Source organism: Amphiprion ocellaris, chromosome 16 (genome assembly GCF_022539595.1).
Source record: "Amphiprion ocellaris isolate individual 3 ecotype Okinawa chromosome 16, ASM2253959v1, whole genome shotgun sequence".
NCBI lineage: Eukaryota > Metazoa > Chordata > Actinopteri > Pomacentridae > Amphiprion > Amphiprion ocellaris.
The window spans coordinates 24683902-24755990 of NC_072781.1; the positions used below are offsets into that span (position 1 = coordinate 24683902).

The following is a 72089-nucleotide window of genomic DNA, read 5'->3' on the forward strand; positions in this document are numbered from 1 at the left end:
CCAACAGCATAGACTTGTGTTCCCTTTTAAAGAGCAGCTTAACTACAAAAGCAGTTATGACAGAGCGTGTTTAATGTCATGAACCCTTAATTCATATAGTGTATAGTATCACCATGTATATCCTCCTTTTGGATGTAAATACATGAATGAAACAAAAGAGCTTGTTTTGTGTGCAGTCCAGTTAAGTTATTTGAAATATGATCTTAAATAAATTCCACAAAACAACAATCTTGACACATCTGACTACACACATTCTGCATCGTGTAGCAGCTTGAAAACTATGAGGTTGCTTGACTGACTGAAGAGGGGGGGTTCTTTAACATCCTCCTACAGGAAATTTTGAGCATCAAACTTGCAAATTGCTGCATTCAGGTGAATCGTTTTGCCCCAATTTGTACCTTTTCTGGATCAGTTTATGGTGGAAATGTCTATTATGTACTGTATATGTAAAGCAAAACAGATTGAGGTAGATTTTTTTACAATAAGATTTTTAGCTTCTTTCATGTTTTTATACAAGGTACCAAATGCGTCATTATTGAGGGGTATACACGACCACTCAAAAATTTGAGATCACAGAGGCAATTTCATGTTTTCCATGAAAACCCACACTTTATTCATGTGCTAATATAACTGCACAAGGGTTTTCTAATCATCAATTAGCCTTTCAACACCATTAGCTAACACAATGTAGCATTAGAACACAGGAGTGATGGTTGCTGGAAATGTTCCTCTGTACCCCTATGGAGATATTCCATTAAAAATCAGCCGTTTCCAGCTAGAATAGTCATTTACCACATTAACAAAGTCTAGACTGTATTTCTGATTAATTTAATGTCTTCACTGTAAAAATGCTTTTCTTTCAGAAATAAGGACATTTCTAAGTGACCCACAACTTATGAAGAATAGTGTACATACTCTGCATCCCACCTGAAATGTCTGTCTATGTGTGGACCCCAGAAAGCACAGAAACGGTGTGACCAGTGGGTGGTTTCTACCGGTATTTTAAAAATAGCCTTTGCAGCAGTAACTAATAGGATATATAAATAAATGAGGTTGGAGAAACTCAAAGCATTTTGCTCACCTACGATATGCAGCTGCTGATTCAACCTTTTTCCCAATGGACAGACGACCCCTGCACCCTCCCACTGCCTGCTCCACCGTACCCACAGTCCAACTGCCTCTCTGTGCCCAGCAGCAGCTATGCAGACAGACACGAGCAAGCTGCCTGGAACTTCACAGTTAAGTATTTGTTCATTTGAAATGAAGTATAAATAGCATGTGGGTTATCGGTTTCAAGTTAGCTACCCAAGGCTTATGAATAATTGACGCTCACCCAGGAGGAGGGAGAGGGTGAGGGCAAGCTACCATACAGGGCAGAAAACATTCAGTGGGCTCAAAGTGAGGACAAGAAAGCAGCAAAACTGGGTAACAAACTCATAAAAATGGACTACAGTAAGCTCATGTCCATGTTCTTAAAGCATACCCTGAAGTCCCCTGTTAAACCCTCTGGCACTACCAGAATAGAAACCAAGCAATAACTCGACAGCAATAAGTTGTGGAATCTAGAGTTGGATGTGGGTCACTGACGAGAGGAGGAGGAGGAGGATGAAACTGCAGATGATGAAGGTCTTGTCAGTTTATCAGCAGGCCAAACCCTCCAGATTTTATCTCGGTGTGGCCTAGTCAGTTCTGTCTGAGAGGCCTCCTTATCGGCGCAGTGCTCTGGCCTCCACTGCTCTATCTCTGGTTGGCACATTGAGCTGCAATGAGCAGTTGTTGGCAGCAACATCAAGAGACACGTCAAGGGTGAGAACCATCGCGCTGTTATCAAGATTACATGGGGTTTTTTGTCTGCTGTTTCCTGAGAACATTATTTTGTGATCGTCTATGCTATTTGAAAATAATTAGGGTTCACACATTAATACAGTGCTTTTTTGGTAAGACATTTATTCAACACACTTAACCAGCCTGACTTTGCATGCCAAGTCTTCTTCATGCTTTATTTATTGTGAGAAAGTTTCTGTGGAGCAATAGTTTGGCATTTTAGGAAATACACTTAGTCGCTTTCTTGCCAAGAGTTAGAGGAGAAAGATTGATGCCGCCCTCATATCTGTATACAAAGACGGAGCCAGCAGTCAGTTAGCTGTGCACAGGCCGGAGAGGGAGGATTAGCTGTGTCCAACAGTCATAAAATCTGCCTTTGTGCGTATCTACAGTTGGAGGCTATGTTGCTACATGGTTCTGTCCCTGTCTTGTCATTTATTCCGTATTTGAGAAATTACTATTTAAAATGGGGACATTTGAACAGGTTTGCACCTGTCTTGCATGAAGACTCAGCAACATGCTTTGTGTTTTTTCAGAAAGAAAATGGAACACAAAACGAATCAACAATCAATTGCACCGAGTTACAGAAACTATACGACGACAGGTTAGGTCAGACAGGAAAATCAAATCACTGATTCCATATATAAAGCAAGAACCACCAGGTTATCTTAGATAAGCACAGACTGGAAACGTGAGGGAAACATTAGCTTGACTCTGTTGGGGATATTTTCCAGCTCTTCTGAACATCACCATTTTTTCAATTTGTAGTAAACTGAAGTGACAATTTGTGATTTTTGTTTTTGAGTTCCCATGTACATGCTTCTTTCATGATTTTATACAAGGCACCAAATGCATCTGTTGGAATAATTGAGGGGTGTACGCTACCGTTCAAAAGTTTGGGGTCACCCAGGCAATTTCATGATTTCCATGAAAACCCACACTTTTATTCATGCGCTAACATAATTGCACAAGGGTTTTCTAATCATCAGTTAGCCTTTCAACTTGATTAGCTAATGTAGCCTTAGAACACAGGAGTGATGGTTGCTGGAAATGTTCCTCTGTACCCCTATGGAGATATTCCATTAAAATCAGCCCTTTCCAGCTAGAATAGTCATTTACCACATTAACAATGTCTAGACTGTATTTCTGATTCATTTAATGTTATCTTCATTGAAAAGAACTGCTTTCTTTCAAAAATAAGGACATTTCTTAGAGACCCCAAACTACTGAACAGTAATGTAGATATACACACGTGGACAAAATTGTTGGTATCCCTCGGTTAATGAAAGAAAATCCCACAATGGTCACAGAAATAATTTGAATCTGACAAAAGTAGCAATAAATAAAAATTCTATGAAAATCAACCAATGAAAATGAGACATTGCTTTGAACTGTGGTTCAACAGAATTATTTTTAAAAAATAAACTCATGAAACAGGCCTGGACAAAAATGATGGTACCCTTAACTTAATATTTTGTTGCACAACCTTTTGAGGCAATCACTGCAATCAAACGATTTCCATAACTGTCAGTGAGACTTCTGCACCTCTCAGCAGGTATTCTGGTCCACTTTGTGTAGGCTACAGATTGGGCCCAAGCACCATGTCAGTGATTATTCCTGTACTGTGGAATAAGTACAGTGGGAGGACAGTGGGAGAATTTCCTGTTGTGTTTGGACACCTTTGATGGCATGCATGTACAAATCAAAGTCCATCACCAACTACTCAAATTAAAACTGTTTTAGTTATGAATTATTAAGGTGTGGATGACCAATGATCTCTTTTTTCAGTCTCCCCTCATAACAACAAGCATTTGTTCTGTTTTCATATTTCATACTCAGTTGGCAGGCTGGCTGTGTGGACAGTCCACATGGTCACAAATTTTTGGGCTGGACTGAATGATCAAAGTTACGTCACATGTACACATGCAGACTTGGAGAGCATGAATGGGCCTAAATGCTGCACCTTATGTCAGTGAGGGTGCACAGGTACGGACACCCAAGAATGACTGATGTTTTTTTCGGCCAATATATGAACATCTACAGCTGCCTTTATCCAGATCAGACAGTCATAACTTTAAGTCGGTTCTGTCCTAATGATGATATGGCTGCTTATGTTTGGAAACTGCAATTGCAATTAACATGATCTACAGACAGTGTATAGAATAACACCAACAACGTAAATGAAAAGTACTGCATTATGATGAGCACTGTGCTATAAGACAACTAGAAGTAAATAAAGTATGTCATTGCATTTCAGTACACATTCGCTTTACCAATAGTGATGCTTCAGTGCTAGATCTTCAGATTTTGCCAAATGAAGATCTAGCACCATAACCTTGTGAGTAACTATATTTTTGCAAAATACAGCATGTGGCAGTCTGTTTAAAACTTTTTGATATGTTTATCCTGCAGCGCACATACACTATTGTCCAAAAGTTTGGGGTCACCCAGGCAATTTCATGTTTTCCATGAAAACTCACACTTTTATTCATATGCTAACATAATTGCACAAGGGTTTTCTAATCACCAATTAGCCTTTCAACACCATTATCTAACACAATGTAGCATTAGAACACAGGAGTGATGGTTGCTCTGTACTCCTATGTAGATATTCCATTAAAAATCAGCCCTTTCCAGCTAGAATAGTCATTTACCACATTAACAGTGTCTAGACTGTATTTCTGATTCATTTAATGTTATCGTCATTTTTTTTTTTTAAATGCTTTTCTTTCAAAAATAAGGACATTTCTAAGTGACCCCTATCTTTTGAATGATAGTGTAAGTTCTTTTGTTTTAAACCACGAGCTACATAACAAACCTTCCCCGCTGGGTAGATGAGTTGTTTATGTTTTAGTAACACCTACACAGGCTCTTCTTCTTTGACTGGCACTTGTTTTTGGCCAGAGGATGGGGGTGAGTCAGGCAGCAGGAGTGAGCTGGTGGTAGTTGGTGCTAAACTTGAGACAGCTTGTCTAGCTTTGACTGGACTCTTTATAACCACCTTGCTGCTGTCTGCAGCTGCTGGTGTTCAACTCAAACTCTCCAGGAATTTTCAAATATCCATGTAATGATTTTTGGACAATTAGCAAACAATGTATACAGAAGTTGTCCAGTTACGCTGGAGGCACCCAAGCACAGCTGCACAGACCATCATGACAGTGGATCTTTGCATTTCAAATCAGCATTTTACCGAATGCATTACATTCCCACTCATCAGGCACAATTTGATAGCATAACATTTATCATTTAAATGTCAACTAAGGGTGGAATGCATGCTTTTGCACCCCCCGTAGAGCCTGGTGATTTCAAGGGGACTTCCTTTCCAGACTACTTATAGCAGAGCTTTACACAGATTAAACAAATAAAATGAAATAAGGTAAGAGCTGAGAAGTAAATGTAAGAGCTAAGAGATGCTGGTAGGTAGATTTTTATTACCTTTGACAGAGCCATTATAGCTGTCTCTTGGCTTAATGCAAAGCTAAGCCAACTGACTGTAAGCTAAAGCTCCATGTTCAGTGTTTAAATTGGAGGTGGTACCTTCTTATTCGTTGCTCATGTTTCCCAAAAAGCTTGACTGTTTCTTGTAGTTGTAACATATTTGGTAATGAGGTCAGTGTTATTTTGTATTCTTAGCTTTTACTATACCAGTAATACCTGTGAGGACAGTTTTACGGGCCCATTTTCTGAAATCATCAGCAGCATGTGGGGAAAACTTTCCTGGTGTTACACTCTCTCGGGCTCATCTGACTTCTGTTTCACTTGTGAACTAGTTAGGCTTTTCATTTCCTTCACTTCTCGTGCTCTGAGCCCACATTTCTCCCCACACACACGGTGCTAAGCCCAGAGCTCAACACAGATACACACCACATGGCTCCCTGCACGCTATCTGCACGCAACGTAGAGTAACACTGGTGAAAGGAAGAGGATGAGGAGGAAGAGCGTGGGGAGCGACGGAGAGGGCAGGGAGTGAGTAAAGGACACTGCTGCTTTCCCAGCTTTGGAACCACGCCAAGTCTGTGGCGGCAAAGTGAGCGTTGACCTCCAGTTGACCTTACACGGATGCACATGCACAGACAGGCGCGTGCTCACACAAGGCTTACATCCATATTTCATAGCAGAAATATATCCGCCGGACAGAATTTTACACCCACTGCAGAGCTCACCTCCCAGCGGCTGAGCGGGGTGAAGAGGGCCGGGCCTAGAGGCTGCTCCTCTTCCAGCGACCGAGCCAAGAGCAACAGGGCCAATCGTACGATCATCTGGAGCAGAAGAGTAGAGGCGGCTATGGGGCGTTAAAGGGTAAGAGCCCTCAGTCCATTTTCCAGCTCGGCCCTGCCTTGCCACTCATTAAATTTAACAATAACCCTGATAGAGCTGGATCTTTATTGCAAAAGCTTCTGAGCAGGTTACAGTAAGCAGTAGTTTTACCCCCTGACCTTTGCCCCCTATGAATTCTCTGACCTTCTTGAATGTCAGCTCCCACCTGTCCAACATCTGTTCGCCAAATGAAGTCCAGGTTCTGTAATCTTGATTAAAACCAAACCCACATCCAAACCACAATTAACCTTCTTTTTCAGCACCCCTCTCCTCTGTCAGTCTCTCCGCCCTTCAGCTCCAGAGAAGTTGGACCACAAGTGAACAGTCTTTTTTTTTTTTGTTCTCTGGCAGAGACACTGGAAAATTTCAGTGGGCATGTCCTGTTAATTCCTCTGTCTTTCCCTCCTCCTTCACACTTTCTCATTCTCCCTTACTGCCTCACAGATCCTATCTCAGTCTCTTTCTATATGTGTGTGTATATTTATATACATATGTAGACTCTGAGCATATCCAGTTCGGATTGCAGGGGTGTAGCATGCCCTACCCATCCTCTTCTTTCCCTTTCTTTCTGCTTCTCTGCTTTCATTTCTACCACTTTTTCTTCACTTCCATTCCCGTGTCCTTCTCCTCCAGTGCAGTGTATCATTGCTGCTTGGCTGGCCTCTGCGTAAACCCTGGGCTCGTTCGGCAGCCCTGCTTACTCTCACCCTCGTCCTCCCCGCCGCTCAACGAGCCTCCGGAGAGTTCTCCTCGCTCCGAGTGCTGGCATCGGAAGATGAATCCATGTATGTGTTTATGGAGTTCTGACAAATTCCTTCCTCCTCGCTCCCTCTCTTGCGTTGCAGACTTGACATGCAAGCATTATATTTAATCCCTCATTCCCCATGCAGGCAGAGGCAGTGTGGTGGAGGAGCTATGGGGCCTGGAGCTGGAGCCGTGGCCTCTGTGGTGGCTGGTGCACCTTTATGGAGGCAGCAGGACAGCGATGGGTTCAGATAGGTCTTGTGGTAGAGCTATGGGATAAGTGGTGAAGCTGTATTTTCTTATGGTGGGGTATTGTCCGGGTCATTGGCATTACTGGTCACTCTGTAATTAATTGAATTACACATACGGTTCTAGCTAGAAGATCCTTGGTATGTGTCCCAGCCTGGGCCTGGAATCTTTCTGCATGGAGTTTGCATGTTCTCCCTGTACATGCATGGGTTTTTCCCATACTCCAACAATATGCTGAGGTTAATTGGTAACTCTAAATTGTCTGTAGGTGTGAATGTGAGTATGTTTGTTTGTCTCTATGTGTAGCCTGTAATTGACTGGTGATCTGTCCAGGGTGTCCCCTGTCTTCACCCTAAATCAGCTGGGATAGACTCCAGCCCCCCGTGACCCTAATGGGGATTAAGTGGTGTAGAGATAATGATGGATGGACATACGGTTTTCCACTCCACTTAGTATTTGACTAGACCCAGTTGTAGCATGCCACATTACAGAAAAGTAAAACATGAAAAAAAAGTCTTCTCACATAATATTAAGTATGAGGTAGGCCTTCATACTTAATAGGGGGAACAGGGTTATCTCCAAATTGGAATCTAATTACAGTTCCAAAAGAACCACAACATTGTGAGTTTACCATATTGAAAAGTTTTCTAAAAAGAAAAAAAACCTTCTCAAAGCATGCCCACCAAAACGACACCCAAAGAACATTTAAAGTCAGAGATGATTAAAAAAACAGTTTTTTGCCTTTATGAAACTATCCCTGGTGAACAGGTAGACATGAAACAAGATGAGAGACAAGCAATGCAGCTCCACACTGGAAACCAAACCTTGGATGTTGTAGTTATGCTGCATACACTGTAACCATTCAGTTTGGAAGATGCTCCACAGGGTTTGCATGCATCTCTGAAGTTCTCAGTCTTTTTAAAATGTGTCACATAAGTTGTTACATCACTTTGCATGTTTTTAACCAAATAAAAGACCATGAATGTTTGTAAGGGTAGACTGTCTGAAAACACCAGTGGCTGATTGGAGAGAAATTGTGATTAAGGTAAGAGGATGCTGACTTACAGGCTTTTAAGAACTTATTTATTTACTTTTTTTGTGGGTGTGTTACTTTATTAACCTGTCCGTATGGTGATATTAAATGCCTGAAGATCAAGAGCGAAATAAGCAGTCGACACCATGGACAAGCATTTCCACCTTGAAACCACACATTACAGATTTGGTTTTGTACAAAATACAATTTAATAGTTTTTATAGTTTGACGGTGAAGGTGTAGGGGAGCTGGTGTGCTTCAGCTGTAGTGAACATTGTTGGGGTGGGTGCAGAAGGAGACAGGGACCTCATAGATCCACACACTGTTAAGGAAGCAACAGTGTGAAGTTACATCCATGGCCATTTCTGACGGATTATCCAGGGAAAGGGCTGATGAACATTAATCCAATAATATTCGTTTGGCTCTGCTTTTGGTTGGAAGTATGCTGGGTGTTTATCAGAGTTGCAAAAAGCTACCTAATTAATTTGGAAATTGTGCAGGGAGCAGTGAGGGTGTACCGACGCTGCAAAGCTGCAACAATGACCTGAAAGACACTCAAACACTCCATAGAGCTGATGGGGGCTGCAGAGTTAAAACAAATTCTGACACATTCATAGTCATCTGATGCTTTATAAAGGGTAAAATAATGATAGAATTAGCTTCAAATCAGCTCAGTAACCAAGTGTACTTGGTTCTTGAAAGCTTGCTCCTGTTGGCAGTTCTTAAGAATGCAGTTACTTATGTTGAATAACAGCAACCACGTGGAATGCAGAAAAGCATCACTGCATCTGCCCCTGAAACAAAACAAGAAGAGAGAAAAAAAAAGTAAAGACAAAGGACTGAGAGGGGAACAGAGAAGACAGTGAGAAACAAGGCTGTTCTGCGGTTTCCTTTTTGAGTCGGCTTTCCCAGAAGAGTGAATCAGCTAAGACTCACCACAAAGGACCCTGGAGGCTTTTCATCTGGGCCCTGGGGTCTCCTCAAGGATGGCTGGGATTAGGTGGGATGAGGGGTGTTCAGGGTTTCTTTTTGGTCGAACCAACACTCAGCTGTCACACCGGCCCCTCTCTGTTTCCCAGTGACTCGACCTGCTGTTGTCACATCTACCAGCTCCATGACCACAACCCACCCAGGTTGTGTAAGGTTCATGTCATTTGTTAATGTGTTGACATATTTCCACTGGCAAATCTGGCCCGAAGTCCCCATATGCTGTTTACAAGCTGCTGACGTGTGTTTTATTTTGTCTGGCAACTCTGACACAGATGACTGTGCTTGAGGAATATAAACATAATATATGAGCTTCTGTGGTTGTGAATGATCTTCTTTGACCTGCTCCACTATGGATGTTGATGCTGTGCCTTGTGGGGTTCTTTACAACGTCATTTTCACTCCACAACTACTTGTATACTACCTCATTGTTGTCTGTATAATATGTATTCTCTGTGTTTTTTAGGAAAACTGACCCCAACAGGATGTTCTGGAGACCACACTCAGAACTTCTGCTTCAGGCAGAACATTTATTATCAAGCATGCTTCTGTGGAATTTTGGAACAGAGTAATTTTAGCTGCTCTTTCTTGTAATCTTGGTTTCACCAGAAAATGTTCTTGGAGCTCCCTGCTCTTTTCTCAGCAAGGTTTAGCTTCACGTTCTGCATGGGAGCTGCCCAAAACAACCAGAGGTCATTGAGCAACTCTGCTGGAGCTGTTGCTCATTGGGTAACTTGCTCTGGGCATCGCTTGAGGGTGAACCATTGAATTCTGGACACGTTTTCTATCTACCTAATTATTCCATGCAGTGGTGGAAGACATATTCAGATAGTCTACTTAAGTACAAGTATCAATATAGCAATACTTCCATGCAAGTAAAAGTCTTCCATGAAAAATCTTACTTCAGCTAAAGTATATAAGTATTAGCAGCAAAATGTAGTTTAAGTATGACAGGAAAAGTAGTGCTCTGTTCCCTGTAAATAATATGTTATTATATAAAACATCTTTAGATTGATAATAATGAAGCAACAGCGTGTCAGCAGCATGTTACTGTTGTAGTTGCTGCAGGAAGCCAATCGTGTTTTATTTTGGAAGCTTGTTATGTTATCTATTATCTAAAATCTTTATTTTAAATGTAACTGTCAACTGCAGTGGAGTAAAACGTACAATATTTCCCTCTGAAATGTGATGGAATAGACGTATGAAGCAGCATAAAGTGGAAACGTTGAAGTAGACAACAATATTTCAAAATGGTGCTTAAATACAATTTTTTCCTAAATGTACAATGCTGTAAGCAAAAATCAGACATGGTATTTTCTCAGTCTTTAAAAAATAAATATAAAAATGAAGCATTAATCTGGGTTATTGAAACTTGGGTTTAATTTTTGTCCTGCTACTGAGATTTTTTTAGTAGATTCCCAAATGTGAACGAATCCACAGCTGAAAATATTTGCACTATTTATTAATATTTGAGTACCACTTCTGAAAGAATACAGTGCCATATGTCATCATTTTATGCAATTTGTGTTTTCAGGTTTGTGTCTTCAGCACAGTGAGAGCTGCAAACAGATTAGGAAGTGTAAGTACTAAAGTATAGACACATGGACTAGTGCATTATTGAGTTTAGTCTTTTAATAGTAAATGTTAATTGCAGCAAAATGTAGAACATCAACAGCTTGTTGTTTATCCTTTAAACAAACTCCCAAATTAGCAAAAATTTATGCTCTTTTTGCCTTATTTGGGATCAAACAATTTTGGCCTTCGCCGTGACTCAGCTTTGAGCCACTTTACTCAGACTTTACTTGTGCACTGCAGATAATTACTGACATTACATTTCAGTTTAACCCCAAAGGAGGTGGTTTAGATGACCTGGGTAAACTGTTGGTTTATTTATAACTTGTCTGCCACCTCATTGCAGAGATGCTACCGTGTTCCCAGATCAATTACTTGAATTACAATTATTCTAATCAGTACAATGTTTTTGCGATCAAAATAAATTAAGTCCAAAACTTAAAATCAAGACACAGTTTCCAAAAAATGGAAAGGATCCTTTCAAGAAGTAATGCTTGTGTTGTTTTAATTTGTCTAGAGCTTAGAGCAAGAGTTCTAAAGGTAAAGTAAACCACTAATACAATACATGTTTTGAGAAATTTAGTGAATATCACCTTATGGTGTATTAGCTGTCAATTCTGTGTCTCTGCTGAAAAAAAATCAGGTGTTGGTCCATGGAAAACAAAGTGGTTCATTCTGATGCTTACAGCTCTCCTCCAGCCAGTTAGCAACAAAGAGTGTCTGTGGTCATGCACAGGAATAAACCATGAGCACAAGCACAGATAAATCCCCAGATGTGGATAGACCCGATTCATAGGATTTTTACAATGCTAGTCTACCATATTTTTGCAGTTTTGTGCAGCAGCAGCTTGTAAAGCAGGTGTTAGAGACAGTGGAGGTGGCACCCTTGTGTCCCAGTGTCCCCAGCACCACTGGGCTCTGCTTCTTCGCTCCTGGACTCAGACTGAGACTCCCTCCTTTCTGGCCTACTCTGTAATACAACCACCGCCGCAGGTTGCCATATTCACTGGCTCTCATTCCATTGTTGAAAGGGTGCCGCCTGCAGCCGGCTCTATGGCTCTTCTGGCAAACTAAAGCTGAATCTCAGTGACTGTGGTTTGTCTGCCAAATTCTTACTCTGCTTCAGGTATGAAAACAAGACTTGTAGCTCCACACTTACAAGCCTGCAAAGTCTCTCCTTTGGTCCGCTTGTCAAGTTGTTAGTGTGGTTGCCATGGCAACGCAGATCCATGAAACTGGGGGGCAAGGACGGTGAAGGTGCATTGAAGAGAAGTGTGTTCGTTGGATGTTGAGTTCAAATATGAGCAAGCTTTTTTCAGGAACAGCTTACTGTTGCTTTAATTTTGTTATTTCTGCCTCACAGAGATCACTACAGTCTGCCAGTTTATCCACTTCTGTCCTAATTCCTTTATTAAATAAACTGGTGACACTCTTTCTTTGGCTTCAGCTACGTCGGTTCCCAGGCTACCTACCTCATGACCTACACAATGTGTTCAGAGGAGTAAATGTAAACCTATTATAAAATGCCATGGGTTAAATAGATTACAAGCTTTTAGTGCAGGTGAACGGAGGACAAGAGCTGAGATTCTCCACAGCGTTGTCTCATGTGTGTATGCATGTATGTAACACGAGCATCTGTAGAGCATGTAGCCCATTAAATGACTGTGGCTTAGCAGCAGCATCAGCAGGTATTTTACCGTGTTGCATTAGTCCCTGATGATCTGACAGATCAGTGCACAGGTCAGTCACTGCACTTCCCTGTGCAGCTGTGAGCCACCCTGCCTGAATGCACACAACCATTCTGCTGCCTGCTCAATGTATATTTGTGGAGTGATCTGTATAGTCTGCTGTCCAAACGTTGTCTTCCACCGTATCTTCGCACTGCATGTGGGGTCTCTGTGCCATATAGTTGAGAACAGCATTCTCTGTGGTGTGTCTCTGCAGCAGGTTCAAAGTAGAGTTCTGAACTTTTATTAGGGGAATTTTTAAAGTACTGAAAAAAGTAAGTTCAGGAGATTATATGTAGCTTGTTTGTTGAAAAAGAGGACATTTCATCAGTGGATCACATGCATCTTGGAAGCCATGTGAAGACGCAGATGAGATGCACTGCACTCCGGTGTGGAAGCAGAGCACAGAGAGCGTTTGAGTCTGCTTGTGGTCGAAAGGAAAGGGAGCCCTGCAACAGGAAATGACAGAACTCAGCGCAGAGGCTAAAAATAATGCCCGTTGTTAAGGGAGAATAGAGCCGGAGAGGCAGCGGAGTACAGCAAATATTATTTCAATTAAACCGCAGGCCCAAAACCACAGCCTTCTTTTCAGAGAAAAACCCAGGTGGCTGCCAAGGGAAAAAATAAAGTGAGGAGAGGAGAGGTGAGGAGTTGAAGCTCTCACAAATGGAGTCAAAGGTTGGGTGTTGGTGATGGTGGTGGCTATGGGCGGGGTGAGGGGGTTTCTGAGTAAAACGCCTGTGAAGTTATGCCACAGTGCACTGAGTCAGAGACGACATTGTGCTTTTTTTGGGGGGGTCTTTTCGCAACGGCTTCCTCCGCCTCCTTCCCTGAATTTACTATTGTTACCAAGAGGAGGAGGAGGAGGAGGAGGAGGGGGCACAGAGGGCTGTAATGTTGGCATCAAACTGACACTAACGCCACTGCAGTTCACCTCCCCCACTCACACACACACACACACACACACACACACACACACACACACACACACATGCTTGCTTACACACTGGCAGGCTCAACACACCCTGGCACTCAGCGGTGCCGAGCTAAGAATGGAGCACTCCTTCAGCTCACGCAATGTGGTGTGGCTGAAATTTCCTGCAATAAAAACGTGATCGGGAAGATACCCATTAAAATGTGTGAAGAAAGAGGAAAGAACTGAGAGTCTGCCATCCAGTAAGGAATGAGGAGAGGAGGAGGGCAGTAGAAGTTGATGGAAAGGAGGGGGGGGCTTGTGGGGAAAAGTTGGAGGAAGAGAAGGATCAGGGAGGGATATTCTCTTTGCTGACCACTGGCTACCCTGCCACCCCTCTGCAAAGAAAAAACACTTTTTTGGCTTCTTCTGCCTTCTCTCGCACTCCTCTTTCTCCATTTTTTTTTCAAATCCTGTTTTCATTTAGGACATGGCAGCACTCCCTCAGACTCTTGAGTTTCCCAAACCAAAAGCTATTTCCTGATTCACTCCCTCTCTCATATAATTATTCTGCTGGACCGTGTTTCTCGGTTCTTTTTTCAGGCATCCTTTTCCAGCACTGCCTGTTCTGTACTTGGGGTGACATCACAGCCTCCTTGGGGCAAAGGTGGCCCAGCTCGTACTCGGTAGGTCAGAAGTCAGGGCTGCTCCCACTCGTTCACACATACTTAATCCTTATTTGTGCTAACATCGCATTACATGTCGACCTGATGTCATTTTATTGAACACTTCTGGATGGGATAATGAAATTTGTCTGAATCGTGCGTCATTTAAGGTTAAGAACTTGATTTTAGCAGAGCGTTGCATGCAGTTTTATCACACGGCTACATGTTAACAGTCACATGGTTGATATGTTAAGGGCCCTTGTTAAAGGCTGTGGTATTCACCCCATAAATGGCCGCATTGTTCCCGTTCACACGCACACTCGCGCATACACTGAGGCTTTTTATGCTATTCTGAATCACTCGTAATGTGCCCTCAAATTTGCGATTAAAAGAGCAACTCAGCCACATTAGGAGTGCATTTTTACCACTGAACTTGTGTGTCTTCTAGGCCTTCTCCCTGTCCGGTGGAGGAAACGGTGTTAAACTGTACTGACACTCATCTTTCATGCTGTCTCTTTCCAGCTGTATGCTTCTGTCTTCTTTCCAGCTGTTCAGGTGTGGCTGCTGCTGGCACCATGAGAAACCTCCACTAACTCTGGGAAGTTGTGCTTATTGTTTGACCCGTGGAGACAAAGCTGTGAGAGGAGAGGCAGACTGCAGATCCAACGTACTCATGGATACTTCAATATGCACATTACAGCCACTAATGGGTTAGATGGTTAACAGTGATCATCTCCTTACCATGCAGTTGTCTGCTGGGAAATCTTGGGTTCTGGTATTCATGTGGATATTACTTTGACACATAGCAGCCACCTAAAAATTGTTCCAGTCCAAGCACGACCTCCCATGGCAACGACACTTACTGACAGCAGTGAATTCCCCCAGCAGTACATCAGAAAAAGGCTCAAGAGCAGCTCGAGGAACATGACCAAGAGGCCAACGTATCACCTCCAGACTCCTTAGATACCTATTTGATCAAGCATCCACTGGATGTGCAACCCATGCAGGCCTCTCATAGAGGTTCCACATGCATCCATCTACAGTTCAGGGCTGTTTTGGCAGCATGAGGGGGACCGATATAATATTAGGCAGATGGTTTTAATGATGTGGTAAATCTGTGTTTTTAATCCACTGTTGCAAAATATGACAAACTGCATCAAACCATGGGCAGGTAAATAAGATAATGGTACATTAGTTTTGTAGTTGCAGTGGGTTAACTGGCAGCTTGTACTGTAATACTAAACGTGTCATCTCTAGTGATATCACAGAAAACTAGCGTCCAGCTCCTCTCAGTTCCACAGCTAGTCTCGGCTTTACTGTTTTGGTTCACCTTTTGCACTTCCAGGCTGTCGTTTTACCAGTAGACCCACTGTGATGAACACACAGAGAATAAGTGTGGTGAACTAGAATGCTGCTAACCTCCCAGCACCAAACAAACAGTAAAGCCACTAGCTGGTAAACATGGTGGAGAATTAAGCAGCCAAGATGTGACATTCACGAAGGACTCAGTTGTTTGAACGGCTTTTTTAAGTGAACAGTGAGAACCGGTTCACCGTTGTGAGCCATTCAATGTGCAAATTGCCTATGGTTTCTTCTCGTGTCACCTGTGTGCCCCATGATTCTGAGTTGTCCACACTCCATTCATGTGAATGCAGGTAACTTAGACAAGGAGGAGCGTGAGCGCCGCCCGAGCCCAACTGACTGGAGACTGGAGACTGGAGCAAAGCCACATTTACCACTTTGTCAAGGAGGAGGAGGAGATATTAGCGATGGGGAAAAAAACTCGAAATGAGCCAGAATCAAAGGAAACGTCGCAGCATTTGGATAGACTTTTCTGGGGATGACACACGAGGTAGAGCGCAATGCAACATTAGTCAGAAAAACGTGTCTTTCAAGTCCGGGTCAACAAACAACTTACACCGCCATATATCATAAATATGTACACTGCTGTTGAAAAGTTTGGGGTCACTTAGAAATATATTTGGTATTTTTGAAAGAAAAGCTTTTTTTTTTCCAATGGAAACGGCTTATTTTTAATGGAATATCTCCATAGGGGTACAGAGGAACATTTCCAGCAACCATCACTCCTGTGTTCTAATGCTACATTGTGTTAGCTAATGGTGTTGAAAGGCTAATTGATGATTAGAAAACCCTTGTGCAGTTATGTTAGCACATGAATAAAAGTGTGAGTTTTCATGGAAAATATGAAATTGTCTGGGTGACCCCAAACTTCTGAACAAACAATAACATAAATCAATGTAAACCACACATTAACATTTTAACAATACAGAAAAAAATGTAAAAATAATAAGAATAAAATGTATGTATGTATATAAAAAAATATAAATAAAACTCAATAAAGTATATATGGTGGAATTGTCAAGGCTCCCTCCTCAGTCCCTGCCTCAACGCCCTCCTGATCACCTCCTCCTCGTCACCTGGTCTCCACTCACTCCCTGCAGCAGCTGCCTGCAATAACCAATCACTGTCATCAGAACTGTGGGCAGCCGTGATGCAGCACACCTGTTCTCCATCTCCCTCCATAAAAGCCAGCTCCACACTCAACACCCTGCCAGATAGTTGCTTCAGCTCCAAGCAGTTTGGTTGGCCTCTGCACGTTCTGTTTGTGTTCACCTGCAACTGAGAACTAATCTCTTCTCCTGTACCTGCAGTCTCAGCTGGTCACGCTGCCTGGGCTCCTCGGTCACTCCTGTCCACCACCAAACTCTGAACCAGCGTTCACCTCGGGAGGAGGAGGCGTCTCGTCCTGGCTTCCCTCAGCCCGTCCTCGCTGCCCCAACCTCTGGATCTCCAGGACTACTAAAACCACTCTCTGCCGCTCACCCACCCCAGCGGAGAACAAAACCTGGACCGCCGGTCTCCGGTAGCCTGTCTGCCCCTTTTCCAGTCCGTAGTGAGTTCCTTAGTTAGAGTTTTTCCTGGTTTTAGTTTCACGTTGATTTAGTCCTTAGTTTCGGTCACTCACTCCCCCTTAGTTCTGTTGACATACTTAATTTGTAACTAAATAAAATTAATTTCTGCTTGATCCTGCTGTGAGTCTGTGTGTTCTCGGCCTGGGTTCATCACCACCGCCGTGACAGGAATGTGTCAGTTTGAATTATTCTGATCCATATCATATCTTATAACTGCAAACAGTGATTGTTTCCTTGATAAAAAAACAGTCGCCCCTGGTTGGCTTCTAAAATAAATGAATATAAGAACAAGCCAGTCTTTTGAACAGCTCTTTGAAAGGAGTGGCTCCTCAAGATCCAGCTCCCTTCAAAGGGCCATAAATCTCTTCTCTATGAAGCAGATTAAAAGTTAGATTTTTTTCTGAGGAGGTACTGGATACACAACTGAGCTAAAAAGGAAGTGAATATTAGACTTCATTAGGATGCCATAAACACAACTCCAGATGACTGCTAATGCTGTTCTGTCCACAATGAATGTGTTAATGTGCAACAATTTGCCATCATGTTAGCACAAAATATGTTTTAAACCTGTAACTTCTAAAACAAACAACAACAAAAACACCAGTATTTGTTTGAATTTTCAAAATTTAAATGCAGTCTAAACTTTCCAAATTAAAAAAATGATGCTAGACAGTCTGTGAATGGAGGTCATTGTTTCCCCATGTGAATGCCAAACATACACAGTAGCTGCAGAGTAATATGAGGACAGTAGATTATATTTAGCACCCAATATACCAGCAGTATTTCACATCAGTCTCAGTTCTTTGAATGTAACTGTAGTCTTGCTGCACACTGATTTCATCTTTGGTGGACTTGTTATATGCAAATGTACACTGTGACCAAAAGCAAAGCTGCTCTGAATTTGCAAACCTTGTAATAAGCGGTTAAATGTGGAGTCCAAAATTCTAGAAGCATTTCGGCTTATTCAGTTTTATATGATTCTCCTCTGGCAGAGTAAAAATTGCATTGTAAAAAAATATTCCAATGGTTTGCAGTCACTTGTGATACAGTGTCAAATAAATAGCAACGATGGCTGTTCTTTTAAAAATTTTACTATGTTCTTTTTTAAATTTTGGATTTTCCCTTTTTCTATTTATCACAGCTTTGGAATAGCTAAATTCCCTCCTATTATTTCCACTCCTCTCTGCCACAGCCACTCCTTTTGGCATCATGGATGCCTCCAACTGGGCTGTGCGTTTATGAAAGGGATATTGCTAATCTGAGAATTTAAACTTTTGTGCTGTTATTGCAGTCAGAGAGGCTAAAATGCATTGTTCAGGCCTGGGACATATTAGATTGAAGTTGTCAATAGTTCTTGTAGTCAACACGTTGAATGGGGGAGAAATGGGCAGGCGTAAAGATCATATTGGTTCATATTCTTATAACCACATAACCAGATCTGAGTGTCTCCAAGACAACAGGGCTTGTAGTTTCTCCTGGTCAGTACCTACCAACACTAGTCCATAGAGAGACAAACCAAGAATAGGGTGTTGGGGGATGTGTTGGAGCAAGTCTGATCCACAGTGGCTGCAACTTGCAACTTCCAGGTCTTAAAGGATCTGCTGCTAATGTCTTGCTGCCAGATACCACAGGACACCTTCAGACGTCTTTTAGAGTCCATGTCTGTGAGCAGCATGCAAAGGACCAGCAGCATATTGGGCAGAGGTGGTCATAATGTTTCAGCTCATCAGTGTATCAGCCTTTGACTTCTTGGAATTACTTCAGTAAAAACCTGCAAACCTTTAGAGTCTTTGACAAAAACAAACGGAAACAGACTACGACAGCATAAAAATATTCTGTCATGATGCATCAGATGATTTGTTGAAATCTGCAGCATATATCTGATCTGCAGCCTTTAAAACCTCTCCAGCTTTCCTGCTCATGTTTTCACTTATGGCGCTGCTAAGAATAGACTGCAGACCAGACTACAATATGCACTGTGATAGCAGTAGAAACCCTATACTCGACTAGAGGTCACACAGTGCACATGCAAGGGCTCGTATGAGTTGAGAGGGCATGTATGAGTTTGCGGGGCAAAATATAGGTTACATGTGTGTTAAGTCGGGTAATGTGTGGGTCTACATGAGTATGAATGTGTGCATGTGTGTCATTATAGAGCATGATGAGTGTTCATCTGCTCAGCAAGGCCAGGGTGGCGTGTCGGGGGTCAGAGCCGGGCTTAGCACCAATGACCATGATATTACCATGCCACGCAGAGAGAGAGGGAGGCAACTCTTTTAGACCAGCTGCTGTCACCATGGTTACGACCACCACGATGCTGACACACTCCACCTATGAAAAGCAAGTTGTTGCACAAGAGGAAGTGCTTGACAGTCAGTATAAATAAATGCTTCCAAACAAGGTTGCACAAGCCAAAAAGACATAACCAAGAGGCTGTGGGATAATGCTATTTAGAATTCAATGTGTCCCAAAGGATCTTGTAAATGATGACTTGGATATTGTTTTTAGTAATAACTAAAAGCAGCTCCATGTGTGAGGAGTTTGGAGGGTGGTGTCTTTTTTTGGGCTTTATAGAACCCAAAATGCAAGCGTTAAAGTGTAATAAATGTATTAAATCCCTCTCCAGTTATTGATTTAACCCCTACAAAATCATATCAGTGTATCAAAATGATATATTTATGAGTTTCCCCTAGGAAATTAGTCTCTTCCAACCTTAGAATGACTTAGATGTAACTCTACACACATTGTTTCCTCAAAAATTTGAGGATTTAGAAAGTCCTGCCTCTCTCTCTGCTTGCTGCAGCTCGAGCACACCAGCTCACTAACAGCTCTGCTCAAACACTGTAAAAATACTTTACACAAGGCAAATTTAATATTGGAGCAATATACATAACTCATGACACAGGACATGTGCAGCAACCCTAGACTGTATATGAAGATGGACGAACCCTCTCTGACATCCCTCATAGGTTGTGAAGCTGTGGCGGCTCCAACCATTACCATCCTGGAACTATCCGACACCTCCTAAATCTGGACTAATCCAAAAATGAGCAGAAGTTTAAAGGTTGAGTGGATCTGAGGTGGGACACGCAAACATGTTTGGACCATGAACTGTCCAATGACAGTATTCACCTCTCACTCAAAGCAGCCATGGGCTTAATTATGCTAAACTTTAAGCCTAGCTACAATTAAATGGATGAGTTATATATAAATTCACCCCCTGTACAGTTGTCATGAAAGGGTGAACTGGCTGTAGAAAACAACTTATTTTGGACAAGGGTAAAGAAGGTTTATTTCTGCTGTAAACCTGAACTTTTTAACATTGAGGTTTATGGGGACTGACCCAATTTTTAGTGCCAGCTCCATGTGGACATTCAAGGAACTGCAGTTTTTGGCACTTCATTTTCCAGATACTGCCTGGTAGCAAATGTAACTATAACTTTAGAAATGTCTGGTTAACAGCAACTAAGTAATAATATCTTATCAGTCAGTAAAGCCTTTAATTTGTCAGCAGATAATTTGATATAAGTAGGTTTCATTGAGGTAAATTATACTAAACCTTTGGCATAACTCAGAGTTGAGTGAGCTGATGCCCAGTTAAGTATCCCAACCCTGTATAAGTTGCAAAGTTGAGCCCTAGAGGTATCATGAGAGGTGTTGTGAGGAAACCAAGGTGAAGAGAGATGTAGAAAGAAGATAATTATACCATGCCACCTCCAGGCCATTTCCTCCCCTGTGGCAGTGGATAAGGGCAGGGGAGGGTGGGGCCAGAGTATCATGCTTGAGTTAGGGGAGTGCCTTTGAGGACCACAGGAGGCCCATGGAGTCAATAAAAGGGTGTCAGAGGGGGGGGAAGAAAGAGGACACCACCTTGGGAGTCTGGAGCAGGAGGAGGCATCCAGACAACAGCTCTGCAAATCCACCGGCTCTCCCTGCCAAGCAGCTGAACCTCGAAAACCTCACGCAGGGCAGGCTGCCACACGCCACCATTATCTCAATCACTCTACAATAAAGCTGACATTTATATGGAAGCATGACAGACACAGGAAGAAAAAAAGTTGAATCGCATTTAAGAGCTTCAGTCAAAAATTACCTCTTTTTTGCTACGCTTGAGCCAGTTAGGACTCAAAGTTTTAGCGTAAACCTTGCAGAATGGGACACGTTTGCAGTGCCCAGGACAACCTGTCCAGTTCTGACCTGGGTCTCTTGGCTTTATACCTCTAGATGAGAAAGATGAGATTCCCAGAGCGCAGGGTAATGTGATGTCTTGGATGAGTTAAATATCATTAGAGAACACAGAGTACTGTTGCACATGGGTACTGAGAGGGTGGTACCGCATACTGCACCAAGTGCTGAGTCATACTAGGCCCAATGGTTCCCACTTCACCCTGTAGTCTGGCCTGGTGGTCAGAGAGACAGACTAATCGTTAGAAAGGTTCAGGTTGTAACTACATGATGAAGAACAGCCACAAGCTGCTTGAGTAACCATGTGCACTGTCCAAGTGCAACAAGCTGTAAATCAGTCTGAATAAAAATGGAAAGAATAAAGAGGATTTAAGCTGAGAAGCTTTAAAGAACAAGACTCAAAGTTTGAAAAAAGGACTAATGAGGTTGTACTGATGAGAAAACAAAATTGAGACAACTTTGCCATACTTCCACTTGGGAGGAAAAAGACAGTAAAGTTTGGCCTGAGGGTGGTGCCAAGTGGAAAGGCCAAGTTTATGTCGAATAATTAATCAAGTCTGTTTTCTGCTGCATTAATATCATATAGGAGGAAACTCTGTGTTGATGAATATTCCCATGAGAGGCATTTAGACTGCTGGACACCTCACAATGGCCAGTGTTCCAAACAAGTGTAACATTCAGCAGGTACCAAGCAGTTGCTACACACAAATTTGGTCACGTGGCAGTAAAAAATGCAAATTTAGACCTAATTAAACCTAAAGATTTGAATGAATTCCTTATTTGCCATTGGGAAGAGGTGTCAAAGCTGTTAACTCAGATGATATATTAGCATCTTATAAAGTTGATATAGTTATGCGGATGTGTTAACAATTTCCAACAGCTGCTGCTATTTGACAACTTAAGTCCATATTCATTCTTCTTCTAGCCCTGTTTTGGTCTCCACCTTCCGCTGAAAGCAATAATCCTCTTTGTGGTCTAACCTCTCCCACCAGACAAGCATGTGCTTCAAACTGTGAACTGTTACTTTTTACACTCACTCAGCGGCTTTGGGTGAAAAGCCCTGTGATTGGCTAAAATCTTCTATTTTTAAGTCTGAAAACAGAGCCAAGAGGAGGTGCAGAGGTCTAGTTTCTTCTCAGACTATTGGTATTGCAATGTGCTCAAAGGTTAGTGTTAATTTCTTGCCCAGTGACGCGATATAAAATAATGATACCACAGCTTTAAGCCAAAAAAATCAGCTCAAATGTGTTAAACTGCTGCGCAATAGTAAAGTTAACTTCAAAATGGACGATGATTCCCTGTGGGGTTTTGGATTTTCTGTTGATTGGGAGTGATCATCAACTCCGTTTGTGCAACCAGCTGACATCAGTCTACACACTAGGATGGGGTCATCTCTGACGGCTGTGACAGAGTCTGTGCATATCAATGGTGACACACCTCTTCAATGTAGCTCTGAATTCTGACCAAGCAGCCACAACTATGTCTGATTACTGAAGCCAACATGGAAGTACATTAAAGTGCGATACCACTGTGGGTCTCCAAATCTCTGACCCTCATTGAAAAAACATTAACTTTTCCCACGAAATACTGCGTCAATATTTTTTTTTTTTAATTACTAACTTATCTGCAAGTCATTATGATATCATTAGCCATTTAGATCACTGTTCTGGTGGTCCTTTAAACAAAATCCCACATTTGAATAAATATTACGCCTTGAAGCGAGGCATGCTTGTGGGAGTGTGACTGGATTAACATGCCTGGCTAGGAGAGTCATTCACAAGGAAACTTGATTTGCATGAACAGTGTGATATTTTGACATATTTCATTGCCGTTCACCTTTAGAATAAGCTGTGACGCTCCACCCCATTTGCCATATTTGGAAGGTTCTGGCTCCAGGCGGAAAAGATGGCATGACCATAAAGCCATTGTTCAGGCTTCAGCTCAGTTCCAGTGCTAATCAGTGGGTGATCTATGTCCCTCTTTATATACTGTTGATAAGCATGACTGACGGAAACAGTCACTGTCTTTAAAAATTGTGTCAGTTTAACAAATTAGCTTTAAATGAGGGTAAGCTTTGGAACGACCTGCCTGAGGAGATAAGGCTTGTGGAGTCAGCAACTTCTTTTAAATCACTTCTTAAAACCCAATTTTATAGCCTTGCTTTAATGTGAAGTTTATTTTTAGCTTTAATTAGTTTTAGTGTTTTATTTTGTATTATGTCCTGTTTATTTTATATGTTCTTTTTTCGTTTTAGCTGCCTGGTTCTTTGGTGTGATGTTGTCTCTAATTCTTTAATTCTCATTTTTTTTTTAATTTAGATTTTTAATTTATAACTTTAACTCTCAATCTTTTTTCTTTAAATTTTAAACTGCCTAGTTCCTTTGTTTGACATGAATGCTAATAATTATTCATTTAACTTATTATTTTTACTATTTATTTTAATTGACTGCTCTGGCTTGTCTCCTATATGTTGCTTGATTGTCTGTGTTGCATATTTTAACTGTCGAAGCAAGTTGTGAACACTGTTCTTAAGGGTGCTATATAAATAAAGTTATTATTATTGTTATTATGTAAACACTAATAAGCCACAACATTAAAATCACTGTCAGGTAAAGTGAATGACTATGCTCATAAGACCACCATTTGCCTCCATCAGCATATCACGGCTCCAACTGCCTCTGTAATATATCAGAATGTGTATCATGGATCTGTTAGGAACTCAGATAAAACAAACTTTCATAATTTCTCGTACTGGGATGAATGAGGGTTTCTCCTGTTGCATCCATAAGCCACTATGTGGACACTAGATATTCACAGTCATCTAACCCTAACGCTAACCCTCAGTACAATGTCCTGCTGCAAATGTTCCATGTTACTTTAACCACCCACCTAAGCATGGTTGCAGACCAAGCCAATGGCAATGGCGCTCCTCGTTGGCAGCAGCATCCCCCAGCAGGATGACGATCCCTGCCACACCACCAAAACTGCTCAGAAACCACTCGTCAATAACACATCAAAGAGCATGAACTACTAACTCGGCTTCCACATTCACAGATCCCAATCTGACCCAGCATCAACAGGATGCTTTGGAACAAGTCCAATTCACAGAACCCCACCCTGCAGCCCCCAAGAGCTGCTGCCAGCATCCTAGTGCCAGGTGCCACAGGACAGCCCAGAGGTGTCATGCCCATACCCCGACAGCTCACAGCTATTCTGGTGACACAAGGGGACCTACACAAGCCAGCTGGTTTACTTACAAACTTCCATTAGTCGTACATCATCATTATGTGCCAAATCTAATATATTTCTGTTTCAAGTTCTGACTGTTGTGTTTTCATAGATAGATAGATAGATAGATAGATAGATAGATAGATAGATAGATAGATAGATAGATAGATAGATAGATAGATAGATAGATCACATTGGATCAGTCCTACTGTGATCATGACTGTGACCCCTCCTGACCACTCAGTGACAGCAGCCTGGAGCTGAACACACTCCTCTACCTGACCAGTCCTGTGCAGAGGATGCTGTGTGTCCAGGATGGAGAGAATCTTCTCCAGGGTCTTTCTCTCTGCTTCTGAAACCAGAGAGTCCAGAGAGTCCCTCCCAATAGCATAAAAACAACACTGGACACGACAGACTGGTAAAACATCCGCAGCAGCTTCTTACAGATGTTGAAGGACCTCAGTCTCCTCAGGAAGTACAGACGACTCTGCCTGTAGATTCTGTCTATGTTATCTGACCGGTCCAGTTTATTGTCCCAGGTAGTTCTAGGTCCTGACCATCTCTACGTCATGATGGAAATGCTTTTAGCATTTTTAACTTGATGCTGCTTTTCATGTTTCTGTCACAGATATTGGTCTTCTTGTTTTAATGTGGCTGCTCTTATGATTATTTCTCTGTCCTCACACAGCTGGGCCAGCAGGCTGCTGGATGGATGGATGGGTGGGGTGGGGTGTAGAGAGTGAGACGGGGGGAGTTGAGTTACATTCCTTCCATCGGGGCTGTGTGTCTGCCAACCGGGTCACTCCCAGTTCAGTCCCGGGAAATTGGGAGGGAAGAATTTCCTCTATGTGTCCATACTGGACACGGCCACAGCCACACTGAGGCCTGTGTGCACCGAGGGCATGTGTGTGTGTGTGTGTGTGTGTGTGTGTGTGTGTGTGTGTGTGTGTGTGTGTGTGTGTGTGTGTGTGTGTGTGTGTGTGTGTGTGTGTGTGATGCTTGAAACTTAGCACCCAGTATAATATGACTTGCATGTTATTTTCTTACACTGCAGGAGACGTGAGGTTGCATGTAGAGTGTAAGTGTACACGTGTGTACTGTATCAAATTGTGTAGGCGTGTGTACTCCACCTCAGCTGAATCTACAATATTTTTCACACATTACTGACTGTTATGCAGATTGAATTACAATGTGCAAGAAAATATTCGCATCGATCAGACCAGTGATCTGTGCAAGAATTCAAGCCAACTTTCTGTATGCTTATTGTTCTTTTCTAAAAGGCATCCCTGCATCTTCTGTCTTGCTCTCCACTTACACATTATCTAGATGCTTCCAGAAGACTCCTGCTCCTATGGCTCTTGCTGTAGCCTTACTAATAGAAATGCGGAAGTATACACAGAAAAGGGGGCAAAGTGTATTCTTGGGGTGCTATTGGTTTTTGCTGCATTAAACACATGCTTCTATAGGTCAGTGGAGACAGCTCAGTGTGTGCACAGGGAGGGTTGAATATGAAAGTTGCTGCAGCATGAAAGGACCTTTGCAGATAAATGTAGACACACTGACATTAGCCTAGAAAGTGTGCACAGGCCATTCCATGCACACGCTCTCAGGTCCACACCATCTGCAACTGACCGTGATTGTTCATACCTTTTGGTAAATCGTCATCACTTATGTGTCTTTGTGAGGTTCTAATAGCAGAGAGACAAAGCTGACTGAGGAAGGCCAAAGGAGTGTGTTGATGTATTTTGATCATGTTAGTGGTAAAACAATGATAATGATACAAAAACAGAAAAATATTCTTAAAGCTGCAGTAATCAATGTTTTTAGCTCAAAAATGCATTACGTGATGATGTGTAATGCGATGGGTTTCCCTTGTAGTGACAAACTTATGAAGAACTATCATTTAAGCTGGTAGTTTCCCTCAACTCTACTGAGCATTTTAACCTATTTTAGCTCATTGTTTTGCTGTTATGCCCCTTATCCTCGCTGCGTTGATTCAGTGTCATTGTTCTTGTCAACCTTATTTTCAGAGCAAAACCGCTGAGACAAACTGATTACCTGCTTAGCACCAAACAGCAAAGTCCAAGAGTAACCAACTCCAGAGTAGCTGCAGAATGGAGCATATATTTTATTATATAAACACAACCGTTCAAAAGTTTGAGTGACTGAGTTTTCATGGAAAACATGAAATTTCCTGGGTGACCCCAAACTTTTGAATGGTTGTGTTTATTATATTATATTTGTATTATTATTGTTATTGTTGTTGTTGTTGTTGTTATGAACAATGTGCTCTTTTAAAAACAAAAAAGTCCACATATGTGGACACCAGGTCTTTAGAGGCCACACAGTGATGACAATGTATGTAAGTTATTCTCTGTTATTATGTCAGTTGTTAAAAGGTTCGTGAAAGCAATACTAAGCAGGAGAAAATATTTCTGAAGCAATGAGTTTATGGTTAATGCTAATATAAGTTTATTTTGTAAGTACACCATGACCCTTTAGCATTACATTTCCGCAAGACTTTTAAAAGGAATTTTAAAGCGTCGTAAACTGGATTTTTTGCAGTGGTTCCTGCAGTGTCAGCACTCGGACCTCTGAGGAAAGATATTAAGAAGGGTTAACAAATACACTGTAGATAGATTTCATTATTGACGTGTCAAGAAAGTGCTATGTCACATCTGCAAAAACTGATTTCTCCGAAAAATAATCAAATTAAAAAACTGCAATTACAAGACAAACATGCTGTTTATTTCAGTTGGATATCTGGGAATTGTTAGGAGACAGTAGCTGGTGTCTACATTTGGCAGACGCAGAGCAACATTCATTTTAAGTTGTATCTCTGAATATCTATTGAATATTAACACTAATAATAATAATCTTTAATTCTAGAGTACTAGAGTGATCATAAAATCTGATTTAATAGGCAGATAAAAACACACTTTGGTGTATAAAAACCAACACAATGCTGGAAAAGGTAACATCTATGTTCCTTATTTAAAAAAGAAAAGACAGTTCAAAAGAAATTGAAATTCAAATCAAATCAGAAAATGTAAGTGTTTTAAAAGAGCGTTTAAAGAAGAGACTTGAGAGGTGTGAAAGGAGGGTGAATGTGAGTCCAATATTCCATCTTGTTTCGGTCTTGAGCACCAACTGAGAGAAATATCTGTCTCTTTAGCTGCTACAGGCTCCACTATGTTCATAAGCATGTCGCTAACTTTGACTGTTTACTATTTGGAGTTGTTGTCTTACAACAAAATGCAGAAAAAAATATTCAAGAAAAAACAGAATCACAAGATCCAAGATCAAGTCCCGAAAAAGACTTAGAAGTCACTTTTCCATAGCTTGATGATTTTGCACAGTGAGTCACATCAAGGTTTTTTTTTTCATTATTTTTTCATTGAAACATAAAAATCACAGACACTGAAACCAGAACAGTGGGTTAGGAGATACTAAATCATTATATAGGTGTGAGGTAAACCGTGTCAAATATCATTTATTTATAAGTTAGTCATCCTGACCCATTTTAGGTGCATGCAGTAATGTTATGCATCACTGAAAATGATACATTACTCGGTAAACCTGGAGAAAGGAGGTTTGGTATAATTACAAGCATCATCACAAGCATAATAAGCAACCAGTTCAAATATTACCTCAGTTCCATTATTCTTATGTTCATCTTTATGTGCATTAAACTAAACTCCTGAAGACCAACATCTGCAGGAAAGAGGAGGACACGTGGTAACAGCCGCTTTTAGACAGGAAGTCTGGGGTTTCTTTGAAATATGGTCTTGATTTGGAGATATAAAAATTCCATACATTAAAGCAAACCACAGCAGCTGTTTTCCTCTAACAAGTGCAAAGTAGTCCATAGATTAGGCAACTTCATTTTGCAATGAAAAGCCTTTACCTTTGCAGCAAAATATTTAAAAAGTGAATGAATTTTTAGCCAATTTTGTGTTTGTTTTCTTAGAAATTGTAGGTATTATTGAGATGAGGAGAAGTGAAGGTACCAACAGAACACACAGACAGACTCTGAGGGGGTTGTGGCTTGGTCGTAGTCTGGGACAGGAAACATGTGAGCCGAATATGGGATCTGTACAGGACTTGGCAGCCGCACACACACACACACACACACACACACACACACACACACACACACACACACACACACACACACACACACACACACACACACACACACACACACACAATACAGGCAGGATGAAGCTCAGCTCTTCCAGGACACACAGGACTTGGCCCTGGCAGACAGCATGTCACAAGGAATCAAATTGTTCTGTGCAGTGAGCCCAAAACAAGGCGAGGGACTTTCTCAGGGAATCTAACAGTAAAGTTGGTTCAGTCTCAAGGGTTATTTATCAATTCAACCAGAGAATTCATGTGCAATAGATGATCCTGTGGGCCTGCTTCTACAGTGGGTCATTCAATCACTGTGTTTTGTCTATTACACTTTCCTGGCGAGGGTCCTGGTTGGACGGAGCTACAATCTACTGTATCAGTGTGACACATTTCCAGTCTGCATTTGAACTTGTGATTTACTGGTTCTTGGGAGTCCCATGTATCGCTCAGGTCAAATGCCTTTTTATATTACAGAAGAAGTAGTGAATTCAACTTTCAAACACACACTATTACTTTAAGTAGTGGTGGAAAGTTAGGATATTTACTCAAGTGCTGGACTTAAGAAGAACATTAAGGTACTTGTACTTTACTCAAGTACATTTTCAGAGGGAAATGTTTTCCTTACTATATGTAGCCCTGCAACAGACTGATGACCTGTCCAGGGTGTCTCCTGCCTTTGCCCCAAGTCAGCTGGGATAGACTCCAGCCCCCTATGACCCTAATGAGAATTAAGTGGTGTATAGATGATGGATGGATGGATGGATGTTGCCCTTACTACTCCACTACATTTATCTGACAGCTTTAGTTACTGTTATGATATAGATTTTTTAAAGTGATTTCTGAAATACAACACATTGTTAAAGATTAAACCAGTGGTTTCCAACATTTGTGGCCTCTTACAAAGAGCACTGTGTAGTGCTGTGTATTTCAGATGTCTCGGATTTGGCGACAGCTTCAACAAACAGCGTTTATTCCCTCCAAATTTCTCACATGGTTTAATTTCAAAAAATGTTCTAATGATATCTCAGCAATAAAATCAAAGACTAGAGAAATATTGAAACCACATCTGTGTTTCAGAACTTTGATCTTCTCCTTTCCTCTCCCATTAATCATCTGATAGGAACTCAGATTTATCTTCTGTTTCCTTATATAAAACCGGATGCAAGCTAGTTCAAACCTGCAGCAGCCGCAACAAGCTGCTGACGCACTGCTTCATTTTTAATAATATAATGATGTCATATATAACAATGTATCAATCAGAGTACTTTTCCATTAATACTTCATCTACATTTTACGAGTAATAATTTAGTTGAGTAGGAGTTTTCATACTGAACTTTTACTTGTAATGGAGTACTTTTACATTCTTTTGTCGGTAGATTACTTTGATAAAGCATCTGAATGAGAAAATCTAATCTGATATAGTACCAGCCATCTTTGCATAAGCTGTGTGTGCTCAACATGTCCAGTAACTACGTACTGCTGCCACTATATGGATACACACACACAAGCAAATAGCATTGTTCAACAAATATAGCGCATGATTAATTACTGTCTCATTTGAACCCTGATAAAAAACCAGCTGCCTCCCTCCAGCTATGTGAGCTGCTTTCCGTGCTGTCCTGTTATGACTCAGTGCTAAGTGGGACTTTAGTGGGTGTCTTCCTAGTATCACACAAAGTGTATGAGGGCCATTCCTCCGCTCTGGCCTGGATTGAGTTCAGCATCATGGGATGTGTGGATAACAGACGGGGTCCTGGGAGGTTACACAGGAGTTCAGCTGAGTTAATCCATCTGACAGAGTGAAAGGCAGCAGCTCACCTGAGGGGGACTGTATGCTTGTGGAGGACTGAGGAGGAGCACACACACACACACACACACACGCACACACACACACACACACACACACACACACACACACACACACACACACACACTTTTTTCATTTGTTTTCACTTTGCCACATGCTGACATAACAGGGCCACCTGGTGGTCACATGGGTTATTAAATCGCACCAGCCAAAGCAGAAACCTGGAAAATTACCTTTAAATAATAAATAAATACATAAATACATAAAATCTGTAACATTAGATATTTTCTGCTTTGTCTATGTCCCCAGTGTAGTCTGAAAGACTTCTGTCCCTTGTATGTGTGTTCACCAACAGCTGAGACATTGAGTCTCAAGTTAGTCTCTCAGATAAGTTAAATTTTATAGCAAGAAGCTATCAGAACAAAATTGAGTAAAATTCAACTTCAGCTTTATTGTCATTCAGCAACGTGCATAGTACACAGTTAAATGAATTTTTTTTCTCATCATTTTTCTCATCAATTTCACAGTGCAGAAATAAAAGTGTTGATACTATAAAAAAAATAAATATAAGGTACATTATAAAAGACTGAACTAAAAAACATAAGCATACATCAGACATAATCATACTCGCTACTGGGGTGACAATAGGTGAAATTAATGCTACTGCAGTGATCTGTTGTTATGCACAGTATAATGTACGTGAGTCCTGAATGATCAGTTATCGTAATTATGCGTAGCATAGTGTAGGTGACAATTATACATAGAATAGAATATAATTCTACATAGTGCAGCGTAAGTGGCAGCTAAACATGGTATAGATCATACATGTCTGTGATACAGTGTAAATAATAAATAATACAGTGCAAGTGGTAATAAACATGGTAGGTATGTAATCACACATAAAACAGTGGAACAGTCTGCAGTAGTTGTGTACATATATATTGTGCATTGTGTGTATTTTTGAGTTTGGAGGTGAGGGGTGTGTGTGTGGGTCTATGTGTGTTGTAGCTGCCGGGTGTTCAACAGTCTGGCTGTCTGTGGAAAGAAGCTGCTGCAGAACCTTGATGTGTGGGTTCTGATGTTGCACAGGTTCTTTCCTGATGGGAGGGAAACAAACAGTCCATATGAGGGGTGGGAGGGGTCCTTCATGATGGAGGGGGGTGACCCTGCGTACGCAGCGTTCCTGCTAGATGTCCTGGAGAGCCGGGAGGGAGGCACCGATGATCGTATATGCAGTTAATAGGCATCAGAGATCTTAACTGGATACTTTAATGATGTCCATTAGTAGCTGCAACATAATCATGTTGTAAGGAATTAGAAAAGATCAAGCCAAAACAAAACATTGTTCATATGCTTCTCTGTTATTCACAAGGCCCACTTGAAGATTTTATGATCAAGATGAACAAGAAATCGAGAAGTAGAGGAAGAAAGAGATTTCCATTTGTTAAGAATAATATAAGATCCACAACTCAAATTTGATGAACATGTGAGGAAGATTTCAAAGACGGTACAAGGCCAAGCTTAGTTGTTTCAAATTAATCAGACACTGCACACCTACATAAGCTACCCTGTTATTTAAGCACTCTATGACTGTCTCTCATTTTTGATGTTGTAAAACAATAAAGCATCAGCTGGAGCAACACAATCAACTATTAGACATCTTCTACAGTCAGGATCTGACAGGAATGGATGAAAGGTCAGACCGGTGGCATCACTGTCACATTCTGAAAACATGCGGTTGACTTCGCTTTGAGAACTTCAGTCATTTTTGTTTCCTCATTTAAGTCTTTTATTGCAACAGGCCCCAGAGCCTCCTTCCAAATGAAATGATAAGACAGTAACAGAGTAACATCATTCACTGAACTTACAGATACACTACCAGTCAAAAGTTTGGACGCTCCTCATTCAATGCTTTTTATTTATTTGTATTATTTTCTAATAATACTGAAGATTAACACTTTCTTTTGTTTACAACATAATTCCATTTGTATTCTTTTATAGTTTTGATGTCTTCAGTATTAATCTAAAATGTAAAAAATAATTAAATAAAAATCATTGAATGAGAAGATGTGTCCAAACTTTTGACTGATAGTGTATACTTACTAACAGATATTAAATCTTCCATAACAAGGCTAAAAGGCTGCATAGCAGCAAACTGGAGCTCTAGCTGTAGTTTTGCTAATTTGTAGATTTTGCTCTCACACAACACAATTAATGTATTTTGTGGTGAGCATTTTATTCTAGGTCTATGTCTGCAGTGTATTGTGGTATATTAAGAATGAAAAAGTTTTTAGCTTTAATTATTTCCAACAATCATCTGTTAATTTACAGATTTTACCCTTTTCCCTTAAGTTATAAATTATAACTAGTAAAATCACAGAAAAATTAACAAATTTGCCCTTAAACAAACAGGACAAAACTGTATTTTTACCAAGTGTCATTTGTTCAAGCATAAAATCACCATTAACCATTTCCACCATGGTTTTACAGTGTGTGTGTGTGTGTGTGTGTGTGTGTGTGTGTGTGTGTGTGTGTGTGTGTGTGTGTGTGTGTGTGTGTGTGTGTGTGTGTGTGTGTGTGTGTGTGCGCGTATGAAAGGTAAAATAGGGACAAGAGTTGAACATTCGTTGTAACCTACATTAGAAAAGCACTATTCTTGTAAGTTAAGTTTGCAATTCCGATTTCAGTGGTATCAGACCAACAGAAACGTGTGGTGCCCTCTGCAGTATGAACTCCATTGGCCTCCACATAGGTGAAGATGAACCAGAAGGGTGGGAGGTGTGACTTTATGTGCAGCTGCGTCTATGTGGGGCGATCAGAGCTGCAGTAATGGCCCAGGTAAAGGTAGCACTAAACACGGTGAGGAGCCTCCAGGACTGCTCAGACATTTACTCTGACATGGTTACTGTCAGCTCCAGTGCAGGTGAGTGGAAAGAAAAGGTCACACTTTATAACGCAGCCGGGCATTTTCAGTCTAATTTTAAAAGTTAGAGTCGTGTTTTCATCCACTGTATGTGCATTCAGGGAGGAACCAGTAGGTATTTTGTTGGTATCTAAATTATACCAATAAACGATACTGTAAATTTATTGTAAACTGGCAGCAAAACTACTTTACATGTAGAAATAGTATTCTTTGTTCATGGAAATCATATCATCCACAGTTGCAACTGCAGCAACTGGCAGGCTTGCAATAAAATGTTACTTCCCTGTCTTTTTTTCATTGCTCATGCATGTTCTCGGTAAGGTTTCTTATGAATGAATTGTTAAATTTATTTTTTTCTTTTACCGTCCGATAGTCCGAAGTTAAGATGGAGCATGGTGGTGTAAAACCTGTTTACAACATTTGAATATGCTAAATACCAACTCAGAATATCTGTATTTCCAAAGCTTTGTACTTTCTAACATGCAATTAAATGAAATTCTTATTTATAAGAATCTAAATATTAATAATAATAATTAAGAAGAAAAAGCAGTTCTTGTCATGATGCACACAGTTTGAACACCAGTCATCCAATTTTTGTCTTCTGTGTCTCCTCCAACAACAATGACAGGAACAGACAAGGTCAACCCAGTCCACCGTTTTGACAGATTAGTCACTCTGTTAGCGATTGTGGTTATAATCTTGGTCAAATCCCCCAGTTTCTGGTATCTCTTTCTCACGAGCTTGTGTTTGGCAGCTAAAGCTCTCTGGCTCTCAGGTTGCCTGATGGCAGTGGGAACCACAAAGTCGGTGTAATCCTTCTTTTTTCAAACAGTCATTGGTGAATTGCGCTCTTACACGCTAAGACCACTTTTTTTTTGTATCATGCCAAGGAAGAGAGGAAATAGGAGCTGGAGAATTGTTTTCTAAACGGTGAAGGTCTTTCAGCATCCATGCACAGCCTCATACCACTTATTTTTTTCTCGCTCCTGAAAACAGATATAGGAGAGTCGGTGAGGAAGGGGGCATTGTGTGAGGCCTCCATGCCTACAGGCCTCAGCAGGCGGACCAGGGCCTACCCGTCCCCAGCCAGGAGACGCCACCGCACCACCTTCAGCCACAAGCAGCTGGAACAGCTGGAAGTGGCTTTTGGACAAAACCAGTACCCTGACATCTACTACAGAGAGGAGCTGGCTCGCATCACCAAACTGAATGAGGCTCGCATACAGGTGGGACAGACCTCAGCCTTCAAGCATTTCTCTTGCATTGTGAGGTTTTTGCAGCTGAGGTGTGCAACTTTAAATTTAGAAAAGAGTTAGTTATTTTATGGATAATTCAACTTCCATTTGTTGTGAGCCTTTTTCAAAGCAGGGAAAGAACAGAACAGCACAGTGAGGCAGCATGACCAATACCAGGACTTTAAACCAGAGGCGTCCAAATGGAATTCAGCATCATTAAGATACACTACGGTTCCAAAGTTTGGGGTCACCGAGGCAATTTCACACCTTTATTCATGTGCTAACATAATTGCACAAGGGTTTTCTAATCACCAGTTAGCCTTTCAACACCAGTAGCTAACACAATGTAGCATTAGAACACAGGAGTGATGGTTGCTGCAAATGTTCCTCTGTAGCCCTATGGAGATATTCCATTAAAAATCAGCCATTTCCATCTAGAATACTCATTTACCACATTAACAATGTCTAGACTGTATTTCTTATTAATTTAATGTCATCTTTGTTGAAAAAAACTGCTTGCTTTCAATAATAGGGACATTTCTAAATGACGCCAAACTTTTGAATGGTAGTGTATATGCTCCGCTATTGTAAATTATTAGGATCACCATGACTAAATTTGGCCAGTTTACAAAAATGCTAATAATGTAGCACAATAAAAGTAAAAATAAAAAAAATGATGATGCCCTATAGAAATGGATACCTACAATATGATGATTATTTTGTTTTTAACAAATGCCTTGGGGTTTGTTTTTTGGTTTACTGGACAAAACATGTAATTTGAATTAAAACATAAAATATTAGACAAATGCTGCATTAAATGTTCTTTTAGTGCGGTCTTCTATTAAAAGCACTGCCTAGTTTTGCACTTTAAGTAAAGGTGTTGGTAGGAGAGTACTCAAACTGTAAGGACAAGGAGATGCCATGGCTTACAGCAGTCTAGGTCCGTAGCAGCACAACTAAACGATGGTTCAGGGTCACTTGAGTCTGCATTAACTATGTATTGCACAATAACGGAAAGTTTTAAGTCTCGTCTTCAAAGCAGAGAGGGCGTCTGCCTCTTGAACCAGAAGAGCAGCCTGATGGCTAAATGATCTGCCTCCCCTTATACTTTTGGAAGCTCTAGGAACCAAAAGTAACCATGTTCTGCTGAAATAAAATTGTACAATAAGGTTCCTAACATACGATCAAGCTCGGCCATTAAGGGTTAGTATATCTGCGTAAGAAAAGAAGTTGCATACTTTCCATAAAAATGTGCACACCATTTCTTGAATGGCATGAAAACAGTAGCTGCTTTCATTCGCTTCATTTTATTTTATTTTATTTAAAACCTTGGAGGACATATCAAAGAACAATCCTCATTTTCAGACACTTAAAATACCTAAAATAAAAGAACACATAGCCATAGCTACTTCAGATAGAAACAGAATTTAAAATGCTAAAAAGTGACACAAATAAATAAAATAAGAATAATTAGAAAAAGAGCAATGCAAGTAGCGTTAAGGTGAGATTTCAGGATAACATATCATTCACTGGCTCCATTTCAAAAGTGTTTACAAGCCCTACATTTACACTATACTGACTTGTATCAAACTGCCAGCTGTTCCTTCTTGTGAAAGGTATAACTAATTGTTCTTCTCTGCACCCTGCTCTTGTCTCAGCAGGTGTGGTTTCAGAACAGAAGAGCCAAACAGCGTAAGCAGGAGCGGGCCTCGCACAAAGTCGTCCCAGTGGGTGTGATGTCGGGCCACAGGGGGCTGCTGGGAGGGATGCACGTCCAGTCCTCTATGGCTCGACAGTACTACCCCCAGCCCCTGCCTCACATCCCCCGCCTGTCCCCCATGCTGCCACCGTCTGGGCCGTACTCCCGCCACCCAGGCCCGGTCAGCCAGTGCCCCTGTCCCAGTGCCGCCCCACAGCCCAGCTCCCAGCGGCAGCATGACGACTGGTACGGCCCCCTGAGGAGCAGCCTCACCTCTCCCATGTTCTCACTGGCCTCCATGCAGCCTCTGGACCCAGCATCCCACTGGAGCTAAGAGGGAACCAGTGTTGCATTAAAAACACTGCAGAAAAAAATTACTCTTGATACACACAAGCAGTTCACTCTGTCTCACTGTTGTATTTTCCCAATTAGACTGTAGATTAAAATTTGCAGCTTCCTAGTCACAGCTTCTATAATCACTAGGGTTCCATTGAAACAGTTGGAGTGTATGTCAGGTATCTTTGTGCAATTGCATTAAATTTTCTTTGAGCTTGATGGCTCCTTTTTGACTTTATTCATTATTTAGTTAAAAATTGTTAACTCAAGGTCCATCTGCTATATCTTTTTATAAAGCTTCCTGCTGAATCTCATGGATAGTACTACACTTACAAGTTACATGACATTAGCTGCAATAGTTCTATAAATGACTAAGATGCATCTGACAGTTTAGGAATTAACTACATGCGCACACAGTTGTGTGTCCATTACTTCAGATGACATTACACTGACTTCATTTCCCAGTATCCTACTCTAACCTTAACTTTAACCTTGAACCAAGTCTGCAACCTAAAATATACAGCAGGAGAGTATACACCTGTGTAGCCGCACTGAAATGACAAATGATTCTAACTTGTACCACCTTACAGTAACTGCATTACTTCTAAGTTTAAAAGAAGCACATTTGCTGTCCTGTAAAAGGAAAAACCAACAGTTTAAATTTACTACATTAAAAATACAGGCCCCATGGTAAGAACACTTTTAAGGAACTTTGTATGTTCAGCTTTATTTCTGATGACAGACTCAGTTTTCCTCTGCGTCAAGGATGCAAGTGTTACACAAAATTCTAAAGCAATGTTCTGCAATTCTTCAGACTATTTTTTGTTGCTGTTCTTTGCTGAGTGGGTTGTGCTATTTTGCTCCCTTTCCCTTTAAAGGTGTTTTATTGTATTCAGGTCATGTCACATATTTGATCAGTTCATTTTTGCTTTCTTCTTCTTTAAAACTCCAGTGATTTTATCCGTGTGATTCAGATGCTTCTCACGCTGGAATTATCCTCTTCTGTCAATCCTCTGCAGGCTGGAAGTCATCTTGCCAGCCAGTATTTTGCTCTATTCATAGTGATATCTATAAATGTCATCTCCCCAACACCCTCTGCAGCCATGCACCCTCACATCATCACACATCCACCTCTGTGCTCCACTGTCAGAACTATGTATTAACTGTGATGGTCCTGGCCAACATGTTGAACTGCATCTGAGCCAAATTAATCATCCATCCATTATCTATACATCGCTTAATCCTCATTAGGGTCGTGGGGGTTGGAGTCTATTTCAGCTGATTTAGGATGAGGGCAAGGGACACCATGAACAGATCACCAGTCTATCACAGGACTACATATAGAGACAAACAATCACATTCACGGACATTAACCTCAGCATGTTTTTGGACTGTGGGAGGAAGCTGGAGTACCTGGAGAAAACCCACACATGCACAGGGAGAACATGCAAACTCCATGTAGAAAGATCCTAGGAAGGCCGGGATGCAAACCGGGGATTTTCTACCTGCAAGGTGAAAGTGCTAACCACCAAGCCACTGTGCAGCCCCAAACTAACTATTCTTGACCTTATTTGAACGATAATATTTGCTCAATATCCAGTATTTATTAACCCTTTAAGACCCACCATTGTGTAAGTCCACCAGGACATATTTTTACATTTTTACATGCTGTAGTGCCATTTTTTTTGAGTATTTTTATTTGCTTTACATCAAAATAACCCTGATATCCCAAATTTTAATATGTATTGACTTATGTCTTAACTACTACAAAAAATTGTTTAAAAGTGCAATAAACCTTAAAAATGAAAATCGTTTTTGTTTTTTTCGCATATATTTCAAAATACGGAAATTGCATAGCTGTATCCCTCAAATTTGTAAATGTAAAAAAGTTGCACAATATCCTTTGGAACCACAGGAAATTTATTTGGAGTCTGTACATAATTTGCTTTTTGAGATATGGTCAATTTTGTAACCTGTTAAAAAAAACTGAAAATAAACAAAACTGCAAAATTTGCAAAGAGACAACATCAAAACAAGTTATTTACAATAGTGCAATCAAATTTCTAAGTGTGCCAGATACTTATGAAGACACATATTTTATGTACAAAACCACGGTCAGACCATAAAAAGTGCATTTGAAAACAAAAGAAAATCGTTTTTACTGAGTTGAATCAGAAACAGTATTTTAATGGTCTCCTGGTCCAAGTACTTGGACAGGTCTGATGGAGAAGGGCTGTCCACATATTCTGACAGAGATGGCTGGACACCTGGCCTCCTTTTCGGCAGGAAATGTGGCAGAGAAGGTAAGCTGTCAGGTTCCTTATCAGTTCTCCAGCCTCTGGCCCGGAGCGCTCGCTGGTGGAGCGGCTGCTGCAGCGTCTCCTGGCTGGAGGATGGTCTGTCCCTCTACCTCTCGCTGGGGTACCAGGACAGCAGAAGACCTCCATTCTCTCCTCTTCCTCCTCCTCCTCCTTCCCAACAATGTAAATGCTGTACGCAGAAAAAGTTACGTGGTACGTTAGCAGTGCGCAGCACATGACTTGTAAAAATGATGCGTATTTTGCGCGGAATGCTTTCGGCGGCGTTCCATGTGTATTATACTTTCTTTACTTTTCTCCAACTCAAAACAAACAACTTCTCATGAATACAGACTTACATGTCACTGGAATGATCAATTCCTTCGATAAGATCGGTTTCTTATTTCCCATGTTTGTCTGTATCCCTATATACTCTTTGCTTATATTCTGTGTTATGAAACATTTAAACGGTGCTGCTACATTCATGAGATGCTCTACAAATACAGACTGATGTCATTTTCACATGGGGCTGGTGTAAATAAAGATTTTATGGATTATTATGGATTTTGGCAAAGTATGTCTTGGGGTTTATTGGTAAAGAGGTCAGTAAAGAGGGTGTGCTTATGTAACTGGTTATGAGGTTTTATTGAGAAATAATTTATCAACAGTTTTGGGACCACTGTTCCCTCTAAGCTGCGCGCGTGCGCAATTGCGCACTGCTGACACGGTCTCCGCGCACAGAAAATCTGCGCTGCGCACAAAAAAAATCCAACCTAAATTGTAAATAAAATAAACACGTAACAATTCATTCTGTGCTATTTTTCAGTGTGAGTCAGTGAGTGACCAGTGACTGGCTGCTGCAGCCAATGATGCGATTCACATACGTATTTACCATAGACTGTATATAATGGTGTTTACGCAGCTAATCAACGTCAGGCGTCCTTATGTGCAGCCATCGTTGTTGTCATAGATATGAATGAGTAGATAGGACACGCCCCTTTGAGCTGCGTGCTACAGCGAGGCTCAGCTAGTGGGGGCAAAGTTTCAGTGCATTCCGTTGATGTAAACGGTGTGAAAACGGAAACAAGTATGCCGGCTCACTGTGCTGCATACAATTACACACTACGTCGTACGATTGAGACAAGGAAACTTGGAATGACTTTTCATAGGTAAGAATAGTTTTTGGCTCTTTTTTCATTATGAAATCTTGTTGAGAGCTTCCAGTCTATGAGAGCTAACTAGTTAGCCACTAGCAAAACACTAATGCGAGCTAGCAGCTTGACAACCAAATACCAGACGATTAATAGTAGCTGTAGTATAGTTGTACAAGCAGTAGTAGTAATACTAAAAGTACAAGCAGTAGTAGTATAAATAGCTGTGAGAGTCGTAGAAGTAGTATCAGCATTTGTAATAATATTACAAGTTGTAGTAGCAGTGCCAGTATCAGCAGCAGTAGTGTCCTACCACTACTACTAGTAGTAGTCACATTGCTATTACTACCACCATTACTACCAATAGTAGTTATAAAGCCTAACTCATATATATCCAGATTACCATCTAGGTTCTTCCTCCAAACCCATTTTATGATTGGGATTACAGGCAGTTCTTTAGGACTGCTCTCAAATAATTGAAATGTTACTAAACAAGGTTATACTTATCAAATTAAATAGCTCTGGTCTCAAGTATATTGGCGAATTCAGTTATTTGTACTTAATTTATTAGCATGATTTCTTTTTAATATGTTGTCTACAGACTTAATTACTTCTCTGTCTACTTTTCCTACTCCATGTAGGTTTCCCAGAGACTATGGGTTGAGGAGGAATTGGAAGTTTGTCGGCTTAGACCCGGTGTCATTCCATCAGTGTTAAACTTCCCGGCTCATCTTGGAAGAGTACGTGCCAGAAAGACCACGACCAAGCAGCCTTGAGATCTTAGGCAGCGTCTCCCTCAGGTGGGTGTCGACAGTGTTCACGGTCAGGTCTGTAGAGGGGGGAGGCCGCCACCCACCTCCCCGCGTACTCTCTACCCAGACTCCGCCTTGGCTCCACCCATGTGGTCACTTTATTAACTACGATGCCAAAGGGACGACGAAATTACTTCTTTTCCTCTGATCTGTAGCTCAGTGAGTTAAGGGTTTACCTGTACAGCTGCAGGTCGCTGGTTCAAGACCAGACCCTTCTTAAATTTTATCAAAATCCTGACAAAGACAAAGAACAATGCCCGTGGTGGGTCTTGAACCTACTACCTTCCACTTGGTAATCTCTCTTCTTATCCCCTGAGCTACTCACTCAGATACTTATTTCTTTTTTTTTTTGCGCATTTATCATCTATTTTTTTGCCATTTTCGAGTTTTTTTTAACTTGAGTCTCGACTCGATCGTTTTTCTCAGGAGGTTGGACTTCAGCCTTTGTGCTGGAGGGTTGAACCCTCAGTTCCAAGACTTTCAAAGCCTCCAGACCTCCCGAGTCCTCAGGACCTGAGCTTTCACACAGTCTGAGGGCTGAAATTTTCTAAATCCCACAGTAGTTCTCTGTTAGATTGAACTTCCAGACAGTCCAAGGACTGATATCTTCTAAGTTCCTGAGTAGTTCTCTGTTAGTTTGAACCTTCACACAGTCTGAGGACTGAAATCTTAAAAGTTCTTGAGTAGTTCTCTGTTAGTTTGAACCTTCAGACAGTCTGTTAATGTTTCGATTAAATCTTTAAGGTTTTTCTTTTTAAATGTTTTACCACCTTTTAATGTTTAATTTTCTTTTTAAATCCTTCATTGTATTTTCTGTGTAATTCCTATTTGAACTTTTATTGTCTTTAAGATATAATTTTCTAATTAAACATATAATTTTTTAATTAAATGTTTTGTCTTTTTATTGGAGAGGTGTAGTGAGAGACAGACAGGAAACGGGGGAGAAGAGTCGGGGGAAGACTTGCAGCAAAGGGCCACTAGCGGGACTCGAACCCGGGACGCTGCGTCAGGGACCAGCCCCTGTACATGGGTCACCCGCTTAACCCGTTGAGCTATATGGGCACCCATGTTTTGTCTTTTTAAAGGTTTAATGATCCAATTAAATGTTTTGCATTTTTAAAAATGTTTAACATTCTTCTTGTTTAATTGTATTTTTTAAATGTTTAATGGTGGAAAATACTTTATCTGTAATTTCTAATATTTGTATTTTAAAAATTTTGTTTAATTTCATAACGACGTGTATTGTATCATGTTGAATTATCTCATTCAATATTTTGTCTGTTTAATAGAATGTAATGTAATTTAATGTTTAACTCTATTAAACAGACAAAATATTGAATGAGATAATTCAACATGATACAATACACGTCGTTATGAAATTAAACAAAATTTTTAAAATACAAATATTAGAAATTACAGATAAAGTATTTTCCACCATTAAACATTTAAAAAATACAATTAAACAAGAAGAATGTTAAACATTTTTAAAAATGCAAAACATTTAATTGGATCATTAAACCTTTAAAAAGACAAAACATTTAATTAGATTATTAAACCCTTAAAAAGACAAAACATTTAATTAAAAAATTAAATGTTTAATTAGAAAATTACATCTTAAAGACAATAAAACTTCAAACAGGAATTAAACAGAAAATACAATGAAGCATTTAAAAAGAAAACTAAACATTAAAAGGTGGTATATGTACATATAATTTAATTGTATTTAATGTTTAACTCTATTAAACAGACAAAATATTGAATTAGATAATTCAACAACATACAATACATGTCATTATGAAATTAAACAAAATTTTAAAAATACAAATATTAAAAATTACAGATAAAATATTTTCCATAATTAAACATTTAAAAAATAAAATTAAAGAATATTAAACATTTTAAAAAATGCAAAACATTTAATTAGATTATTAAACCTTTAAAAAGACAAAACATTTAATAAAAAATTAAATGTTTAATTAGAAAATTACATCTTAAATTTCTTAAATCTTTTTAATAATAAAACTTTTTAAAAGTTTTATTGTATTAGTTTTTTTGTTTGATTTAATTGCTTTTTGTTATGTAGTTTATTTCTTTAATCTTCTTTTTCTGTCAAGATTTTAACCCCAACCTTAAAAATAAAATAAACCCTTAAATCACAATGAAAATACTTCTGTTGTCACAATCATGAGTTAGTCAATTATTCAGTTTATCAATTCAACTTTATTTGTTTAGCACCTTTTACAAAGATGACAAAATTAAACAAGCAAAGAGAAAAAACTATGATTAAAACTCAAAAACATTAAAAAAAACAAAACAAAAAAAAAGATTTAATATGGTAATAAAATGTGTTGTGTTCAGGGGATGGAGGGAGTTTATTGAAGTCTTCTTGGGCTCACATGGGAAATCATTTAAAATATAAACTTGATATTCAGTCTAAGGAAACTGCAGAGCGACAGAAGAACCAACAATATCTCCTGTTTTCTCCTTTAATGAGTCGACTCTTCTTGTGCTTTCAGACCAAAGAACTACAGACTCTTCACAACCTGCTCAAACTCTTGGTACAGGACCTCACCACACGGGTCAAGAAGGTTTCCTTCTCATTTCTACTCTGAAGCTCACCTTCTCCTGCTCAAACTGCTGACAAATGTTTCTGCTGCTCTAAAGTCTGCTCTCCAGAACTTCCTAAAAACTCTCAAAGTCTCTTCTGCTGCAGGTTGCTTTGTAGAACTGTTCCAGAAAACCTCACTAAACCACATGGAGGGGCCTCAAGATAGTCGTCCAAATGAAACCATACAAAAACCAAACTAGCACAACCCAAACGCTAAAGTCTCCTGCAGCCTACCAGAGAACCTCTGAGAACAGAGAATCAGGACAGGAACTCTTACCTTCTGGACAATCAACATCAGTTCTCAAACAAGAATACAGAATGTGTCTGACCAAAAACCTCTAAAGACTCACTACAGCCAAGATAAAGACACAACTCAACTGTACCAAATCCACTAATCACTGCACACATTAGCACCATGTGCTAACTGTGGCTAAAGAACCACATTTACCAAGACAACTATCCACTACAAAGCCCTAAAACACGCCAAGAAACACATTAAAGACGATTTTACTGCTGGAAGCTGCAAGCCAACGCCTAAAAAACAAACTAAAGCAATGGAGCCAAACCCGGTTCTGTGGTGAAGAGAAGCAGAGGAAATGTTTGTCTGCAGCTAAATAAAGCAGGAAGACACTGAGCTGCTCAGGTGTTCCTGATAACACCAAGCTGCTCAGGTGTTCCTGATAACACCAAGCAGCCACCTGGACAGCCAATAGGAACACAGCTTACTGGAAGTCCAGAGGGCTGGCTTAGTGAAGGAAATTTAGTTTCAAGTTGAAGCAGAAAGTTAATAAAGAAAGTTGAAAACCACCTTCTGATCCCTGAAATCTCTGAGTTTTCACACAAAGAACACCTGAACATGTCAAACTGGTTCCATAGTAGAACCATCATTGTAAAAACGTCATAGTATGGTGTGTTGCTCAAAAAACATTAGGACCCAGCTGTCAGGGACAAACATGTAAGAAACATGAGAACAGAGAGAACCCAACCAGTAGGTCACAGTTTATCATCCCCCAGTCATCTCCTGAAGTCCATATGGTGAGAGACATCAGTATCTGGTTGTTAATTTACCAGAGGATGCTTATAATCATTCTGATGTGGTCTGTACTCTACAGTATTTTAGTGACTCAATAAATGCCTAAGTTGTTTTTTAAAAATGCTTTTTAGTTTTTAATAAACATTTAAGAGCCTATATGTAATCAATAAATGGCCTTTGTCTATCTTAAGAAAAATTCACTCAGAACTCTGATATGTTAACAGTACTAAATAAATCAATAAATACATGCATACACACAAAAATAAGTTAATACGTTAACTGTGTTAAGATTTAGATTTTTTAAAAACAGTTGTTTATGTTTTTGCAGAATCCAGTATTGCTCACTGGTTGGTCATTACATTTTGTTAGTTTGATTTCACTGTTTAAAATGATGCCACCTCTTTTCAGACAGAACCTGTGATAATAAAACAATACAAAATTTTTAGTTCCGTGTTAATAAAGCACTTAAAGCTTTAAGTATGGCTAAATGCTTTTTTCAAAATTAAATATATCACTCCTTAGGTGGTAGTGGCCCCAAGTTCAGTAAAGTTGGAAAGATATTCACAGATTCGGGCTTCCAGCATCAATAACTCATTAGATATAGGTTGTCAAAACATAAACGGTGCCTCTTTCCCATTGTTACAAGGCAGACAATGTGCTACAAGCCCAGTTTTATCAAAAGTAGCTGTCTTTCAAGCTACAGGAATAACATTGGTGTCTATGGAGTGAACAGGGTCCGTCTGCAATTTGCAAAACAGCTGCAACAGTAAAGAGAGACAAATATTCAATAACTTCACTCTTATACATTGTAGTGTCACTAAAATCACTGCAGCCTTCAACTGGCTCCTGTTGACAAAGTGTTTTAACAGAAATGTAAATGCTGTAATTTGATTCTTTTAATGAACCATGTAACTTGAATGGATGTGATGCTGGTGTGACCACAGTGCACACGTCTGATGTTGCTCACAGTGGTCCAAGGGACGCTCAGGGAGTTTGTCTGTTTGCTCAGACTCATGAAAAATTACAGGGAACATTGTTTGGGACTCAAGCAGTTCCTTCTTTTACTCACCATCTCCCCAGCCTTAGAAAAAAAAACCTGTTCACACGGTACAGATGAGGCTGAGGTACACAGGAAATGTTTGGCTCTATTGTACAAGTTTGGGTAAACGGTTTTGTGGGTTGCCCAGTAAGCCAGTGGGTCTGCCGTTCTTTCAACAATTGCATTCGCTGTGGCGCTTTGCATTTGCCAGGCTCTACTTGCGTCTTCGTCTAATAGGCTCCACAGTTGAACTGAAAAATATTGAAGATCATCATCATCATCACCAGAAATGTCAGTCATTCCCTATTCAGAAGAGAAAAAAAAATACCCGTGGAAGGTGCTGCTGGTGGTGGAGGACCAGGCTGCAGTGGTGCTTGTGACGTAGATGACTGCTGCTTGGTATTCTTTATGTTAATTGTTGTGCATTCTGTTATTAAACGTTCTTTCACACTGGCTGCCACTCTGATTGGTGAATCCAAAAGTTTTGAACTGCAGAGCCACAAGTGTAGCAACAGTCAGTGAACTGTTCTTTTCTTTGGTTTGTAGTCTGTCAGCTAAGCACCTGACAAGGTTCTGTGCCAGGTGTTGTGTCATAGGGGTGGTGAGTTGGGAATATATATATATATATATATATATATATATATATATATATATATATATATATATATATATATATATATATATATATATAAATATATAATCTATCTATCTATCTATCTATCTATCTATCTATTCTCTACGAAATACAAAAACTGACATACTACTAACTCTCAAAGCAAAAACAACAGCAAAAAAAACCAATCTATTCTGCGAAAAACAATTCAAATGAACAACACTAAATAGGGATCTCCTATCCCGGAACACTCGATCCCGCTAAGTGATTCACATAACAAACCGAACCAATCAGGTGATTCGAAGCAGTTGAGTGCTTCAAACGTCACTGAAGTGATTCAAACGTCATGAGTCACGTGACCAAACCACGCCTCGGCACAGTGGCTCGATACGTTTGCTTCATGAGCTACAGCGCATGTGTGGAAACCTCGGGTATCAGAGGACCATCGCTAGTCAGCACGTTTGGTAGTATCTCTGACTGCTGTTGATCTTGTTTTTGGAGTAAAACACGGTAAGAAGATAAATACTTCTAACCAGTAGCGTTGTCTTGTTGTACGTTAAGTCAGCGACTTGTGAAGAGTTGTGTTTTGTCGTGTTTGAGCAGTTGGTCCGGACGCGTTAGCTAGCTAAGCGGCTAAGTTAGCTAGCGGGCTAATCAACACAGGTGGCTAACTTACCGCTGAACACCTGTGTTAGTTGCTGCCGCAGCTGTCCTCATTATTAGAGAGACCTTCTCAACCTGTATTTCTCTGCTGTGTATTTTAGCTTTTAAAAAAGTTGTTTTACTTTAAGTTTAACTGAAACCCGTTTAGCTGCACTGAAGTTTAACATTCAGCTGGTTTGAATTAAACCGCGCTTAACATTGCGCAACATTACCTCTCTGAATCTCCATAATTTCATTAAATTTCTTCTCTCTTCCACCGCTCAAGTTCAATCCAGTATATAAAATGACATTAATAGTAAATAAACTAACAACCAGCCATTGTATTTATTTATTATTGCATGTATTTGTAGTAAAACATGAGCTGAAACATCCTACTTTTGGATCTAGAACTGCACAAGCCGTTCATTTTCAGTCACCTGAGGAGTTAAACTCTCCTTTTTATGTGAGGTTGAAGCAGAAAGTCTGAGTTAACAAAGAAAGTTCTTTATAATTTGCGATACCTGTTATCTCTGACTGAGGCTTTAGTTTTTGTTGAGCTGATTTACACGTAGAAACTTTGTTCAGGAAGATTTCTCAGTAGCTCAGAGGACAGGCTGCTTTTTACACAACCTTGTAAGAGAATGTCTGTCAATGCTTTCAGCAGAATTTAGAAACACAACACTTCCTAAACAGATATTTTGAGGCTGTGAGGTTGAACGTTTGAGAGTATATCAGTGTGTGTTTGTGGTCTTTCTGTTTCTAGGTGGAAGCTGAATTAGTGAGGATGACTCCTGCTCCTGTCATCTCTAAGCTCCTCACACATCTTTACCTGCACATGAGGAAAATCACTCCTGCAGAATGCAGGTATGTTTGTCATTATTATAAAAAGATGTTGCCTGGTGACCTGTGAGAAACCCATTATACAGAGTCAGCCAAAATAATGTTTACACACATCAGAAAAGAAAAACTTGCATAAATATTTCAATACCAAATTTATTCAGACATCACAAGATTAATAAAAGTTATCTTTGGCCTCTACAATTACAAGAGGTGCTCAAAGTGGTGGCCACTGGCTTCCAGACATTTCTGTTGTGTTGTAGACGTCACTTGTTGATGCTCCATTCATGAGGGTAATGCCATCTGTTGGGAAAACATCGTACAACAGGACACAGAGTTATCGTGATTTGATCAAACTTAGAAAGAGGAATCTATATGTATAGAAGTACTTATACAAATAAAATATTTATAAAAGTTTTTCTTTTCCTGATGTGTGGACATTATTTTGGCTGACTCTGAACTTAATGAGAACAAAACTCATTTAATTGTTGCTCTGAAAGCTTCTTTAGTGAAAACCAGCTGGTGTTCTGCTTTGAAACAAACTGCTGTTGAGGTTTGTGTTTTTAGGTTTAACCCCACAGTTTCTGAATGAACTGATAGTTTGTTTTTTTCCTGATCAATGTGGATGTTATAATTGATGGTAACATTTACTGATCATATAATCAGCATGACAATATAACAGTAGAACATTCTGACCACGTGACTAATACTGTGTTGTAGTGCTGGGCGATATGGAAAAAATCATATATCACGATATGGATTATTTTATATCACGGTAACGATATATATGACGATATACCACAACAAAGTATGTTTTCAGTTATTCTCTGAAAAGTTTGACAAAAATTTCATTGCTTACTTTTCTCCATGAAACTTCAACCTGTTGCTAGGGCTGGATCCGAATATTCTGTCCCCATGGTGGTATGCAGATATTTATTTTGAGATCCGAATATTCGCCCCCTCCTACCTCCACCCCCACCCCCCATCGGGCGTTATGAACCGAGCCGAAAATTCAGCTCTTTCCTCCGTTAGCTCACCGCCTCTGACCTCACGGACCGAACCGAATATTCAAGTCATTCCTTCGTCCGTCCGTCAAATTCCCCCTGAGAGATGGTTGAGAAGGTTTGCAGTTCTTGTTTTAGCAAAATATGTTATAATAGAAGATCTTTATTGTCATTGTACATGAAATTATCTGCAAACCAGCAAAGTGCATCAGTGAGAGGTATCTAAAAATAAATAAGTAAAGAAAAATGCTTCTAAAGCCAATAATAAACAGAATATTTTGAGGGAATATTCTAAAAAGGAAAGAAAAGCTCCATTCTCACTCCTCTCAGGATAAACTGTCATTAAAATTTACTTTAAATTTAGCTTCAACATGAGATAAAAACATTTACTTTAATTACTGATGTTGTCAAGTTTTAATAAACTTCATGCTACTTTTATAAAATGATGAAAGTGAATAAATTGTATTTCTGTGATCTGTGTTTGATTTCTGTCTTTTCTCCTGTCATTCAGATGTTCAGAGGGAGATGATGCCACATCTGGTCCAGCTGATGGAAGGTCTTGAAGTTCTCTGACTGGCCTCGACTGAAGATGGTCGTCTCACTGGATTTAAGGTTCAGATGCTCAGTAACAAACTCCACCAATGAGCCAACAGGGAAGCTTTAGGTTTATTAAATGTTGCTATGAAGGTATCGCTGTTTTTCTTTGTGAATGCAATGAGCTCCAACTGAAACTTGAATTAGGACTTAGAAGTAAATCCTTCCATCTGAAAGGATCTAGTTGCATTAATAACCTCATAACATTCTAATTTTTATTTCAGTCTTGGTTGGAAATAGAATCTCTGTATTGATTCAGGTAAAAACTGAACTTCACAGCATGTTGAAGCAAAACAACCAGATGAAAACTGTGATGGTGTTGGATTGTCAGACCGTAATGTTGCAGCTCAAAGCAGCTTTTCTATCTCAGTTCATTCTGACATTCAGCTATGAATCAACACAGCAGATGGTGATCCATGCTGTGGAAGTCTCACATCTCCTGATTTAATGGAGCTGCTTTGCACTTTTTACACTGTTTATTCACCAACACTTTATTTAATAAAAGTCCCATCTAGTTTTTATGAGGAATGTGATGTTTTAATTTCTCTGTGAATAACTGCAGTCTAATGCAACAGCTGGAGTTGTAACATCTGTCCTGATATTGATCATGAAGTATTGATCAGAATACTTATGGTTAGCAGTCATCCCTGAAGTTTTACATTAAAATCTTTACTTGTGTTGTGAACTTTGGTAAGAAGCAGAAACTTTTGCGTTGCCATGGATACATGAGTGTTAAATTCTGTCCATGTTTCCATTTTGGGAAATTCAGTCCAGCAGATGAGTTTGTTTTTACTGACAACTACCATTCAGTCTGAGATATTAAGAATAAATAAATGTGCATAATGTGGAAATGAACAGAATTTATTTTTATTTATTCCTACAGCTTCTGCAGTTAAACTTCCAGAATGTGGAGGAATTTAGTCTCACAATCACAGGCAACAAATATTATCTGAAAGTCGGGTTATTGTTGTTTATCAACACAATACAAAAAGATTAATGTTAGAAATATTCCAGTTAAGACTCTAGAATATCATGATTTATGTAAATTTACCTCAATAATATGAATGTTCAGGTTAAGATTGTACAGTGATATTTATTATGTAAGTTTAGCTGATTAAAGTTGACTCTGCCCTAAAATATTATTTAAATTTACATCATTATTATATTTAGGGTCAGACCTTACAGTATTGAGATTAAGAAGTCAAATATTCTATAAAATGTAAATACACTGAACTCATTTGGATATATTTAAGTGAAACTCTACAATATTATTTATGACACAAATCTATCTAAATCAAAATTTTAATAATTTTTACTCCAAACATTTACTGGACTGATTTAAATATTAAAATCACTCCTTTCTAATCCTCTGCTGTACGTTCAAACCTGAGGCCTTAAATAGAAACACACAAGTATCTGATTGAAGGAACTTCTGCAGAGTCCTGGTTCCAGAACATGATGATAGAATTATAGACAAACTTTAACAAAATCTGCCTGAGAGTTTACAGTTTTTTATGTTGGATTTCTTCAGTAATTTAATGAGAGTTATCAGCAAGAATCAAGTGTTCATTTGATGAACTTAATTTCCTAAAACTTCCAGAATTGGAGCTCATATCTTTGACAGCTGTAAAGTTTCTGCTCCTTCAAAGTTCACAACACAATGAATGAATTCCTAAAACACTCTCAATGCTGGAGAGCGTTTGTGATGCTGAAGCAGTGATCAGTTTTTCTGTTTCTTCTCTTTAGATGCACAATGAGGGACGTCTGCAGAGACTGAGAAAGAGTCTCACCACATCCTGACATGAGGAAAAAGACTTTATTGAAGACTACAATGAGAAAAACTATCAGACACCAGACGGCTGCATTCAAGGTGAGCTCTGAACATTTGATCTGGAACAGGAATTCAATAACGGCAGCATGAGCTTCATTTCAGTCTGTAGCTGCTGAATTCATGGATGAATCATCTGGCACTAGAGAGGAAGACCATCAAACATCCACATCAGCTGATGAAGGTCCAAGAGTCTCACCGAACAAACAACCTACAGAGTGAAGACCTCAAATCTGATTGGACGGCCTCCTATTCAGCCACGTGTGAACAAATGCCTCTAAGCTGATTTGTTTTCTAAAATAAATCTAGTTTGAGTCCTAATCTATGCCTGTGTGTTTGCTTCTTTACACCGCTGTTAACAGTTTAGGCTGTTAGATCGTTCCAGATAAGACAAGTACAAGATTCTTCAGAGCCGTTCTACCACGAGCCTGACAGGAAGAACTCCAACAGCTACTGAATGTTCCTGTGGTTCCCTCAAGGCTACAGGAGGAGCCCTACGAGGACGAGCCGGTCCACCTGATGGAGGCCAGTTGCTGCGGTTCAAAGCCAACACCGACTACGTGGACTTCTACTGGACCACACGGAGGCCTTCAAACCGGACCAACAAGTTCACCGACTCCCCGACTCGTGGGTCTGAGGACGCCGCCGAGCCTCGGCCCAGCCGGCCTCCTGTCTGTGGGTGTTTGAGTGCTGAGAGGTTTGTGGATGCATGTGAACGTGTCTGTGTTGAAACAGCAGCTTTGGACTCACTAACGCCAGGGAAAAACCAAGAGCTCCTTTATTTGTGACTTCCACTAAAAAACTGATGAAAATAAGTTTGCCAGGGTTCTGAGTGATAACAGATTATTAAATAATGAAAATAATTGTTAAAATATTCCTTTAAACAATCCTTTTAGGTCTACATTTCCTTTACACTGACTTCTTGGTATATGCACAAGTATTTTGGGTGAAATATACCATTAAGCCTAATGTTCAACAGTTTTTCTGGGAATATACCATTAAACCAACCTTTTAGGTAAATGTTCCAGGATGTTGGGTAGAATATACCATCAGATCAACCTTTTAGGTCTATATTGGAAGATTTTAGAGTAGAATATTACTCCAAACCATCCTTTAGGTCTATATTTAAGGTGGAATACTCCTTTACACCAAGATTTTTTTGGTCTCGGATTTTGGATGGAATACTCGGTTAAACCAACATTTTAGGTGCATGTCCGAGGATTTTTGGTGGAATGTTCCTTTAAGGTGGATGTTTGAGGACCTTGTAGGTGGAATACTTCCTGAAACCAACCTTTTAGGTCAACATTCAAAGGTTGAAGGTGGTATATTCCTTTAAACCAACCTAAATTTCATGTTTTTGATCATTATCAAGTGAGAAACCTCAATCCAGACTCCTCATAATGACGCTGGAGATTTATGCTGCTATTATTTGTTTAGTCCAGACTAAATGACAGAAATCCACAACTGTAATTTTATTTCAGGACTTGATTATTAAATGTCAAAACAATCCATGTGATTCTAAAAAGTCAACAGCTTTACAAACTCTAAGATTAAACTCTCCACAAGGATCCAAAATAAGTTGGACTTCTACATGAGAGCTTTAATTATTCTTCATCTACTTCCTGAAAAGTTTGGTCAATAAAAAAGACAAAAACTAATATTTTCAGCTGAACTAAAGACAGACTTTGTGATTTTTCTGCTCACATGTTGTGTTGTTGTAAACTTCCTCTTTCAAATAAATATCCTCCTAACCCCCTGGAAACCAGCGTTTGTCCTGTTCTTGTGTTGCTCCTTGGCAACCCTAGACAGCTGGGTCCTAATGTTTTTTGAGAAACACACCATACTATGACGTTTTTACAATGATGGTTCTACTATGGAACCAGTTTGACATGTTCAGGCGTTCTTTGTGTGAAAACTCAGAGATTTCAGGTATCAGAAGCTGGTTTTCAACATTCTTTATTAACTTTCTGCTTCAACTTTAAACTAAATTTCCTTCACTAACCCAGCCCTCTGGACTTCCAGTAAGCTGTGTTCCTATTGGCTGTCCAGGTGGCTGCTTGGTGTTATCAGGAACACCTGAGCAGCTCAGTGTCTTCCTGCTTTATTTAGCTGCAGACAAACATTTCCTCTGCTTCTCTTCACCAGTGAACTGGGTTTGGCTCCATTGCTTTAGTTTGTTCTTTAGGCGTTGGCTTGCAGCTTCCAGCAGTAAAATCGTTTTTAATGTGTTTCTTGGTGTGTTTTAGGGCTTTGTACTGGATAGTTGTCTTGGTAAATGTGGTTCTTTAGCCACAGTTAGCACATGGTGCTAATGTGTGCAGTGATTAGTGGATTTGCTGCAGCTGAGTTGTGTCTTCATCTTGGCTGTAGTGAGTCTTTAGAGGTTTTCGGCCAGACACATTCTGTATTCTTGTTTGTGAACCAATGTTGGTTGTCCAGAAGGTAAGAGTTCCTATCCTGATTCTCTGTTCTCAGAGGTTCTCTGGTAGGCTGCAGGAGACTTTAGCGTTTGGGTTGTACTAGTTTGGTTTTTGTACGGTTTCATTTGGATGACTATCTTGAGGCTCCTCCATGTGGTTTAGTGAGGTTTTCTGCAACAGTTCTACAAAGCAACCTGCAGCAGAAGAGACTTTGAGAGTTTTTAGGAAGTTCTGGAGAGCAGACTTTAGAGCAGCAGAAACATTTGTCAGCAGTTTGAGAAGGTGAGCTTCAGAGTAGAAATGAGACGGAAACCTTCTTGACCCGTGTGGTGAGGTCCTGTACCAAGAGTTTGAGCAGGTTGTGAAGAGTCTGTAGTTCTTTGGTCTGAAAGCACAAGAAGAGTCGACTCATTAAAGGAGCAAACAGGAGATATTGTTGGTTCTTCTGTCACTCTGCAGTTTCCTTAGACTGAATATCAAGTTTATATTTTAAATGATTTCCCATGTGAGTCTAAGAGGACTTCAATAAACTCCCTCCATCCCCTGGACACAACATATTTTATTACCATATTAAATCTTTTTTTTTCTTTTTTTTTTTTTATGTTTTTGAGTTTTAATCATAGTTTTAGCATAGTTTTTTTCCCTTTGCTTCTTTAGTTTTGTCATCTGTGTAAAAGGTGCTAAACAAATAAAGTTGAATTGATAAACTGAATAATTGACTAACTCATGATTGTGACAACAGAAGTATTTTCATTGTGATTTAAGGGTTTATTTCATTTTTAAGGTTGGGGTTAAAATCTTGACAGAAATTAATGTTTAATATAATTTAATGTAATTTAATGTTTAACTCTATTAAACAGACAAAATATTGAATGAGATAATTCAGCAAGATACAATACGTGTCATTATGAAATTAAACAAAATTTTTAAAATACAAATATTAAAAATTACAGATAAAATATTTTCCATAATTAAACATTTAAAAAATACAATAAAACAAGAAGAATATTAAACATTTTAAAAAATGCAAAACACTTAATTAGATTATTAAACCTTTAAAAAGACAAAACATTTAATTAAAAAATTAAATGTTTAATTAGAAAATTACATCTAAAGACAATAAAACTTCAAATAGGAATTAAACAGAAAATACAATGAAGCATTTAAAAAGAAAACATTACAAGGTAGTAAAACATTTAAAAAGAAGAACCTTAAAGATTTAATCGAAACATTAAATATTGGGAAAGAAAAACTCAAACAAGCCAATAAAACATTTGAAAAAACAAACATTAAAAAGACAAAACCTTTGGAAATCAAACCAGACATTAGAAAAGAATAAAAGGTGAGAAAAGAGCAAAACTAAACGTTTAAGAAGAATCAAACTAAAGACAAAACATTTGAAAAGACACCAGTTAGACTTTAGAAGATCAAATTAAACAGAAGAGACAATAAAATGATCAAAAGAGCATAAACAAATAAAGGTCTTAAAGCGTTTTCTAGTCTGAAACAAAAACATCAAGTTGTTTCTTCAAACATTTCCTCTTTCTATGTTCTTGGTTTGATTGTGGACAGATTTACTAAGAACTCATTTCAGAAAACTGCTTTCCAGATAAAGTCTACTAGTAGTTGAAGGCATTGATCAAACTAATGTTACTTTCTGATCTCCGCAAACTTTACTGTTCAATGAAGAGAATCAAAGTTTGTTGAGGATTTCTTAAAAAACCCACAGGGGAAGGTCTGAGAAGAACTCAGATGGATGGTCTAAATGTGAAATCAAGACTCATGGTCACAAGTTTTAAGGCTTCTGTTAACCAGAAAGTTCAAACTAACAGAGAAGTATTGAGAAACTTTCAAAATTTCAGTCCTCAGAGTGTCTGAAGGTTCAAACTAACAGAGAACTACTCAAGAACTTTTAAGATTTCAGTCCTCAGACTGTCTGAAGGTTCAAACTAACAGAGAAGTACTGAGAAACTTTTAAAACTTCAGCTCTCAGACTGTCTGAAGGTTCAAACTAACAGAGAACTACTGTGGGACTTAGAGGATATCAGTCCTTGGACTGTCTGAAAGTTAAATCTAACAGAGAACTACTGTGGGACTTAGAAAATTTCAGCCCTCAGACTGTCTGAAAGCTCAGGTCCTGAGGACTCGGGAGGTGTGGAGGCTTTGGAAAGTCTTGGAACTGAGGGTTCAACCCTCCAGCACAAAGGCTGAAGTCCAACCTCCTGAGAAACACGGTCGAGTCAAGACTCGAGTTAAAAAAAAAACTCGAAAACGACAAAAAATAGATGATAAATGCGCAAAAAAAAGAAGAATTAGTATCTGAGCGAGTAGCTCAGGGGGATAAGAAGAGGACTACCAAGTGGAAGGTCGCAGGTTCAAGACCCGCCACCGGCCTTTTTCTTTGTTTGTCTTTGTCAGGATTTTCAGAAAATTTAAGAAGTGTCTGGTCTTGAACCAGCGACCTGCAGCTCCATAGGCAAATCCTTAACTCACTGAGCTACAGATCAGATACAAAGAAATAAGTTCGTCTTCCCTTTGGCATCGTAGTTCCTGAAGTGACCACATGGGTGGAGCCAAGGCGGAGTCTGGGTGGAGTCAGGGCGGAGAGTAGGCGGGGAGGTGGGTGGCGGCCTCCCCCCTCTACTCCCCCACCGCCCACCACACCTTCCCCCGCCCCACGAGTTCTTCGAGTCTCGATGAGTTCCTCGAGTCTCGACAGGTTTTCCCGAGTTTCTGGAGTTTCCACGAGGTCGGAGGCAGAACAACTTGTCATGAAGAGGTGTTGAAGGCGGCCAGGATGGACTGACTTTTTACAGTGACTAGAAGGAAGACCACTAGAAGAGCAGGTCTTTAACCACCATCCATAAAATCCATGGAGTCGCTCCAGAGAAATGAAGGGAGGTCAACTTTTATCAACCTCCATCCAGATGTTCAACTTCATATCTTTACTTTGACATTTTTAGCACCGCAAACCTTTAGTATCACACTTTATTATCATTTATTAGGACTTCAATGGAATCCACCAGCAGATTTAGTTTTTGTTGACAAACTTTATTCTTGTCATCGTGACTGCAGTATTTAAAACTGTTCCTTCTATTTGACCTCATGTTTATTAGTTTTAGTGGAGAAACTTATTTTAGTTGTCGATTAGTCTCTTAAAAACCAAGTAATAAATTGGATTAGTCAAGAGGTTTAAATTTCTTACTTTGTCATATTTTAAATATGACAAAAAAAATAAAGTGTCTTGAGACAATTTGACCTGTAATTGGCGTTATATAAATAAAATTGAATTCAAATTGTATGTATCTTGTAATGTTGGAGTAATTCAGCCATATATGTTGGAAAACACATTTTCTTTGTCCATTAATCTGTTGATTGTTTTCTCCAGTAATTCATTTCTTGTTTTGGTTTATAAAATGTCAAACCCAAATATATTGTTTACTGTCATGAAAACCAAAAAGATTTACATTCATGATGCAGGAATCAGGCAGTTTTTCACTTTTTATCTTAGTTTAGTCAGAAAGATAGTTGATAATGTGTGAATTGTTGCAGCTTGTGAGCCGTAGAAGGTTTTAATCTTTGGGGCCGAGTGTCAGAAAACATTTAGAAACCAACATCAACAAAACACTCAACAAAGATTTGAACATCATTAAAGGGAAATCCAACTTTTGCATGACAATGTCTAATTAAAGGACATTTATTTCCAACGTAAATGTGTGATATTCATCCTCTGGAGCTTTCTCTTCACATCGTCTTCCACCTGGACTGGTTTGGTCGGGAGCATGTGCAACAAACATTTGAAAAACTGCACTTTAACATCAATGAATGACACTGAAGTTTAATCTCTACATAAATGAGACTGAGTCTGAATGTGCTGCTCTGTCATTAACTCCTAAGTTTAGGGAAAGTTCAAACAAAAGAGGACAGTTCAGATAAGACTTGAGAATGAGCTTATTTTGAACAAACATCTCAGACTTTCTGAGCTTCAGCACCTACAGCAAGATATTTTAACAACAAGCAACTCAAGAGATCCAGAAGTTGGAGAGAGTTAGCTTTAGCTGAGCCAAAGAACATGTGGGACGCTAACCTAGCAAACATTTCAGACTTTTCTCTGTGAATTCTGAGAAATAATTTCCTATTTAATGACAGAGCTACACATCTTAACTCAGTCTCATTAAAACAGACTCTAATTCAGTGTCATCCATCCATATTAAAGTGCAGTTACCCAAAATGTTTGTTGCATGAGCTCCAACAAAACCTATCCAGGTAGAAGGACACTTTGACAAACAGGAAGTGGATGATTTCAAGCAGATTTATAGAAGGGGGAACCGGACTGTACTAAGTGTGGTCGAGTACAGAGGGGTGTTTTGTGGGTTTTTAAGGCTGATAATGATTATTAGTGAGACATTTGGAGGAGATATTAATTTGCAGGAAATGAAAGTATTTAAAATCTTGGAGTTACACAAACTCTAACAGCAAACTTTGTTGATATGTTTTTGTTTTGTTTACAGATGTTAAGTTACAGGAGTTTTATTCGTGATGTATAACCAATCAAATCACTCCAGAAGACAGAGCGACCACAGGTTGATGAAGGTTCAGAGCCAAAGTAGTGCCATTTTTAAATGTATTTATTACCATAAATCAGTAAAAAATAAGATACTGATAATCAGTAAATCAGTCAGCCCACAATTACTACAATTCTACAATGTATGTCTCTTTGCTTTGACTTGTTATTTGTACAATATACGATGTATATGATGGCGTTTTTTCATACCAAAGGCTGTACTATGATGTTTTCTAAGAGACATACTCTGTTTGTTCTGGCCCTGGGCCACTGCACTCCTCCTCTGTTGTTTTCTGGATTGTACTCAGCTGCAGCCTTCGTCCACCCGGCCTCCGTTGACTCGTCCCGCCTGCCGTCTCTGGAGCTGAAGCTGGATTGGAACAGACCAAAGTACAGTCCAATCACGATGCCAGCTGCCTCTCAAAAGGCTCCTTCATCTGGTGGAACTTCTTCTGAGGGGAAGCTGAGCTGGCCCGGCAGAACTTTGGAGATGTGCTCCAGTGGTTGGTGGATGTGTGGGGAGATAGAGAGGGACCTTTGACTTGTTCAGAAAGGAAAACAGGAAAGCCATTAGTAGTTTTAGTTTAGGGTGCTACTGCGGTGTGTTTTTGGGCTTGAAGAGGTGAACAGGAAGAGTATTTTTTTTGTATTGATTATTGTTTACTTTGTTCCTGGTTGGAATGTCCATCAATGTCAACATGAAGTTCACTTTTAGTTCTGTTTATTTTTATTTTACTAACACCCATTTGCTTTTAACCCCCTCACATGTTGTGTTGTTGTAAACTTCCTCTTTCAAATAAATACTCGTCTAACCCTCTGGAAACCAGCGTTTGGACTGTTTTGGTGTTGCTCCTCCCTTACTTCAGACAGCCAGGACATAAAAACATTTTGTTGACCAAAGGCTATACTATGACATTCTTAGAGCGACATGCTATACTATGACGTTTTTTGGGCGACATGCTATACTATCAAGTTTTTAGAGCAACATGCTAAACTATGACGTTTTTAGAGCAAGATGCTACACTATGACGTTTTTAGAGCGACATGCTATACTATGACGTTTTTTGGGCGACATGCTATACTATCAAGTTTTAAGAGCGACATGCTAAACTATGACGTTTTTAGAGCAAGATGCTACACTATGACGTTTTTAGAGCGACATGCTATACCATGACGTTTTTTGGGCGACATGTTATACTATGACGTTTTTAGAGCGACATGCTATACTATGACTTTTTAAGAGTGACATGCTATACTATGACGTTTTTTGGACCAAAGGCTATACTATGACGTTTTTAGATCGGCATGCTATACGATGACGTTTTTTGGACGACAAGCTATACAATGACGTTTTTTGAGCCACATGCTATACTATGATGTTTGATGGAACAAAGGCTATACTATGACGTTTTTAGAGCAACATGCTATACTATGACGTTTTTAGAGCGACATGCTATACTATGACGTTTCAAGAGACACATGCTATACAATGACGTTTTTTGAGCCACATGCTATACTATGATGTTTTTTGGAACAAAGGCTATACTATGACGTTTTTAGAGCAACATGCTATACTATGACGCTTTTAGAGCAACATGCTATACTATGACATTTTTAGAGTGACATGCTATACGATGACGTTTTTTGGATGACATGCTATACAATGACGTTTTTTGAGCCACATGCTATACTATGATGTTTTGTGGACCAAAGGCTATACTATGACGTTTTTAGATCGGCATGCTATACGCTGACGTTTTTTGGACGACATGCTATACAATGACGTTTTTTGAGCCACATGCTATACTATGATGTTTTTTGGAATCAAGGCTATACTATGACGTTTTTAGAGCGACATGCTATACGATGACGTTTTTTCGACACCATGCTATATTATCAAGTTTTTAGAGCGACATGCTAAACTATGACGTTTTTACAGCGACATGCTACACACTATGACATTTTTAGAGCGACATGCTGTACTATGACGTTTTTAGAGCGACATGCTATACTATGACATTTTTTGGGCGACATGCTATACTATGACATTTTTAGAGTGACATGCTATACTATGATGTTTCAAGAGCGACATGCTATACGATGATGTTTTTTGGACGACATGCTATACAATGACGTTTGTTGAGCCACATGCTATACTATGACGTTTTTTGGACCAAAGGCTAATACTAATACATGCTATAGTATGATGTTTTTAGAGCGACATGCTATGCTATGACGTTTTTAGAGTGACATGCTATACTGTGACGTTTCAAGAGCGACATGCTATACGATGAGGTTTTTTGGACAACATGCTATACTATGACGTTTTTTGGGCGACATGCTACGCTATCAAGTTTTTAGAGTGACATGCTAAATTATGACGTTTTTAGAGCAAGATGCTACACTATGACATTTTTAGAGCGGCATGCTTAACTATGACGTTTTTAGAGCAACATGCTACACTATGACATTTTTAGAGCGACATGCTATACTATGACATTTTTAGAGCAACATGCTATATTATGACGTTTTTAGAGCAACATGCTATACTATGACGTTTTTAGAGCGACATGCTATACTATGACGTTTTTTGGGCGACATGCTATACCATGACGTTTTGTGGGCGACATGCTATACTATGACGTTTCAAGAGCGACATGCTGTACTATGACGTTTTTTGGACCAAAGGCTATACTATGACGTTTTTAGAGCAACATGCTATACTATGACGTTTTTAGAGCAACATGATATACTATGACGTTTTTAGAGAGACATGCTATACTATGACGTTTCAAGAGCGACATGCTATACGATGACGTTTTTTGGACGACATGCTGTACAATGACGTTTTTTGAGCCACATGCTATACTATGATGTTTTTTGGACCAAAGGCTATACTATGACGTTTTTAGATCGACATCCTATAGTATGACGTTTTTAGAGCGACATGCTATGCTATGACGTTTTTAGATCGACATGCTATACTGTGACGTTTCAAGAGCGACATGCTATACGATGACGTTTTTTGGACAACATGCTATACTATGACGTTTTTTGGGCGACATGCTATACTATCAAGTTTTTAGAGCGACACGCTAAACTATGATGTTTTTAGAGCAACATGCTACACTATGACAGTTTTAGAGCGACATGCTATGCTATGATGTTTTTAGAGCGACATGCTATACTGTGACATTTCAAGAGCGACATGCTATACGATGACGTTTTTTGGAGCAACATGCTATACTATGACGTTTTTTGGGCGACATGCAAAATTATGAAGTTTTTAGAGCGACATGCTAAACTATGACGTTTTTAGAGCGACATGCTTTACTATGACGTTTCAAGAGCGACATGCTATACAATGACGTTTTTTGGGTGACATGCTATACTATGACATTTTTAGAGTGACATGCTATACTATGATGTTTCAAGAGCGACATGCTATACGATGACGTTTTTTGGACGACATGCTATACAATGGCGTTTTTTGAGCCACATGCTATACTATGACGTTTTTTGGACCAAAGACTATACTGTGACGTTTATAGAGCAACATGCTATACTGTGACGTTTTTAGAGCGACATGCTATACGATGACGTTTTTTTGGATGACATGCTATACAATGACGTTTTTTGAGCCACAGGCTATACTATGACGGTTTTGGACCAAAGGCTATACTATGACATTTTTAGATCGACATGCTATAGTATGATGTTTTTAGAGCGACATGCTATTCTATGACGTTTTTAGAGTGACATGCTAAACTATGATATTTTGTTGAACGACATGCTAAACTATGATGTTTGTTGGACCAAAAGCTATACTATGACATTTTTTGAGCGACATGCTATCTATGACGTTTTTAAAGTGACATACTATACGATGACAATTTTAGAGTGACATGCTATACTACGATGGTTTTTGGGTGACATGCTATACTATGACGTTTTTAGAGTGACATGCTGTACTATGACCTTTTTAGAGCGACATGCTATACTATGACGTTTTTAGAGCAACATGCTATACTATGATGTTTTTTGGACGACATGCCATACTATGACGTTTTCTGGGCGACATGCTATACTATGACGTTTTTAGAGCGACATGCTATACTATGACGTTTTTTTCACCAAAGGCTATACTATGACGTTTTTGAGCGACATGCTATGCTATGACGTTTTTAGAGCGACATGCTATACTGTGACGTTTCACGAGCGACATGCTACAAGATGACGTTTTTTGGATGACATGTTATACTATGACGTTTTTGAGTGACATGCTATGCTATGACGTTTTTAGAGCGACATGCTATACTGTGACGTTTCACGAGCGACATGCTACAAGATGACGTTTTTTGGACGACATGTTATACTATGACGTTTTTGGGTGACATGCTATACTATGACGTTTTTAGAATGACATGCTATACTATCATGTTTTAAGAGCGACATGCTACACTATGATGTTCTTTAGACGACATGCTATACCATGACGTTTTTAGAGCGACATGCTAAACTATGACGTTTTTAGAGCGACATGCTATACTACGGCGTTTTAAGAGTGACATGGTATACTATGACGTTTTTAGAGCGACATGCTATACTATGACGTTTCATGAGCGACATGCTATACGATGACGTTTTTTGGACAACTTGCTATAAAATGACGTTTTTAGAGCGACATGCTATACGATGACAATTTTAGAGTGACATGCTATACTACGATGGTTTTTGGGTGACATGCTATACTATGACGTTTTTAGAGCGATATGCTGTACTATGACCTTTTTAGAGCGACATGCTATACTATGACATTTTTAGAGCGACATGCTATACTATGACACTATGACAGAGCTTGATGCTACGTTATCTTTAATCAGGCTACGACGACTGAGCAGCTAGCTCGGTTAGCATCGCTAACATTAAAGCTAATATTTACTATGCTAACTTTCTTCTCTGGTCAACACACACTGAAACAAACTCCACCAACATCTGGAGTGCATGGCACACATTACATCTAACACTAAACCTGCATATAAAGTGCATTAAAAGCGGCACCGATACGAAAATAAACATTTACTTACCAAACTATCAGAGTCCTTTCAGTTTCTGCTGGTAGAATCAGCCGAAGGTAGAAAACTGGTTAAAACAAGCCAACGGCAGGAAAACTGTCTGTGGAAAATGTTCTGCAGCTCCACCGATAAATAAACCAACAGTTATTATATCAGAATTAATCCAAACGAGGAGAACAGAGTCTCTGCTGCCTCCTCCATAGGACCTGTCAATCATTCTAGACCGGACTGTCAATCAAGTAGTCCCGCCCCCTGACTTCGCAAAACTTTAACGCTCTATAAAAAAAAATCAATATTGATTTATTTTAAGATCGGCCACCTGATCTCTCATTTTGATCATGAAAACTCACGAAAAAATATGTACGTACAGTCTATGCACCGTACTCTGTTTGGCTCCACACTTGCTGATGACCACTTCCGGTCTCAGAAAATGAAAAAACTGACTTTTTTTCGTTTCTGTCTCTTACTGATTTTACTTTCTTGTTATTCTAAATATAAAACGAAAATCTTTTTTTTAAAATCGTATATCCCTTTTTGATCATGAAAAGGAAAAACGCCTTGTATTTAAATTTTAATTTTTGTATTTTAAAACGAAAATCAAATAACCACTTGTTTTTTGTTTTTCAATACCCGTTTCAGAACGGAAAATCCAATTACCAGATCCGTACACGGACCGTGGTGGATGTCTGGTGTGTGTGTGGGCTGTGTGTCTGAATGTTTTTGCGAAAAAAAAAAAAAAGGCTACTACAAAACTACAACTTCCGGCAAGAATGTCACTTCCTGTTGATGGGGACGGGAGCCTCTCGGGTATGGACACATAAGAATCATGTGACAGGTCATGGCCACAACGTGATCACGCTTATTTCAACGTAAGAACTCCTCCAAATACCGGTGGTGTGGTTTATAAAGAGTTTTGTTGTGTGCGCTTTATTGTGTATTTTTACAAACCCATCACTGCAACGAAAAAGCACCCTGAGACCTGGTGAATGTGTGAAATGTTAGTGTAACTCCCCAGATTTTATATGCAAAAAGAATTATCGATCTCTCTTATCTGGTGTAAAATCTACAGCCAATCAAAAATCAATATGCAAAACGTAGCGCCGGCGCTACGCTGGGTTCTAAAGGGTTAAGTTTCTTTCGTTTTCTTTAGCAAATTTTAGTGTTGTAGTTTTGTGCTGAACAGTAAGCAATTTTTTTTCTTGGTCGCTGTCCAAATAACAACTCAGATTTTCATTCACGGCCCTAGTCTTGAACACTTTCCCATCTGTTTTTCAGAGCTAGATTGTGCAAGTGGTGTGCAGTCTGTCGCATCATTTTAGAACAGATACTGTACCTGTCAATAATGCCACTATGTATATCTATAGCTCCTAATGACTGCTCCTGTGTTTCCACTGATCTTCCAGTATCCGTTTCTATTCCTGTCTCACAACCACAATGTTTGGTTCTTCTGGCAGTTCTTTTCCATGTGGAGCCATGATGCAAACATGTAGATGGATGCAATTATGTTTCAGGAATCACAGGTGGATTCACTTTTGTTGCATTGACTTTCAAGTTTGGGGCCTAAATTTTCAATATAGTTTGGGGTTTTAAATGTTCACAGGAGGACATGTAATGCTTGTCAATGCAGAGATTATGCAATTATCGAGAGGTATTTCAATTTTAGCTCATTTGACTTGTAAGAATAATTGAGTTCTTTTCTGTACATTATGCGGTCTTGCCTGATTTCCCCAAAAGGGAAGTTTCTTCACAATATAGCTGTTAACAGGTTTACTGTCCTCACAGCATGAGTAAAACATGAGTTAGTACACACACTGAAATATCAACCATTTTTACTGTATTTCAGGAAAAATACATTTTGGAATCTGCTGATCTTTTCAACTGCAATAGAAAATGAAGTTCTACAGTCTGAAAACCTTCACATTTCATAAATACACATCTGCAGATGACTACTACTACTAAATGTCATTTTATGAATTTTATCTGACAGGACCAAAAACTGCAATTTGCCTCAAAAACAGCCAACGACATCACATGACAACATATTCAGTTTACAGGTTTTTAATATGTCACATTCCAGAGACAACACAGTTGCATCTGTCACGCTTTTTAAATATCTGCATTTCACAACCTGAATTTATTGAACTATCAATACTGGATGGCAAAAATACAGAATTCATCCCTATGAAAAATCATACTTATGAAGAAATCACAGATGGATTCAACACACTTCACCGAACACATTTTCTCTATGTCTGTTTTAAAGGCAGCTAATGTCTGAAGCAAACACGTGTTGTGTTCAAGTGCTTTACTGGAAACCCAAGAAACAGAGTCAGCTCTTACAAAAACTACAGCGGCAGCAGCATCGGCCAGTGTGCTTTAGTCTAGCTTATCCAGTGACGAAGATTCAGCAACACACAGTATGGTGCTGCCTTACATTCACTATGTGATGACAGATTTATGTCAAGTATCTGCTGGCTGACAACTATTGTGGGGAGAACAATGATTGGCTCATTTTGTAGTTGCAATAATCATGAGGGAAACAGCAAAAACCACCTCAGGAACAAATGTGAGGTGCCACATTGTCTGACATGCTGCTGGTTTACCATTTTATACACACACTCATATACTGTACATCTGATCAAGTCAAGGCCACGTTCTGTTGTCACGAGAACAACATGTTTGAGTCACCATCCTCACCACAAACAGCAAGTGAAATGGATTCACAGAAGGAATCATTTGGTCCACTATGTCCAGTATCAAATGAGTGTGTGCTAGTTTATATAAACATTGTGTAAAAGAGATCTGGCCAATTTAAAGTAATGACATTCGGTTTAGATGCCGTTGGTCTGCCGGGGTGAATTAAATGTAGCACCACAAAGTTGTACGATCAAAGGATCAGTTCACCCAAAATGTTTTAGAGGTTTGAGATCCGCCGCCGAGTGAAACTTAGTCTGACGCTGAACACAACACCAAACATCACATGTAAAAAAAACTCAACAGTAGTGGTTCTTCTTACAGTGTCCACTTTACTTTGGGTGGGTCACAGATTTTAAAATGTGTACTGGCTGTTGTACTTTGGTAGAAAATAGATCACAAAGAAAGGATCTCGCATCTTTGTATTCTGCCATTGAGGTCTCAAAAGCTCAACAGAAACACCTGAAAGAAGGCTACATACTGCTGAAGGTAAAGTAGGAAACATTTTGGGAAGTGGGTGAACTGACCCTTTAAAGATGGCATGACTTCAAGGAATCTACAAAAGCAGAGAGTGTAAAATGTCCCTCTCATTTGTAAGCATACAACAGAGTCAAACTAAAACAACAGGCATATGTTGTTCCATCTTGTTTGCTGCTTATTAAATCACTTGAATAATTTCTTTAGCCAACTTGGAAACATTTGTGTCATAAACTACCGATAACCCTGATTGACCGCCTGTGAGACAGAAGGTGAAGATTAAATGAAGGTCTTCCCAAAGCTGATGCAGCTTCTCAGTTTGGCTCCATGTACGCTCACCGGTGGTCCTTCACTCTCTGCAGATTCCTTACTGTCGTTGTGAACATGAAGAAACAGAAAGATGCTCTATTCCAGTGATTTGGCAAACTCTGCATAATCTATGTACCCGTCATTGTTCTTGTCATCGTCCCTCAGAACATCATCAATGAGAGCAATGAGATCCTCCTCCTTCAGTGGCTGGCTCTCTCCTCTCTCCTACAAAGAATAGTACAACAAAATGTACAGAGCAGAATTCATGCAGATGTATTCAGGGGCAACATACACCACCATTCAAAAGTTTGGGGTTGCTTAGAAATCTCCTTATTTTTGAAAGAAAAGCTTTTTTTTTTTTTTTTGAAACAGCTGATTTTTAATGGAATATCTACATAGGGGTACAGAGGAACATTTCCAGCAACCATCACTCCTGTGTTCTAATGCTACATTGTGTTAGCTAAGAGTGTTGAAAGGCTGATTGATAATTAGAAAACCCTCGTGCAATAATGTTAGCACATGAATAAAAGTGTGAGTTTTCATGGAAAACATGAAATTGCCTGGATGAGCCCAAATTTTTGAACAGTAGTGTATGCGGCCATGAAAGAAAAACTACAATATTCTACTAAAAATGCTTTTTTCAAGAAGACTTACAGGAAGAATTTTTATAAGCAGGTAAAATGGCAACTATTTGTTAGGTAAAGTTTTTTATTGAATAAATCTGAGGTTGTTTTTTTTTATGTTGGTTCTCAATAAGACATCCTATAAGACATTAGTGTGAAATTTTGTCATTATTAGCAAATTAATTCTGGTTTTGTGAGATCACAATGATCTTAAGATGTAATTACTTCATTCTCAGGTGATTTTTTTGTGCCAAATCTGAATGGAACGTAAAACACTTCTTGCAATTTTCACAAATTCAGCTAAGTGAATTGCAGTAATGCATGAAAAGCAAAGTTACAGTTTAAATGATTACAGAGGTATGATCGCATTTAAATAAAAGACTCACAATAAATTCACCAATGAAGCTATAATGTTAAGATGAAGGATTTTAGTCAAGAAACATTTTTTCTGTCAAAACAAGTATATTATGCTACTCCTGTAGCTGTCAGTTAAAATTATTTCTGGTATTTCTGTCAACAGGGCTGCACAGTGGCGTAGTGGTTAGCACTTTCGCCTTGCAGCAAGAAGGTCCCTGGTTCGCGTCCCGGCTTTCCCGGGATCTTTCTGCATGGAGTTTGCATGTTCTCCCTGTGCATGCGTGGGTTTTCTCCGGGTACTCCGGCTTCCTCCCACAGTCCAAAAATATGCTGAGGTTAATTGATCATTCTAAATTGCCCGTAGGTGTGAATGTGAGAGTGCTTGTTTGTCTATATATGTAGCCCTGCGACAGACTGGTGACCTGTCTAGGGTGTCCCCTGCCTTCGCCCGAGTCAGCTGGGACAGGCTCCAGCCCCCCCCGCGACCCTAGTGAGGATTAAGCGGTGTATAGATAATGGATGGATGGATTTCTGTCAACAGACATTATGCTTTCACCCCGACCGGTTGAGGCAAACAGGTGACCTCCCTCAGCCTGGTTCAGCTAGCGGTCTTTTTCTCTTAAAACAGGACATTAACATTCAATGTACTATGTTTAGATAATAAATGACGGGTCTTAATCTTGATATTTAAACTTGTTTGGGAAATTGTGAACACCAATATTATTTCTCTACTGGGAAGCACTTTGTCTAAATGACGGTTGTTTTAATTATGCTTGATAAATGTGCTAATTAAATAACCGTGACTTTACATAAGGACAAAAATATTGGCATAATCACGTGTATATTTACCTCTTTGTGTACATGTGTGATGGCTGTGGCTAGCTCCAGCCCGTCCAACAGGTTGTTTCCATCATAATCGTGCATCTTGAAATAGTGCAGCTGAAGCTCCTGTGGTGTCATATCGTTCTCTGGTTTGTCTATCACTCCCTCCAAATGCTCCATGATGTGGCTGAAAGCAGAGGAATACAAACACACATAGCTTTTGATTACACAGAGTGGGACCACTGCTACTGACAGCGCTCAAAGTCCAGTCCTGACTCATGTATCAACATGGCAGAAGGCCCGTTATGAGTTAGGAGATATCACTCACTCTTTGTCTTGGACCATGTTTTTGTCCAGGCGGCCGTGACCGGAGACGTGAGCAGCACCTCCTATGACTGGAGGCGGCTGCTGCTGCTGGGGGTGGTGGTGGTGTGGATCCACTTGAGAGCGAACACACAGCAGGGAGCAGGACAGAAAGAGGAGCAGACCCCCCCACTGCACACTACACCTGCCCCTCCTCATGCTGCAGACAGGCAGGACAAACAGTCAGAGCCGCAGACAGACAGTTAATCCCTCCTAGTGTGCTGTATTCTCTAAATCTATGGTGGACATCATCTTTACATTTCCTCTTTCTATATTCTGTAATTCAGTTTCCCCCCCACACTTTCCATTTATTTTCCCCGTGTTGCAACTTTTATACATTAGTATTTTCCTCTGAAAGTTTTCCGTGGTCTTATTAGAGCTAACACTGTTTCATACGTTTAAGAGTTGGCTGTATCAGACAAAAACGAAATAAAAACCCTGCAAGTCACAGCTGTATACCATATGTTTATACAATAGTTGCAGGTTCATTTTCATGAAACTATCACACATACACACTACATATTAAAGGTTACGTTAGTAGCGAGATTGTGCTCTCTTCTGTGTCCTCACATATTACATGATTATGCTAGCTTTGGTAAATAATCCAAATTAACAGAAAGATTTATTACCGTTAGCTTCATGCTACAATAAGATTTGCTAGCACGAAGCTTCATTGCAGGACTATAGTGATATGACACGGCCTATTTATTAAGCAAACTTCTCCAATAGTTACTATGATACAGATATTAAAAATACTAGTATATACATACTTTCAAACGACTTGTATCTTCGCCTGCGTCCGTGAACAGTCGTGTTGTTTTAGTAGTTGGCTGGCAACAATCAGTAGTCAGAGCTTTTACGGACCTCGTGGGTTGCCGTAGACCTGCTTGGACACGACAGCTCATTGTGATTGGTTGAAATGATCAAAGCATATATAGAAGAAGCGAGAGAGTACCCTCCAACGGTAACTGACACTTCGCTTGAGTTAGGGTAATTTTAGAGTTTTAGCTGCTTTGGACAAAAATGGGAGTTTATTTTAATGATCTTTAAATATGTCTGCGTTATGTTGAAGGTTACAGAAAAACAATGATGCAACAAAAACAACTTGAACCCCCCCAAGAACCTAAATAACCAATGCTACTTGTGTCGTACATCAGATGAAACCACATGAAGCCATGAAATATCTTCAGTAAGTTAGATAACACTGACACAAGCTAACGTTTAAGTTAGTCAACAAAATATTCAAAGCTATATGAAATTAACACACGTATTTTAAACACCGCGCAATTATTTTACGTCGTGAATTCTCTCAACAGGGGAACAAAGTTGGAGGGGACTCTTTGTGCGTCAGCAGGCGAGAGAAGCTGCCGCTCAGCTGACGGATACAAACTGTACAGAGACACGCTGTGAAGTGAACGTTTCACAGAGGAGGGGGAAGAGTCGCTCATGACAAGCAAATGTCAACTTTCCAGAGAGAGAATGACGTTCCAAAATCCCTGCTCAAGATGCTTGAGGTTTTTTTAATTGTCATAAAGTATCTGATGTAGACTGTCAGTAGTCAGAGACCCTTGTTCCCCTTGTATCTCCAACCTGTGCTGTGCTGTGCTGTAATGAGTAAATGTTCTTTCTGCTGGTGGTGATTTCCTTCGTTTCTCCCACAGATTTTGCACTACAAAATGTCTCTTGACTGCTTATTGTGCATCCATTGATTTGCACACCCTTGTGCTTGATAAAGTGCAGTTACATGTCACGGTGCAATGGCTGACAGATGTATTATTTTGTAACTGAGCCAGGAGGTTAGCCAGTGTTGGCCTGCCAATGTGCTGAATCCAGATCAGGGAGCAAGCCAAGCAATTACAAATAGAGTTGTTTTTTTTTTCCAGTGAACTCATTTATGAATTAAAAGAAGAAAGCAGCACTGTATATACAGCCTGTATGTTTACATGGAGCTTGTCTCTATTTGGTTGCACACTTTGCTTCAGCAGGACCACAGCTTTCTTCGCACTGCTGTTTCTTAAGCCCTACCTGATCCAGTTAAAGTGTTAACAGAAAAAGATTAGGGACATGGGTCTTAAGAGGGAAGACTACTCTTCCTTGAAACAACTACAGATCAAGCCATCTCAAAATGCCACACTCATTTAAATCAGGGACAGAAGTCTTTAACCCTTGTGTCGTCCTGTGGGTCAGAATTGACCAGTTTTAAAGTTTGAAAATGTGGGGAAAAAAATACATTTTCACAGTGAAACTTCTGATGTCCACATTTTCAACATTTTTGGGAAATCTTTGAACATTTTGTGGTGGAAAAAAGAAATGTTAATAATGTTTCTTAAGAACATTCACCAAAAAATCAACCAAAATCCAGCTGGATTTTGGTTGATTTTTTGGTGAATGTTCTTGAAGAAAATATTAGAAGTTTTACTGATATATATGTAATCACTTTAGATATTTTTAGGATTTTTTTGGAAGATTTTTACAAATTTTTTGAAAATATTTACAAGAATTTTCTCGCCAAATTTGGTGGATTTATTTTTATTTTTTTTTAAATAAAACTTTTAAGGAATTTTTGGAATTTTCTTCCTGAAGGGTTTGCAAATTTTCAGAAATTTGGGGAATTTTTTTTGCTGTATTTTTGGATTTTTTCAGACAAGGAAACAATATTTTTGGTGCCTGTAAATGAGGACAACAGAAGGGTTAATGCATACACTTATACATGGGAATGTAGGGATGATAGTATGCATGACAAAAAATAATCTGAATCGTTTTTATTGGTCTAGTGAGTGTACACATACAAGGAAGTTGACTCAGTTGTTTTATTTTGCCTGCAAAGTACTTACAGAAGAAACGCACATGCATCTAATCAGCCATGTTCAAGAAAGGAAAATGAGCACACGTATGTGCAAAAGAGCATATATAAAGGGAATCAAAGTTTAGTGCAGATTCTGCAGATTATGGTGAAAGCAATATATGCAGTTATTAGCAATAAATATGGGTTACGGACACTACATACACTACCATTCCAAGGTTTGGGGTCACCCAGACAATTTCATGTTTTCCATGAAAACTTACACTTTTATTCATGTTCTAACATAACTGCACAAAGGTTTTCTAATCAACAATTAGCCTTTCAACATGATGAGCTAAGACAATGTAGCATTAGAACACAGGAGTGATGGTTGCTGGAAATGTTCCTCTGTACCTCTATGTAGATATTCCATTAGAAATCTGACGTTTCCAGTTAGAATAGTCATTTACCACATTAACAATGTCTGGACTGTATTTCTGATTAATTTAATGTTATCTTCATTGAAAAAAAGCAGCTTTTCTTTCAAAAATAAGGACATTTCTAGGTGACCCCAAACTTTTGAACGGTAGTGTAAATAAAGTAGGTGCAGTGAGCGGAGAGCAGTGTGGAT

At 39.5% G+C, this 72089-nt stretch overlaps 3 protein-coding genes and 2 long non-coding RNA genes across 5 annotated transcripts in view; 4 read left to right on the forward strand and 1 right to left on the reverse strand.

Moving 5' to 3' along the window:
* The first annotated feature begins 33005 nt into the window (after nt 1-33005).
* On the forward strand, nt 33006-37088 carry prop1 (PROP paired-like homeobox 1). Its single transcript, XM_023278382.3, has 3 exons — nt 33006-33244; nt 34241-34470; nt 36141-37088. The coding sequence occupies exons 1-3, from the start codon at nt 33151-33153 to the stop codon at nt 36510-36512; spliced, it is 696 nt and encodes a 231-aa protein (XP_023134150.1). The 5' UTR covers nt 33006-33150; the 3' UTR covers nt 36513-37088.
* A 2719-nt stretch (nt 37089-39807) lies between these two features.
* On the forward strand, nt 39808-44660 carry LOC129350845 (uncharacterized). The gene is made up of 3 exons (XR_008604405.1): nt 39808-39980; nt 40604-40762; nt 43291-44660. It is a non-coding gene; the product is annotated as an uncharacterized LOC129350845 (long non-coding RNA).
* Nucleotides 44661-46478: 1818 nt separating this feature from the next.
* LOC129350769 (uncharacterized) lies at nt 46479-52734 on the forward strand. The gene is made up of 4 exons (XR_008604275.1): nt 46479-46577; nt 47473-47573; nt 49062-49162; nt 50891-52734. It is a non-coding gene; the product is annotated as an uncharacterized LOC129350769 (long non-coding RNA).
* A 12339-nt stretch (nt 52735-65073) lies between these two features.
* mcfd2 (multiple coagulation factor deficiency 2, ER cargo receptor complex subunit) lies at nt 65074-69574 on the reverse strand. Its single transcript, XM_023278368.3, has 4 exons — nt 69447-69574; nt 68642-68836; nt 68341-68500; nt 65074-66736 (listed from the first exon to the last, which is right to left on the reverse strand). Exons 2-4 carry the CDS (start codon nt 68833-68835, stop codon nt 66608-66610), a joined length of 483 nt encoding a protein of 160 aa, XP_023134136.1. The 5' UTR covers nt 68836; nt 69447-69574; the 3' UTR covers nt 65074-66607.
* A 420-nt stretch (nt 69575-69994) lies between these two features.
* Nucleotides 69995-72089, forward strand: part of ttc7a (tetratricopeptide repeat domain 7A) — a 64831-nt gene continuing 62736 nt past the window's right edge. Inside the window, exon 1 of the mRNA XM_035951983.2 lies at nt 69995-70190. Coding sequence (XP_035807876.2) covers nt 70134-70190 — 57 coding nt within the window. The 5' untranslated portion in view covers nt 69995-70133. The remainder of the gene's footprint in view (nt 70191-72089) is intronic.

What these genes read in the sequence shown, in the direction of transcription:
- mcfd2 (XM_023278368.3), bottom strand. Translation starts at nt 68,835, where the DNA reads ATGAGGAGGGGCAGGTGTAGTGTGCAGTGGGGGGGTCTGCTCCTCTTT. An exon ending in AACATGGTCCAAGACAAAGA is followed by an intron (nt 68,501 to 68,641) that starts GTGAGTGATATC and finishes CTCTGCTTTCAG; the next exon opens with CCACATCATGGAGCATTTGG. An exon ending in TCACACATGTACACAAAGAG is followed by an intron (nt 66,737 to 68,340) that starts GTAAATATACAC and finishes TATTCTTTGTAG; the next exon opens with GAGAGAGGAGAGAGCCAGCC.
- prop1 (XM_023278382.3), top strand. Translation starts at nt 33,151, where the DNA reads ATGGCCCAGGTAAAGGTAGCACTAAACACGGTGAGGAGCCTCCAGGAC. An exon ending in TACTGTCAGCTCCAGTGCAG is followed by an intron (nt 33,245 to 34,240) that starts GTGAGTGGAAAG and finishes TCCTGAAAACAG; the next exon opens with ATATAGGAGAGTCGGTGAGG. An exon ending in TGAATGAGGCTCGCATACAG is followed by an intron (nt 34,471 to 36,140) that starts GTGGGACAGACC and finishes TTGTCTCAGCAG; the next exon opens with GTGTGGTTTCAGAACAGAAG.